Source organism: Nomascus leucogenys, unplaced genomic scaffold, assembly GCF_006542625.1.
Source record: "Nomascus leucogenys isolate Asia unplaced genomic scaffold, Asia_NLE_v1 000874F_76848_qpd_obj, whole genome shotgun sequence".
Lineage (NCBI taxonomy): Eukaryota > Metazoa > Chordata > Mammalia > Primates > Hylobatidae > Nomascus > Nomascus leucogenys.
Window position 1 is genome coordinate 1 of NW_022095881.1, and position 72,089 is coordinate 72,089.

Here is a 72,089-nt window from a genome sequence, read left to right on the forward strand (position 1 = left end):
GTTTCTTTCTTCCCTTTTCCCTCCCTTACAGCTTCTGCTGCTCCTGGGAGCTTTGCTCTATCTCTCATCCAGCTCAGACTGTTGCTGGGCCTGAGAGTCTTTGCATAGCCAAGGTGGTCTCGAAGAACTCTTGTCTGCGTGAGGTCTGAGCTGCTTCTCCAGAATCTGCAGCATGGGTTTCCATAACTGCATGAAGATCTGGAGCCACCGGTAACTAGGCTGAGAGTGTTCTCATGTGTCTAACATGGCATGTCACTCCTCTTCATGAGCGGTAGAATAAATGCATTCAGATGAAGCCCTGCCATCATTACTTTGTCAAGTAGAAATACATTTCAGTTTACCTCAGAGCAACATGTCCTACACTACTGTGGCCCAGGGAGATCCCTGAGATGGAGCTTTGTAGACTTTCTCTCCTTTACCCCTTGAGCTGGGATGAATGATGTCAGGTAATATAGGAGGGAATCCTACATCCTGTGGTTGCTGAGAGGCCCTTGGAAGCCTTCATCTGGAGCATGAGAGCAGGAGAAATGTCCCTTCTGGAGTAGAGGCCAACAGTGTTCTTAGATTAAATTCTTACATTACAATAAAAGTGAATCGCCTGGGCACGGTGGCTCATGCCTGTAATCCCAGCACTTTACTAAACTCTCTACCAAAAATGCACACACACACAAAAAAAAATTAGCCAGGCCTGGCTGTGGGCACCTGTAATCCCAGCTACTTGGGAGGCTGAGGCAGGAGAATTTCTTGAACCAGGGAGGAAGAGGTTGCAATGAGCTGAGATCACTTCACTGCACTCCAGCCTAGGCAAGACAATAGAGCAAGACTCCATCAAAAAAAAAAAAAAGCAATCTTTTGTTTTGAAAAGATTTAATCATCATCTATCTTAACACCCCCCTATGCCCCCTGAAATGCAGTCAATTGAAAGAAAGGGGTTGGTCTTCAGAGATTTATATAAGGACATTTCAAGAGCCAAGCTCATTCTTCTCAGGAACCCACAGAGTGGCTTTGCAACTGGACTTGGAGACTTCCAGAAGCTACCAGCACTGCACCATGAGGCTCTGATCCCTGAACTGAATTCATCTTATTTGACAGCAGGCTTTGGTGAGAACGTAGATATTTTTCTGAGGTAAGTACACAATTTCCATAGTAGGAGCTACTATTAGGTTACAAACCAAAACAAACACATTTTGGGGACTTTAATTTATCTGCAAGCTTAGGTTTTATTTAGATTAAATGATCTCATTTTCTGAGTTTTAAAAACAGCTCCATTTCTTTTTTAAAATTATTCTAAACATAATCCATAGGTTTACAAGTTCCATTTACTTAACGTATTTACAAATTAACATTTTTGTCATCTGTCTTGCTACATGTTCCTCAAATTAAGGTTATGATTAATTTTTTACTTAACGTATTTCTTAGTTATTTGTATAGATTATAAGCATTTTGCAATAGTTTCCAAATATCTAGTAATTTTTTAATCTCTGTAGATTCTATAAATGGCTTACGGGTGTTGTAATTTATGTGTATAAATGCGTTACATTCTACTGTACTAGTGGCAATGTGCCTGTGTTACAATGTATGGCTATATATAGGTAGAGAGTGCATTGAATGATTTGGACAAACATTTTTTTTTCTAAAAAATGGTAAATGTCTCTTCACAAACTTCAGTCTGTCAAAGAAAGCAAGAAATGAGTATTTCTGCAGAAAAGTCTCACTAGCAATCATGCATAAATGTCAGAAATAGAGGGATCATACAGTGTAGAAACCAGGGTTTAGGTTTTTCATTTCTTTGTTTCTTTGTTTGCTTTAGACAGGGCCACCCAGGCTGGAGTGCAGTGGTGGAAATAAGACTCCCTATTGCCTCTACTTCCCACTTCAAGCAATCCTTCAGCCTCATCTCCCAAAGTAGCTGGGACTACAGGCATGGGCCATCATGTTCGGCTGTTATACATACATATATATTTATAGAGATAGGCCGATCTGGACATTTTGCCATGTCGCCAGTCTAGAACTCCTGAGCTCAAAACACCCAGCCTGACTTGGCCTCCCAAAATACTGGGATTACAGGCTTGAGCCACCTTGCCTGGCCTAGGTTTTTTTTTTTTCAAAACATACATTTAAAACTCTGACTTACTGTCTAGTGCCTATTATGACTGCATAATACTTACTTGTTTTCTGACTGCCTGAAAGAGTAATGATAATGCTTCCAAAGAGCTTAGAAAATATTTCTATCCGTTGTGTACTCTCCTACGGTTTATCAATCTTTTTGTAATTTTAATTACCTGTCTTTTAAGGTTGTTGTAATATTAACCAGTATATTCCCACATTAACACACAGTCCTGGAACAGTAAACAAGCCAGAAAGTTTTTGTTGATTGAATTAACATAGCAGCCTAGAAAAACAATGATTGTTTGTTTTACCTTGGAGAGTAAAGGCTAGCTTTTTCTGATTTGGGTCTAAGTATGAGTTCTGCTCTAACATTTTCAAGCAATGTCCTTCTGGAAAAGTCATGATGGACGGTTGTTACGGTTAAATAAAAAAGTGAGAGTAGAAGAGCTTAGTTAGCTTGCCTTCTCTAAACCAGTCACTGGCAATTAAGAGTGTTACTGATTTTCAGACCATTCAAGACTCAACCCTTGAGTTTACAGGTTGATGAAACCATTGAAGCCCAAGCAATTTGGTGGACACTAACCCCTCAAATAATCCGACATTCTTCTATGCAAGAAAATAGAGTTTGGAAAGCTGGCCATGTGTTGATTGGAGAACAGTCACGTTTTCCTACAGAGGTTGATATCTCTTAGTGCCTTGGTTTTCTATTTTTCCTATCTCTGTCATTGCAAATTAAAGCCTGTTCTTCTCTAGAAAAAAAGGATATTATTCAATCACAACCTGATTCAAACTTTGCTTGGATCTTTGTCTCTCCAGGGTAGAAGATTAAATTCTTGTGGTTTTCTTTCCTTAAGAAAATGGACTCAGACTCCTCACATGCCTTCCAGAAGGAACTCACCTGTGTTATCTGCCTGAACTACCTGGTAGACCCTGTCACCGTCTGCTGTGGGCACAGCTTCTGTAGGCCCTGTCTCTGCCTTTCCTGGGAAGAAGCCTGAAGTCCTACCAACTGCCCTGCATGCAGGGAAGCATCACAGAACAAGGACTTCAAAACCAATATTCTTCTGAAGAATTTAGTGACCATTTTGAGAAAAGCCAGTCCCTGGCAATTCCTGAGCTCTGAGAAACAAATATGTGGGACCATAGGAAAACAAAGAAGATGTTCTGTGACATGCACAAGGGTCTGCTCTGTTTGCTGTGCTCCAACTCTCAGGAGCACGGGGCTCACAAACACTATCCCACTGAATAGGCAGCTGGGGAACACCAGGTAGGAGATAGCTCTGCGATCACCTGAAAGCTGGAGGGAGGCAGAGATAAAGAGACTAAAAGGACAATGAGAATCATCATGGTGATTGCTCCATTCTCTACCGAGTGCCAGGTGCTGTTCTAGGTATCAATGATGAAATTTTGAATAAAATATGCAACTCTACCTTCCTTCATGGAGCTTGGACCGAAACAGAGCGTGAATAAGTAAATGTCATTATTATTGACTCTACAGTTCAATGCTAAAGGCATTGAAAAGCTACCAAAACTACAAGTGCAAAGAAATGTATTTTGGAAATATATTTACCATTACTGGACAAACCAGTATAGAAATAACACACTACAAAATCTAGGGGCTAGCATAGTGGGTTCTGAAGCAGGATGTTTCCCTGAACATTAGCCGGGTTACAGGAAATCTTCACTCTTCAGTTCCCTAAACTATTCTACATTCTGAAACCTCAAACTGAAAAATATCAATTGAGGATGGGCAGTGAAAAATTTGTGTTTTTTCCCCCTCTCTAATGTATTTATATATTATATCCCTTGCTTGCGTATACCACTCAGAGTGTGGAATCTATGGTGTTTGATTTTCTGTTGTTCAACCTCGTAATTCTTTTGCAGGAGAAGCTCTTAAAGCAAATGAGGATTTTATGGAAAAAGATTCAAGAAAATCAGAGCAATCTACATGAGGAGAGAAGAACAGCCTTCCTCTGGAGGGTAAGTATGAGACCGTGAGTCCTCACGACCAGCTTGAGACAGGCATGCTGACAACATTTATATTAGCAACTTGAGTTGAAATTTTCATATGCCAGATTTTGTTATGTGTTTATTCATAGGCTGGAAAACAACCAGAATGTTCAATATAACAATTGTTCAGGTTTTCTGTAAATGATTTTCAGATAAATAAAAATAGATATAAATTCTGAAGGACAAGTATATGCTTAAAATTAATAAGTATTTCAGGCAGAGATTTCTGTATAAATGAATTATGTAATATTGATTAAATAGTATATAATTGAGGAATAAAGGCATTTAATGGTGAATATGATGTTGTCCAGGGGCAAAAAAGCAGGTGGGAACAGTAATTTAAGAAATGTTCCTGTGCTGGTGAAATCTGATAGCAAAGGACCCAGATGATGCCAGCTCAAGTAGGAGAAAATGTAACACGATGTAAAGCTGAGGAGAAGGGACAACAAATGACCGGGGGAGTGAGAGAATAAATATGTCAATATTGAGAGGAGAAACACAATGGAATGGAGATTCATGTTCTTAGAATGGCAGGGCAATTCAGAGCCTGTGGCTTTTGAGGGAAGAAGAGGGGAGACAGAAAAGAGGTAGTCAGTTTGAGAGATGCGGTTTAAACATTTTACTAAGATCCTTTTCGTGTGATGGCTTCTGATCTTGATTATAATATACTAACAACATTTCCAGGTAGAGTGATTGTTTAGGCTGTGAAGTACAAAGGTTTGAGACTACAAACTAATTGAGTAACAAAGATTATATATATTATTGATGATAGTTTAACAATCAATCATAAATTTTAGTTGTTTCTAATGGTATTTCAGATTTAATAGAACATATATTTAAACATTTAAATCTAAAGGGCTTTTTTGCAGGTGTTCAGGAATTGATGAATTACATAAATTTTGAAGGAAGGTCTTGCTTAACTCATCATCATGTTTGTAAAGGATGGAAAGTAAAAGAAGGAATGAGGAGGATGAATTTGTGGGTTCTCTGAGGTGGAAGTAGACCTGAGTATTTAGCCTATAAAATCCATGTCCCTACAGAGTGATGTGGTTTTACAGGCACAGATGATCAGGAATGAGTATAGGAAGCTGCGTCCAGCTCCCCATAAAGAAGAAAAACAACATTTAGAGAGACTGAACAAGGAATACCAAGAGATTTTTCAGCAACTCCAGAGAAGTTGGATCAACATGAATCAAGAGTAAACACTTGAAAGAAATATATCAGGAACTAATGGAAATGTGTCATAAATCAGATGTGGAGCTGCTCCAGGTAAGAACTGAGGGTGTCCCTTGAGACACTTTGTGTTAGCTGACCTTTACATCTTTGCCTTCCATTGGGTACCAAAGACATTCTTTCTTCATCTCCTGCATTGATGGTGAGAGTCATTCCCACCGGCTATAGAGATAAACTATAACTCCTAACCTAATCACGGAAAGAAAGTTTTATGGAATTGTGCAACTAGACATAGGACATTTTCTAACACAAGCTTCCTCCTCCAGCGCATTTCATTCAAACCCTGGAAGAAAAAATTTCATGTGCAAATTCTATTTTTGTCTCCATTGGATAATAAAAAGAAATTAGGGAAAAAGTAACATTTCCTTCTTCCTCCTCTTGGGAAGTCCTGGGTTTGAAATGCTCTTGATTTAAGCCGCATTACCCCTTGAGGACTAGCCCTGAAAAAGACCACATTGTAGACAGCTGCAACAATGCGCAGTCACTACTCACACCTTTCTCTCTCACTCAAAATTAGGGTCCTGAATTTATCAGAAATAGATTATGTCACTAGGTCTTACAGGTATAAGTGTTAGAGATGAGAATACATTTTAAAACTGTTGCAGTGGTAGTATGTGGTAATTCTAAAGTTTTCAAAACCTAAAGAGCAGATCGGCAGAATAGCAACTTGTTTGTTTTTTGTTTGTTTGTTTGTTTTGAGATGGAGTCTTCTTCTGTCATCCAGGCTGAAGTCCAGTGGCCCAATCTCAGCTCACTGCAACTTTTGCCTCCCTGGCTCAAGCAACTCTCCTACCTCAGCCTCCCTAGTATCTGGGAATAAAGGTATGCACCAGCACACACAGCTAATTTTTTTTTTGTATTTTTAGTAGAGATGGGTTTTGCCATGTTGTCTGGGCTAGTCTGGAACTCCTGACCTCAGGTGATCCACCCACCTTGGCCTCCCAAAATGCTGGGATTACAGGTGTGAGCCAACTCACCCAACAGGAATAACAACTTTCTAAAGAAGTCATTTTTTTTTTTCTCTCTCTCTCTCTCTACAGGATTTGGAAGACATGGTGGCAAGGTATGTTATTGGCCATCAGTGCAAGCTGGAGCACAAGGCATGCTATGAAAACATCAAGCTGTTTCCAACAAAGTGAAAACATACTTTACTAACACCACAATGTGTCAGTGTGATTGTGTGGGTATGTGTGTACTCATGTGTTTGTGTTGTATGTTGAATGTTACCTATGCCTTTTATCAGACATTAACCTTTTCTTACCTTTCCAAGTGACTCAGGGGGTTATGTTTTGAAGAGTTCAATGCAGAAGTTGCTAGAATACGATTGTCTCTTTTTGGGATTCAGAATCATAATTAGAGATCAACTATTTGGTGGCAGATAGGGAGAGAGACATTTATCTTTCAGTGGCAGTAGGTTAGAAACGGAGTGAAGAGTTAGAAAGATTCCCTAAGAGCCACAAACCCATCCTAGGATTGTGGAGGTACATTACAATATCAGAAGTGGGTTTGAATGAAGCATTTTCTGTTGGAATCTATTTCTTAAACACAAACATCAGAAACTTAACCAACTCAACCTACTTCCTTGCAGGAGTGCGTCTGTGCTGCTGCACACGCCCCAGCCTGTGAATCCAGAGCTCACTACAGGGCCCATCACTGGACTGGTGGATAGGTTCAACCGCTTTCTAGGTCAGTGTCACCCTCTTGGTGGGATCCACATGCAGTGCCTTCAATTCTGGTTTTCCATGGGCAGCTTTCCCAGTGTAATGATCTTTCATCTAGAAGAAAATAGTCTGTGAATAGGTATTTATATTTATAGTTTCACTATCATCAAACAGACAAAACTAAATAAAAGATGGTGGAATCAGCCATATAACAAATTTCTTAGAAAAGTAAAACATGCAGAAGGGCTCTTTAGGATGTAGAACCATTCATGTATGGTTCAACCGTGATACAATTTCCTGTATACAATTATTATATGAAGTATACAGAACTGAATTAATTCAGGACATTTCAATTTCAAATTCAGTGCAGTTAATGACTGATTTGAGTGACAGTGTTTTTTAAAATACATTTCAGGTGAAGTTTCATAGCATTTATAATTTTAATCATGTGCATTTTAATCAACTAAAGCATACATGAGTAACCTATATAACAATGCAAAAACTGAGAATCTGTGAACGGTAGGAATGTGATTTGTTGGTTGATGAGGCCTTAGATAGAACTCCAGGATAGATCATGATAAATCCAGCAGATAAATGATGTCTGTGTCTGAATCTGGCATGAAAGTCAGATAATTCTTGCAAAGAAGCTGCACTTTTCAGAAGGCAGATTGAGATTTTCTCTTTAAGTATGAATTGACTAGTTTAAGTGGCAGATTATAATATTTCTGGCAGAGTGATAACTTTTTTATTTGGGTCTAAGGATGGCTCGCCACCTCATCTCCTGTCCCAAACCTCCTGCTCTGCCTTGACAGAGAAGAGACAATGAAGGTTAATTTTATTACTATGGACTTGGCTGCAGTGCAAGAGCTTCCAGTTTTCCAGTTGTTATGAAAGGTCGCTAACTAGACATAGACATGACCTTCCTCCCTTTTATAGGTTTTGAGTTTATAGAAATTGTGATCATTGAAGTTTAGCCATTTACTTGTGCAGATATCCTAACACACTTTGATTCCAACATTTTTCCAGAGAGAAGTTTCTTTCTAATCTTGACCTGTGTTTTCTAGTGAGAATCTCTTTCTTATCTGAACATAAGAATTTATAAACTGCTTTTCACTGGAACATTCTCTTTTTTCCACAGTGGAAATTTCCTTCACTTGGGAAGTAACCAATTATAATATCAGGCTGTTTGAGGATGTGAGAAGTTTGATATTTAGACCTGAATCTTTGCATTCTGACAGATCTGACTATTTTGCTGCATGGGGAGCCTGGGTCTTCTCCTCTGGCAAACGCTACTGGAAGCTGGATGTGGACAATTCTTGGGACTGGGCTCTGGGAGTCTGTAAAGACTCCTGGATAAGGAAGAATAGCACAATGGTTAAATCTAAGGACATATTTCTTCTTTTATGTGCCTGCTGTCCTGACCCATATTTCCAGGGATAACCTGGCATACATAGACACTATGTAAAGCCCACATCCATTAGAAGTTTATAACACTATGTTTTCATGTGACTGTTTTCTTATTTCTGCAGTGCATATTTCCTGGGATATTAAAATAACCACTTGGTACATTCCCCTTGTTTGAAGTTCTGAGACGGCTACTCTTTGGTTCTGATGATCTCAACATTGCCCCAACTCCAACAAAATCTAAGTGTTTTCTTGATGGCGAGTCCTGCCATTCACTCTTGGAAGATATTACTGAGAGGTGGATGTTGGGCAGTGTTGGAACTGGGCTGTTGGATTCTGCAATGATCCTTGGACAATGAGAAATGACATGCTGGTTAACTCCAAGAAAATTTTTCTACTTTTTTGTGTCAAGAAGGCTACTGGTGTCATCTCAAGACCACTTCCCCACTATTATCTCAGCACACAGAAAGGCCTCTAGGCCAGATGGGGGTGTTTCTAGATGATGAATGTGGCATAGAAAGCTTTGTTAATGTGGCCAACAGTTTTCTCGTCTGTAGCCTCTCTGGTTCTTTCCCTTACCCTCTTACAACTTTGCTTTGCTTTGCTTTGCTTTGCTTCGCTTCGCTTCACTTTGCTTTGCTTTGCACTCAAAGAATCAGAGATAGGTCAGTAACATGACTAAAGGTATCAGAAACACCAACTGCCGAGAATGCTAACCTACTGACTACTTGACATTCTTTATCTTTTTCTATGAAACTTTGTACCATTTTTAAAAGTGTGGAGGTACACATTTGTTTTGATTTTCATTAAACTACTCTCTCTTAGAATACTGCTCATGTCTTTTCTTTTATGCTGTATCTTTTCTTTCCCTTGATTTCCAAGCCAGCCCAGGTAAGTGAATACCCGAGTGTGTTTATCCAAACTGATGGGTTAATGCAAGAGCACAGGTTTCTTCCCCCTGAACTGGAATTTTCTTTTCTCTGTTCCACATCTGCTAAGTCCCATTTCATCAAGTGTAAGTTCCAACGTTTCTTCAGGGAATTCTTTCTTTAGCTCCTGGACTAGATTAGGCTATGTGTTTTAAAGATTCAGAAAACCTTATACTTTTCTTTGTAAAACTCACGATGTAATAGTAGGCATCTTTTCTGCTTCTCAAATTACAAGAAAAGGATTGTGTTTGCACTACACACAGGTATATTCCAAGAAAGTACACAATGCTTAACATATAACTGATATTCATTATCTGTTTGAATAAAAGAATAAATGCACAAAATAATTGATAAAAACATATGATACAACTGTTTAAAAGGCTACCAAATTTCCACCTGTATTCCTTTTGATTTTGGCTACTGAATGCAACCAAAATCAACAGGGATACTGAGAAATATTATTTAATAAAGTTATAAATTGGACTGCTTATCAAATTGATAGGCTCAGTCAATTTTCTTTAGCTCAGGAACAAACTATCAATGGACACGGATCTTAAGAGAGTGACAATGATATGGATAAAAAGACTGAAAACCTGTAAGATTTTAGTAATTTCACCGATGGCATCCTACAGACAGTTACTTGGGAACATGTCATTACCAGAATAGAAAGTAGGACTCACTTTTTGCTTCAGAAAATACAGACTACTCAGAAGCCTCATTGCATTTTAATAAAACTCCAAATTTATTTAGGTCTTTGAAGTTTTTAAAATACATGTGCAGTAAAATATCCTTATTATCAGAAATACCTATATTTTGATCGTGTTAATTTTGTATGAAGACTTTCCTTAAGTGTCAACTGGAAATTGGTTCCAGGACTCCCCACAGATACCAAAATCCTTAGATGCTAATAATCCTCAGATGTCCTTACATAAGATGGGGAAGTATTTGCATGTAGCCTAAGCACATCTTCCAATGTACTTTAATTATCTCTAGATTACTTAAAATACTTAATGCAATGTAAATGCTATGTAAGTAGTTGTTACACTGTATTATTTAGGGAATAATGATAAGCAAAAAAAGTCTGCACATGTTCAGTGAAAAGGTAATCATTCCATTTTTTTCCTGAAATTTTTTAATCCATGATGAGTTGAATCCATGGGTGCAGAACCCATTCATATGGAGGTCCAACTGTATATCAAATATAATATTTAATTGTGTATTTTCTAGTATTTAATCTAATTACTGGCAATATGGCACACAACAAACATATCAAAAGTTTCTGATATGTGTTTTTTGAATTTATTTGAAGCAATCTAGGAATGCCTCCTTTAATGAGGATTGTTGAGAACAAAGTCTAAAAAAGGCCGACTCCATTTATAAAGAGTAACTCTGATCCAAAAGTTTAATGACCGATGGGTTGCATAATGGGTTATTTCAATGATAGGAGTAATGCAACCATACAATTCTGTAGTCATTTATATTTTAATAGCATTATACTGTTTTAACCATCCCCATCTTGTATATCATCTCATTGTATATTAGAATACTACTATTAGAGCAATAAAGAAGAATGGATAAATACGGTCAGCTTTTTGCTTTTATTTTGTTTTGTTTTTGAGACAGGCTCTCACTCTGTCACCCAGGTTGGAGTGTACTGGTGAGATCACCGCTCACTGCAGCCTCGACCTCCCCAGATCAAGCAATCCTCCAACCTCAGCCTCCCAAATAGCTGGAATACAGGCTGAACTGTCATGCCTGAGTAATTTTGTTCTTGCTGTTGTTGGAGAGAGAGGGTTTCACCCTGTTGCCCAGGCTTCTCTCAAGCTCCTAGCTCTAGTCATCCTCCCACCTCAGCCTCTAACAGTGCTGGGACTATAGGCATAAGCCACTATGCCAGGCCTAAATACAGCCAATTCAACTGAAGTTTAAATTATCTGTGTTTCACTCTCTTTCATTATAAGAATAATCTGTGTCTTAAAATGTGTTATTGAACATGAATTACTTTATGATTTCCCCTTCATAAGAATAGCTCTTAATGTTTAAGAATAATTCACAAAAATATGAAAATTCCTTCATAAATAAATGACTTGAATTAATAGAAGGAATACTAGATACAGGCAGTGGATAATCAAATTTTAAGTGAATAATCTTATTCTGTCCTACAATTGTAAGAGAAAGTGACCCTCTCACCTCAGCCTCTCAAAGTACTGGGAATTATAGGCGTGAGCCACCATGCCTGGCATAAATATGGCCAATAATTTAAACTCCAGTTTAATTGGCTGTTCTTATAAGTTTATGAGAGAAATATGTTTCTCTTATAGTTGTGAGGACTAGATGAGATAATGCACATACAACCTCCACTGATAGGGTAGAATCTCCACCCCGGAACAGCAGGTCTAGGGTTGCTATGCCCAAGTTTCCCACTGGCTGTATCTTCCGTCCCTCAAGGGATAAGACAAAACACTGGTAGACACCATCCCCCTACCTACTCCAGCACAGACTTGTAGAGCGTGTGTGAGTGCTAGAGAAGCCACTGTCAACTCCTTTGCAGTGATGCAGAGATTCATCTAGGAGGACTGACAGGCCGTAAAAACTGAGATATTTGCTCAATGCCTCACATTAATGATTGATTTTGAATCGGTCATGAAAAGGTACATTCCCAAGGGCATTGTCAAAAACAATGGAGACCTTGCTTAGGAACATTAAAGAGGAGCTTGGAATCTTTAGCATGCTTTGTAGCAACAAATAAACTTCTGACAGCCAGCCAGAAGTTTACCAGAGAAAACCCGGCAAAGTGAAAGCCAAGAAAAAGTGTCTTTGGATCACTAATTTCTGGAGATCTGGAAGGCTGTGTATCTGTGCTCGCCTGCACCCACTCAAGAGCAATCAAGGTGGAACGCGGCAAATTTGTAAGCACTCCCCAAGCTAACCACTGATTCATCAATAAAGAGCCTTTAGCCCTACTGGCTGAAGGGCTAAAGCACAAATTCTGAGTGAACACTGGGTGAACAATAAATTATTCTGTTCCAGGGAGTGATTCCTGGAAGCTAGACTTAAAAATAAAATCACAATCGTCTCCGGTGATCTGGAAGACTGACCACGCACTGTCGTAGCAGTAACCAGAGAGAGGATCTCTGAGCTCTTAGTCCACTGAATGTGGGACATAATTGTCAACTTCCTGATCTGTGAAAACAGTCTCCAAGCCACACACACATTGAATGGTAAAGGATAAAAATCTAACTAACTAGGAAGGCTTAGCCACAACTTTCGAAATACGGATTTAGGTAGAAATAGAGGTAAATAGATACGAATATTGCTGAGTTTCATGTTTAGCTGAATTCATGGTAAATATTTATCATTGTGAATATGTTCATCTCAGAAGCCAAAAGCATACCTACCATCAGATTAAGGTTGTATATATATATATATTTATATGTGTGTGCATGTGTATAATATATATATATTTCAAAGCAGTCATTCATAGGTATATTTTTCAATTAGTAAGCTAATTTTCCAAGCACTATTTTTCATATATATATGAAAATATATATATGAATATATATGAAAAAATATATATGAATATATATGAAAATATATATATACATGAAAATATATATATAGTCCCAGCACTTTTAGAGTCTGAGGTGGGAGGGTGACTTGAGCCAGGAGTTGGAGAGAAGCTTGGGCAACAGGGTGAGACCCTGTCTCTCCAACAACAGCAACAACAAAATTACTCAGGCATGACAGTTCAGCTTGTATCCAGCTATTTGGGAGGCTGAGGTTGGAGGACTGCTTGATCTGGGGAGGTCGACCGTGCAGTGAGGCGTGATCTTTCCACTGCACTCCAACCTGGGTGACAGAGTGAGAGCCTGTCTCAAAAACAAAACAAAACAAAAGAAAAAGCAGACTGTATTTATCCATTCTTCCTTATCGCTCTAATAGCTGTATTCTAATATACAATGAGATTGTATACAAGATGAGGATGGTTAAAAGAGTATAATGCTATTAAAATATAAATGACTATAGAATTATATGTCTCCATTACCCTTGTCATTGGAATACGGATCCTGCCACCTTGGTAGTCAGCATAGTACCCAATAGGTAGTTTTTAAAAAATATATCATAATCATTTATTAATGTGGAGAAGATCCTTCCAAAGACAGCTCCAATGTCCTTGTCACGCAGAGGCAGCAGTGGTCAGGAGCTTTGCTGACCAATGCTTTAGGTGCCTGTTTAAAAGGAAGACGTTATTTGTCTCAAGTAAAGGCCTTGGTTCCTTTTCCGCATACTGCAATCATTCAACTACATCTTACACTCCACCGTGTCCACGACACTGCTTATGACTGGTGACTAGAAGACTGAACATCACTTGTGCCCACGTGCAGATAGAGAGAATGTTGTCTGGTCACTTTACCACTTTAGTGGAAGGCACTCTTTTAAAATTCATCAGCCAGTCTGCTATTATAAACACTGAGTCAAAACCGTGGTTGACTTCAAAGTGTTCTCAGAAAGTCTGATAATACACTATTGAAAGACGGTTTTCCATCTGAAAACCTGACTGGTGGCAACCTTCAATTGGCCCCTGCATTTCCTCTGAGCTGAAGCAGCCAAGAGATGGAATCATTTGCATGAGGAGTTCTTACTGCCACTACAGTTGTTAGAAAACTTGGAATGATCCCTCTGCCCTCCAGGTGATTGAAAGGTATGCAAAACAAGGTTGTTTCTTACTGAGAGCAAGGAAGCAACGGGTAAGAAAACATTTAAGGCATAAATAATATAAAAGGGCACACATTTTAAGACACATTCACATGGCATTATACTGCAAAAAAAATAAAGAATGATTTTCTCTGATTTGAATTAAGATCCTTCACATGGTTCACTCCCAGGCCTGTTTTGTGCAGTTGGTTACAGGCTTGAAGTCAGAAGATGACTGGTTGTTTGCACATCTTCCGGTTTCCTGGGGCCGCTGGAGGACCCCCGAGGGGCTGTCCAAAGGAACACCAGGCGGAGGCTATGTTGTCTTTTCAGCACCGTCCTCTGAGATAGGGGGCAAAATAAGAGGATTCCAAAGTAAACTGTTGCTGTCTGTTTCTGAATAGACACAGCTGTCTCCTCTGCTGAACTCTTCTGGATTTTCTGTGCGAACACAGCTGACATCGCTTCTATTATCCTGACAGCACTTTTTTCCTCCTCTGTAATAACACACTTTGTGGATGAACCAAAATCACCAAAATCTGCCACGGATACTGTTACAGGGCCACTCAAAATAATACCAACGCTATTTTTGGCAAGGGATTGGTAGAAACCCAAAAGAGAGGAGTTAAGAGAAAGAATTGTCAAAGTTCCCTGATGAATCTTTATACGTTCCATGTTTCTATCCTACTGTTTTCCATTATGCAACCATGAGCTGTGAGTGGTCACAGGTTTGGCAGAACAATGTAGTTCTACAGGTCCACCATGTTTCTGGACGGTAGAGAGTGGCTCAGAAGTAAAATAAGGTGCCAAGTCTGAACACATGGAAGAGCAGAGAATCACGACAGTAACATACAGCAGTGTCCATATGGGTCCAAGATTCACATGCAGAGCGCCAGATTACAGAAGCAGGCAAGGCAGGCTTCCAGAGCAAAACCCAGGCCTTGGTTCACTTTCCAAGGTACTACAATTCAGGGTAATCAGACGCATTCCTTAATCTTGACTCCTTTCTGCTTAGTAAAGACTTTGATCAGTCTTCATGCTGTCCACAGGGAGTCTCCAAAACTCAGAGTAACAGTTGGCTTACATCTTCAGTGATTCAAGTCTGCAAGGTGTATATGCTTCGGGGGGGAAAGCAGAGAAGCCACTTTCTGTACTTACAATGGAGTTCACTTCAGTGCTATAAACATCACCGCAGTCCTGCTTGTAATAAAGTCCAGACTAGCAATCTGCCTTTGGGTTGAGCTGTCCTCCTACAAGATAAGCTGTTAAGTCATGCCTTGATTTTAGATCTCTCGGCCGGGCGGGCTAAGCATCCAGAGTCCCTGTGGGGCCGCCGGCTGGGAAAGCCACCCTCAGGTCCTTCCCTCGGACGCCCGCGGTGGCTACTATGGTGGCGGCTGCTATGGTGGCGGCTATGGCGGCAGCGGCTGTGATCCGAAGGGGTCCCTCCACGCACCACGCAGGGCAGAGGAGGGCGCGGTGTCTTGCAGGCGAGGACGCAGGCGCTGGGTAGGTCAGGCAGGCGCTGGGTCCTGGTTCTTCTGGCACCTTGACTCTGGAGCCCGGCATCAGGGCTCAGGGTAGGGGACCTTGGGCGCGCCCCCGCGGCAGCGCTCCTCCAGGCGGAGGGGAGTGGACATGTAACCCGGTGGGTTCAGGGCTGCCCGGAGCATGCCAGGAGCAAGAGGAGGGATCCTGTGAGAGACAAGCGAGGCCGGTTGTAGAGTCCGCCTCCAATAAGTAGTTTTTTAAGCCGATCCCTCTCCCTCCACTCACAAGTAGACCGCAGAGTCTATTTTGCCCATACTGATGTCTCTGCGTGTTCTATGCTTAGCTCCCAATTATAATTGAGAACATACAGCATTTAATTTTCTGATCCTGCATTAATTTGCTTAGGATTACGACCTCCAGTTCCATTCCCTTTGCTGTAAGACAGTTGGTGTGCCCAGAGTAAAGTCCTCCATTTAAGCTCCCATTCACAATTACACTGACCCCATTGAGAACCTTATGGTGAAGGTGGGAACAGCCACTGCTGAGACCGCCATGGCTCAGTTAGCCTCCATGAACACTTCCATTTATCTCATTTGCTCCTGAGACAGTGGTGTATTATTACATCATCTGCCCATTAATATCTGATCCTTGATACAGGTATCCTGGAGGGTCATATTTCTGCATGATATTCTGCTGGCGATTCTTCCACAGGCACGTTTCAGTGCAAACCATAAGAATGAGGCCCAAGATACCCAGCATACAGCCAAGGATCAGATATAACATGTCACTGCTTCTGTCAGGGCTGGTTGCTGGCCTCGCATTTCCTTCACTTCCTGAGGAATTCAGAGGGGTACTCAAGCCTTTCGGATACTCAGAAGCTCCAGGAGCACATTTCACTTTAGTCTCGCAGATCATGACATTGCTAAACTCACTTTCTTCTTCACTGAAGCACTGCATTTTAATGCCATAGGAAGTGTCTGACAGCAGATGGCCAATCATGTGCCACTCCTTTGAACCTTCTGTAACATCCCTCTTATAAACATTGTCATGGTCATTATCTGTGGGTCAGTAATAGACATAAAAGAATGGAAGTGTTATTGTTACTTCATGGAATGTATGTCCACTTTAGCACAATCTGAGTAATGCTGACAGCCTCTGTGTATAGAATGTGAGGTCTGTTATTGCACAGTTGGAAAAAAGTCTGGGGAACCCGGTCACCTGATAAGGATGAGACGCCGATCTCTGAAAACTTTCTTCATAATGGTTGATAGCAACGACCCAAAATTTGTATGTTGAACCTTGTTCGATACTACAAACTTGCACAGAAATTTTGGAAGGAAGGATATGTTCAGCTGCCACCAGCCAGTCACTGGTCCTCATCCATTTATATTTGACCTTGAAGGCAGCGATTGAAGAATTCCCAATTGCCCAAGTAAATCAAGTGACATAGACCAACCTGTCTGATGCAGTGGAGATAATCAGGTGATCTGGTACCTCTGGAGCACCACTGTGCCTAGATGAATCTGTAAGCACTACTCCAAAATTGTTGTTTGCAGCTTCTGAAACAACAGGATACTTGGGGGTGCCTACGGGTTGAGAGGATGTCTGGGTGTTTTTTGATGATGCTGTTTTTTCTTTGCTGGTTCAGAAGGTAAGCATGGCAGGTGGGTTTTCACTTGCATCGCTTCTTGCTACCATCAAGAGTTCATAAAGACCAGATGGCACCATTTCAGCTAAATAAAGCTCACTTTCACTTCCTGGGATTCAAACCCTGTGCCAACTTCCCATCACATCAACTTCATAGTCCAGATTTTGATACTTCACAAAACAGGCATTGATGGGCAGTACACTTTCCTTGCCTGCCCTCCACACCAGGTTGTATGTATCTGGTATGGGGGTCTGTAGGGTTTCAATTTGGTGGGGGCCTCAGGAACAGAGATACCACTAGCATTTTTCTCTAACGTTTCTAGAAACTGCACTAGGATGTACTTTCTCTGGAAATGAGCTGAATAATCCAGTTTCTGAACCATCTCTTATTTTTTTTCATTATTCTGAGTAGCAACAAAAAGTGCGACTATTTCTCCTTTTGTTTATTTCAAAAAGAACAACCATGAGAGGTGGTTCTGCCTGCATGGTACCATGTTCATCTGTAGCTTCACAGATGTATTTCTCCACATGCTCCTGCATCACAGCCTGAGTATGGAGAGAGCTCAAGCCAGCTTGGGACATGATGAAGTAGACAGGCTCTAGGTCCAAGATTTCATGTCTTGGTAAGTGTGACTTTTGGGATTTAGATCTAAGGACTTAAGAGAGATGGCTGGTTATCAATCCATAGCTGTCATACCAACAAATGACTGGACCTAACAGCCTGCTGGCATTGAAGGACAGAGTAACAACGTCTCCATCTACCACTTTTGTGCTTGCTGGTGCCAAAATTATAACTTGCTTGAATCCATTGCCTTTTTCTATTTCAAGTCTCCCAGTAGACTGCATAAATCCAGTCTCATTACCTGCTAAACACTGATGTAGCCTAGTATCTTGCATAATAACCCCACTGAATTTCAGTCAATTTCCTGCAGTTCAATGTCTTGAGGAAGGATGATTAGGCTGTGCATTATGAAACCAGTTATGGTTGGCAGCTGGGTCCCTACAAACATCAGAGATAAAGTGTTCTGTGGAAAATAGAGACACTATCTGATCCTGTAGTCCCTTAGAGTAGGAGCGTGTTGAAGTACATGAACCATGTATGCCACATATTTTGCATCTCCAGAGTTTCCCACCATGCAGGAATCGTTTCCAGAGTCCACTGGGTCAATGCTATCTATGGCAACATGAGAATACAACCTTCTCCAGTTGCTTCCCGGGGCAATATCCTGCCTGTTCTTTAGCCAACACACTTGAGGACCCCACTAAACACACACTCCAAAGGTACAGGGCTATGTGAATGAACCTAATACCTGTGAACAAGCAGGGGAAGAATGCCAAAATCATCCGAAGAAAGGTGACTCACAAGGAGCTTTTGGCCAATGGGTTCAACTTTTAATTCATGTGTGGCCGCATTATAAGCTGCACATTTCTATGATCCCTTGTCCTCTAAGGATACATTCAAAATCCAAAGATGTTCTTGTGGAGGGTTTAAGTAATTCTTTGTGGAATGCTTCAGCCTCTTCCCCTGGATTTTAGCGCACACCTCAGCTTTGGGGTTACTCTCTGGTACCCTGCAGCCAATGAAACCAGCATGTTTATTATTTTGCTGTAATAAAATGCTTTGTGGATGAGTCAAAATCACCAAGAACTGCTGTGGATACTGCTCCAGGGCCACTTACAACAACATTGACCTATTGTTGAAAATGCATCGGTAGTAACCCAAAAGGGAGGAGCTAAGAGAAAAAAATTGTCAAAGTCCCCTGATGAATCTTAATATGTTCCATGTTTCTATTCTATTTTTTCCATTATGTGACCTTGAGATGGGAGTGGTCACAGGTTTAGCAGAACAAGAGAGTTCTACAGGTCCACGAAGTTTCTGGATGGCAGAGGGTAGCTCAGAAGTGAAATAAGTTGCCACGTCTGAACTCCCAAAAGAGCAGAGAATGGTAAGAGTAACAGACGGTGGTGTCCATAAAGGGCCAAGATCTGGATGCAGAGCGCCAGATTACAGAAGCAGGCAGGACAGGCTTCCAGAGCAAAACCCAAGCCTTGGTTCATTTTCCAAAATACTGTAGTCCAGGGTAAGCAAACACATTCTTTAACCTTGACTCCTTCCTGCTTACTAAAGACTTTGATCAGGTACAGTCTTCATGCTGTCCACAGTGTGTCTCCCAAAATGAGAGTAACAGCTGGCTTACATCTTCAGTGATTCAAGTCTGCAAGGTGAATACACTTGTGCTTGGGAGGGAAAGCAGAGAAGCCACTTACTGTTCTTAGCCTGGAACTCACTTCAGTGCTAAAAGCACATCATAGCAGTTCTGCTTGCAATAAAGTCCAAACTATCAATCTGCCTTTGGGTTGAGCTTTTCTCTTACAAAATAAGCTGTTAAGTCATGCCTTGACTTCAGGTCTCTCCACGGGGCGGGCTAAGCATCTAGAGCTCCCGTGTGGCAGCCAGCTGGGAAAGCCACCCCTGTGTCATGCCCTCTGGTGTAAGGCAGCGGCTGTGGTGGCGGCTGTGATCTCAAGGGGCCCCTTCAGGCCCCGGCACAGGGCAGAGGAAGGTGTGGTGCCGCCCACGCCAGGGCAGAAGCGCTGATGGGGCGAGCGGGCCGCCAGGTCCCAGGTCTCCTTGCACTGAGTGATCTCAACAGGGAACCAGGGCTCAGGGGAGGGTAACTGGGTTGGGGGTGGGATGCGGAGTAACAGGACCCATCCCTGTGGCAATGCTACTCTAAATGGAGGCCTGCCTACAGGTAACCAGGTGGTCACAAGGCCCAACAGGAGCAGGAGAGGAGCAGGAGGAGGAGCGATCCCAGAGGGAGACAGGCAAGGCAGGCTGCAGAGACCGCCCCCAGTCGGTATTTTTTTAACCCATCCTTCTCCCGCCACCCTCAAGTAGTCCACAGAGTCTATTTTTCCCATATTGATGTCTATGTGTGTTCAATATTTAGCTCCTCCATGTAAGTGAGAAACTACAGCATTTGGCTTTCTATCCTGCATGAGTTTGCTTAGGATTAAGGCCTCCAGCTCCATCCATAATGTTGTAAAGGACACGATTTCATTCTTTTTACGGCTGTATAGTATTCCGTGGTGTATATGTACCATATTTTATTTATACAGTCTACCATTGATGGACTCCTGGGTTGATTACGTCTGTGCTATTTTGAATAGTGCAGCCATGAACATAGGAGAGTATGTGTCTTTTTGGTAGAATGATGTATTTTCTTTTGAGTATGTACTCAGTAATGAGCTAATTGTATCAAAAGGTAGCTCCGTGTTAAGTTCTTTGAGAAATCTCCAGACTGTTTTCCATAGTGGGTGCACTAATTTACATTTCTTGCTCTCTGTTTAGTTCACAAAATTTCTACTAGACTCAGCTTGGGGCTGCAGCCTTGACTGCAGCAGGTGCTGGGGCTTCCCTAAGTAGATACTGTGCACAGGTAAAGAGAGTGCTCAGATCCCAGGGTTGTGAGAAGAGAAGCAGAGGAAGGAGTTAAGGAGAGGGCCACATTTGGATGCCCTGAGGAGGGATGACAGGCAGATGTAAGGAAGGTGGTACTGTGCTAGTCACTGGTGACATCCTCCTAGTTCCAAAATCTCCTGGAAAGCAGGAAGCCTCACAATTCCCAAGCATGCTGCAGTTCTGGAGGGCACAGGGCTACTATTCTTCCCAGGGTGACTCTCTTTTCTCCCAATAAACATGGGACTCTGAAGCCAGGAGTCAGAATGAATTATCTTCCACCCACGCAACGCTTAAACCTTCGATTTATGATTGAATTACACACACACACACATGCGCAGGCACACACAGGCATCCGTCTCTGTAATAAAACGTCCTTAGCTAATGCTAGACAGATCTGTGATCTGTGATTATCTCTACCCTTTTGGGCAACAAGAATAGTGAATTGATTGACAAAATTGATTGACTCCTGGAAAGTAGTGTAAAAATGTAATATACATGTAATACACATGGTGTACTCCCCCTGTGACATTAGCAGCAACATTCCCCTAGAATATTACAAATAATATCAGCCGGGGTGTACACACATAATGTACATACCTTGTAAAATTAGGAGCAGCGTCTCCCTAAGATATTATGAATAATATCACAGAATGTGTACACATGGCTTATAGCCTATGTGATGTTGGGAGTTACATCCTTCTAGTAAGTTAGGAATAATACCACAAAGGTGTTCACACATGGATAACAGCGTATGTAATATTAGGATTAACATGCCTGGAAAATATTACAAATAACATCACAGGGGGTGTTCACACATAATGTACATGCCCTGTGACATTAGGAGTATATTTCCCTGACACATTACGAGTAATATCAGAGAGTGCACACCTTCTGTGACATTTGGAGTAATGTCCCCTGGATATTACGAATAATATCACAGGGTGTACATCCCCTGTGACCTGAGGAGTAAGACCTTTCTTGGATAATGCAAATAATATCACAAAATGTACAGCCCCTGTGGCATTAGGAGTAACATCCACCTAGGATATTATGAATAATATCACAGGAAGTATACCCTGTGTGACAGTAGGAGTAACCTCCCCCAAGGATATAATGAACAAATACAGAGGATGTACACGTATTGTGACATTAGCAGTAACATCCATTGGGGATATTATGAAAATTATCACATTGTGAACACTCCCTGTGATATTAGGAGTAACGTCCCCCTACAATATTGGGAACAATATCACACGGTGTACATTCCTTGTGACATTAGAGGTAACATTTCTTTAGGATATTATGAATAATATTACCAGATGTACAGCCCTGTGATATTAGGAGTAACATTTCCATAAAATATTATGAATTATATTACTGTGTGTACACACGGGTGACATTACGAGTAACAGCCCCCAAAACTATTAAGAATAACTTCACAGGGTGTACACACTCTGTGACATTGGGAGTACCATCTTTCTAAAATATTACGAATAATATCGCAAAAGGTACACCCCCTGTGACGTTAGAAGTAACATCCACCTAGGATATTATGAATAATATCACAGGGTGTACACCCCCTGTGACATAAGAAGTAACATCACCCGAGGATATAAGAAATAATATCAGATTGTGTACACGCATGGTGACATCAGTAGTAACATCCTTTTAGGATGTTGCAAATATTATCGGAGTGTGAACACCTTCTGTGACATTAGGAGTAACATTATCCCACAATATTGGGAATAATACCACACGGTATACACTGCCTGTGACATCAGTGGTAACATTTCTTTAGGATATTACAAATAATATGACAGAGTGTACAGCCCCTGTGATATTAGGAGTGACATATCCAAAATACCTTACAAATAATATCACTGTTTGTACACCACGTGTGACATTAGGAGTAACATCCCCCGAAACTATTACGAATAACTTCACAGATTGTACAACCTCTGTGATATTAGGAGTTAACCTCTTCCTAGAATGTGAAGGATAACATCACAGGACGTACACCCCCTTGACATGAGGAGTAACATCACTCTAGGATAATATGAATAATATAACAAAGTGCACACAATTTGTATGGTAGGAGTAACATCCCCCTGGGATACTAGGAATCATAGCACAGAAAGCACACCCCCTGTGACAATAGGAGTAACATCCCCATAGGATATTACAAATAATATCACAAGGTTTACATGCATTGTGACATTAGTAACAATATCCGGCTAGTATATTGTGAATAATATCGCAGGGTGTACACATTTGTGACGTTAGGAGTAACATCTCCCTAGAATATTACGAATAATATCACAGGGTGTACACACCCTGCGACTTTAGGAAAATCATCCCCCTGGATTACCATGAATAATGTCACAGGATGTTAAACCCCTGTGCCAATAGGAGTAATATACTTCTAGGATATGACGAATAATATCACAGTGTGTACACCCACTGTGACATTGAGGCATTTTTCCTAAAATATGAAAAGTATCACAGGGTGTACACACATAGAGAACACCCGCTGTGATATTAAAAGTTATACCTCCCTGGGATATTGTGAATAATATCACAGGGTGTACATCATGTGTGTACACCCACTGTGATCTTTAAAGTAATATCTCCTTAGGATATTATAAATAGTATCAATAGGTGTACACACCCTATGACATTAAGATAACATCCCTTTAGGATATTCCAAATAATATCCCACGGTGTAGACCCCATGTGACATTAGGAGTAGCATCTTCCTTGGATATTATGAATGAGATCACAGGGTTGACACCTCATGTGATTTTGAAAGTAAAATCCCCCAGGAATATTACTAATAATAACACAGGGTGTACACCCTTGTGATGTTAGGAGTAACAAATAATATTCAGAAGGTGTACACACATTGTGACATTAGTAGTAATATCCCACTAGTATAGTGTGAATAACACCACAGGGTATACACACCTGTGACATTAGGAGTAACATCCCCCTGGAATATTCTGAATAATATCGCTGTGTTTACACCTCCTGTGACTTTAGGGGTATCATCCCGCTAAAATATTATGTAAATAATTGTAAAATTATGAGCATCTCCCTAAGATATTATGAATAATATCACAGGATGTGTACACACGTGGCATATACCCCAGGTGATGTTAGGAGTTACATCCTTCTAGTATGTTAGGAATAATACCACAAAGGTGTTCACACATAGTTAACAGCATATGTAATATTAGGATTAACATCCCTCGAGAATATTTCAAAGAACATCACAGGGGCTGTGCACACATGATGTACATGCCCTTTGACATTACGAGTACATTTCCCTGACACATTTCAAGTAATATCACAGTGTTTACACCTTCTGTGACATTTGGAGTAACGTCCCCTATGATAGTACGAATAATATCACAAGGTGTACATCCCCTGTGACCTGAGGAGTAATATCTTTCTAGAATACTACGAAGAATATCACAATGTGTACACCCGCTGTGTCATTAAAAGTAAAATTCCCCTAGGATATTATGAAAAACAACACAGGGAGTACACCCCGTGTGACATTAGAAATAACATCTCCCGAGGATAAAGCGAATAAAGTCAGAGAATGTACATGCATTGGGACATCAGTAATGACATCTCTTTCAGATAATACAAATAATATCAAAGGGTGTACACGCACTGTGAAATTAGTAGTGAACTCCCGCTAGTATATTACGAATTTTATGACAGGGTGTATATGCCCTGTGACATTCATAGTAACGTTTTCCTAGAATATTACAAAGAATATTAAAGGGTGTACAGGACCTGTGATTTACGAGTAACATTTCCATAGAATATTACACTGTGTGTACACCCCCTGTGACATTAGGAGTAACATCCCACAAAACTATAACGAATAATTTCACAAGGTGTACATGCTCTGCGACATTAAAAGTAACATTTCCCTAGAATATTATGATAATGTAAGCAGAGTGTACACCCCCTGTGATATAGGGAGTAACATCTTATAAAGATAATAGGAGTAATTTGATAAGGTGGACTAACACTGTGACATAAGGAGTAAAATCCCTCTAGGACATTACGAATATCAAGGGGAACACAGGCCGTGGGACAATAAAAGTAACCTCCCCTTAGGATATTATGAATAATACCACAAGGTGTACACACACTGTGATTATTAATGTCCCGCTAGGATATTGTGAATAATATCACAGTGTGTACAGTCCTGTGACATCAGGATGAACATTCCCCTACAATATTATGAATACTATAGCAGGGTGTACACCCCCTGTGATTTTGGTAGTGCCATCCTCCTAGAATATGGAAAATAATGTCCCAGAGTGTTAACCAAGTGTGGCAGTAGAGTTAAAATCCTAGCAGTGGAGTAACGTCACTCCCCTCTCCCCGCCTGGATATTAGGATCCACATCGCAGGGGGGCGGGCGGCTCCCGCGATGTAGGGAGTAATATCACCCCGCCTCTCCCCCCAAGGATATTTTTTTTTTTTAGGGAACAAAGATACACAGCAAATTCCTTTTATTTAAAACCTTGTAAAATTGTCATCCTCTTTCATACTTTTTTTATTATTATTTTTTATTATTATACTTTAGGTTTTAGGGTACATGTGCACAATGTGCAGGTTTGTTACATATGTATCCATGTGCCATGTTGATTTCCTGCACCCATTAACTCGTCATTTAGCATTAGGTATATCTCCTAATGCTGTCCCTCCCCCCTCCCCCCACCCCACAACAGTCCCCGGAGTGTGATGTTCCCCTTCCTGTGTCCATGAGTTCTCATTGTTCAATTCCCACCTATGAGTGAGAACATGCGGTGTTTGTTTTTTTGTCTTTGCGATAGTTTACCGAGAATGATGTTTTCCAGTTTCATCCATGTCCCTACAAAGGACATGAACTCATCATTTTTTATGGCTGCATAGTATTCCATGGTGTATATGTGCCACATTTTCTTAATCCAGTCTATCGTTGTTGGACATTTGGGTTGGTTCCAAGTCTTTGCTATTGTGAATAGTGCTGCAATAAACATACGTGTGCATGTGTCTTTATAGCAGCATGATTTATAGTCCTTTGTGTATATACCCAGTAATGGGATGGCTGGGTCAAATGGTATTTCTAGTTCTGGATCCCTGAGGAATCGCCACAATGACTTCCACAATGGTTGAACTAGTTTACAGTCCCATCAACAGTGTAAAAGTGTTCCTATTTCTCCACATCCTCTCCAGCACCTGTTGTTTCCTCACTTTTTAATGCTGGCCATTCTAACTGGTGTGAGATGGTATCTCACTGTGGTTTTGATTTGCATTTCTCTGATGGCCAGTGATGATGAGCATTTTTTCATGTGTTTTTTGGCTGCATAAATGTCTTCTTTTGAGAAGTGTCTGCTCATGTCCTTTGCCCACTTTTTGATGGGGTTGTTTTTTTCTTGTAAATTTGTTTGTGTTCATTGTAGATTCTGGATATTAGCCCTTTGTCAGATGAGTAGGTTGCAAAAATTTTCTCCCATTCTGTAGGTTGCCTGTTCACTCTGATGGTAGTTTCTTTTGCTGTGCAGAAGCTCTTTAGTTTAATTAGATCCCATTTGTCAATTTTGGCTTTTGTTGCCATTGCTTTTGGTGTTTTAGACATGAAGTCCTTGCCCATGCCTATGTCCTGAATGGTATTGCCTAGGTTTTCTTGCAGGATTTTAATGGTTTTAGGTCTAACATTTAAGTCTTTAATCCATCTTGAATTAATTTTTGTATAAGGTGTAAGGAAGGGATCCAGTTTCAGCTTTCTACGTATGGCTAGCCAGTTTTCCCAGCACCATTTATTAAATAGGGAATCCTCCCCCCATTTCTTGTTTTTGTCAGGTTTGTCAAAGATCAGATAGTTGTAGATATGCGGCATCATTTCTGAGGGCTCTGTTCTGTTCCATTGATCTATGTCTCTGTTTTGGTACCAGTACCATGCTGTTTTGGTTACTGTAGCCTTGTAGTATAGTTTGAAGTCAGGTAGCATGATGCCTCCAGCTTTGTGATTTTGGCTTAGGATTGACTTGGCAATGCGGGCTCTTTTTTGGTTCCATATGAACTTTAAAGTAGTTTTTTTTCCAATTCTGTGAAGAAAGTCATTGGTAGCTTGATGAGGTTAGCATTGAATCTATAAATTACCTTGGGTAGTATGGCCATTTTCACGATATTGATTCTTCCTACCCATGAGCATGGAATGTTCTTCCATTTGTTTGTATCCTCTTTTATTTCATTGAGCAGTGGTTTGTAGTTCTCCTTGAAGAGGTCCTTCACATCCCTTGTAAGTTGGATTCCTAGGTATTTTATTCTCTTTGAAACAATTGTGAATGGGAGTTCACTCATGATTTGGCTCTCTGTCTGTGATTGGTGTACAAGAATGCTTGTGATTTTTGTACATTGATTTTGTATCCTGAGACTTTGCTGAAGTTGCTAATCAGCTTAAGGAGATTTTGGGCTGAGACAATGGGGTTTTCTAGATATACAACCATGTCATCTGCAAACAGGGACAATTTGACTTCCTCTTTTCCTAATTGAATACTCTTTATTTCCTTCTCCTGCCTGATTGCTCTGGCCAGAACTTCCAGCACTATGTTGAATAGGAGTGGTGAGAGAGGGCATCCCTGTCTTGTGCCAGTTTTCAAAGGGAATGCTTCCACTTTTTGCCCATTCAGTATGATATTGGCTGTGGGTTTGTCATAGATAGCTCTTATTATTTTGAGATACGTCCCATCAATACCTAATTTATTGAGAGTTTTTAGCATGAAGGGTTGTTGAATTTTGTCAAAGGCCTTTTCTGCATCTATTGAGATAATCATGTGGTTTTTGTCTTTGGTTCTGTTTATATGCTGGATTACATTTATTGATTTGCGTATGTTGAACCAGCCTTGCATCCCAGGGATGAAGCCCACTTGATTATGGTGGATGAGCTTTTTGATGTGCTGCTGGATTCGGTTTGCCAGTATTTTATTGAGGATTTTTGCATCAATGTTCATCAAGGATATTGGTCTGAAATTCTCTTTTTTGGTTATGTCTCTGCCAGGCTTTGGTATCAGGATGATGCTGGCTTCATAAAATGTGTTAGGGAGGATTCCCTCTTTTTCTATTGATTGGAATAGTTTCAGAAGGAATGGTACCAGTTCCTCCTTGTACCTTTGGTAGAATTCGGCTGTGAATCCATCATGTCCTGGACTCTTTTTGGTTGGTAAGCTATTGATTATTGCCACAATTTCAGAACCTGTTATTGGTCTATTCAGAGATTCAACTTCTTCCTGGTTTAGTCTTGGGAGGGTATATTTGTCGAGGAATTCATCCATTTCTTCTAGATTTTCTAGTTTATTTGCATAGAGGTGTTTGTAGTATTCTCTGATGGTAGATTGTATTTCTGTGGGATCGGTGGTGATATCCCCTTTTTCACTTTTTATTGCATCTATTTGATTCTTCTCTCTTTTCTTCTTTACTAGTCTTGCTAGCGGTCTATCAATTTTGTTGATCTTTTCAAAAAACCAGCTCCTGGTTTCATTAATTTTTTTGAAGGGTTTTTTGTGTCTCTATTTCCTTCAGTTCTGCTCTGATTTTACTTATTTCTAGCCTTCTGCTAGCTTTTGAATGTGTTTGCTCTTGCTTTTCAAGTTCTTTTAATTGTGATGTTAGGGTGTCAATTTTGGATCTTTCCTGCTTTGTCTTGTGGGCATTTAGTGCTATAAATTTCCCTCTACACACTGCTTTGAATGTGTCCCAGAGATTCTGGTATGTTGTGTCTTTGTTCTAGCTGGTTTCAAAGAACATCTTTATTTCTGCCTTCATTTCATTATGTACCCAATAGTCATTCAGGAGCAGGTTGTTCAGTTTCCATATAGTTGAGCAGTTTTGAGTGAGTTTCTTAATCCTGAGTTCTAGTTTGATTGCACTGTGGTCTGAGAGACAGTTTGCTATAATTTCTGTTCTTTTGCATTTGCTGAGGAGAGCTTTACTTCCAACTATGTGGTCAATTTTGGAATAGGTGTGGTGTGGTGCTGAAAAAAATGTATATTCTGTTGATTTGGGGTGGAGAGTTCCGTAGATGTCTATTAAGTCCACTTTGTGCAGAGCTGAGTTCAATTCCTGCATATCCTTGTTAACTTTCTGTCTCATTGATCTGTCTAATGTTGACAGTGAGGTGTTAAAATCTCCCATTATTATTGTGTGGGAGTTTAAGTCCCTCTGTAGGTCACTCAGGACTTGCTTTAAGAATCTGGGTGCTCCTGTGTTGGGTGCATATATATTTAGGATAGTTAGCTCTTCTTGTTGAATTGATCCCTTTACCATTATGTAATGGCCTTCTTTGTCTCTTTTGATCTTTGTTGGTTTAAAGTCTATTTTATCAGAGACTAGGATTGCAACCCCTGCCTTTTTTTGTTTTCCATTTGCTTGATAGATCTTCCTCCATCCCTTTATTTTGAGTCTATGTGTGTCTCTACACATGAGATGGGTTTCCTGAATACAGCACGTTGATGGGTCCTGACTCCTTATCCAGTTTACCAGTCTGTGTCTTTTAATTGTAGCATTTAGCCCATTTACATTTAAAGTTAATATTGTTATGTGTGAATCTGTCATTCTGATGTTAGTTGGTTATTTTGCTCATTAGTTGATGCAGTTTCTTCCTAGCTTCGATGGTCTTTACAATTTGGCATGTTTTTGCAGGGGCTGGTACTGGTTGTCCCTTTCCAAGTTTAGTGCTTCCTTCAGGAGCTCTTTTAGGGCCGGCCTGTTGGTGACAAAATCACTCAGCATTTGCTTGTGTGTAAGTATTTTATTTCTCCTTCACTTATGAAGCTTAGTTTGGCTGGATATGAAATTCTGGGTTGAAAATTCTTTTCTTTAAGAATGTTGAATATCAGCCCCCACTCTCTTCTGGCTTGTAGAGTTTCTGCTGAGAGATCAGCTGTTAGTCTGATGGGCTTCCCTTTGTGGGTAACCCGACCTTTCTCTCTGGCTGCCCTTAACATTTTTTCCTTCATTTCAACTTTGGTGAATCTGACAATTATGTGTCTTGGAGTTGCTCTTCTCGAGGAGTATCTTTGTGGCTTTCTCTGTATTTCCTGAATCTGAATGTTGGCCTGCCTTGCTAGATTGGGGAAGTTCTCCTGGATAATATCTTGCAGAGTGTTTTCCAACTTGGTTCCATTCTCCCCATCATTTTCAGGTACACCAATCAGACGTAGGTTTGGTCTTTTCACATAGTCCCAAATTTCTTGGTGGCTTTGTTCATTTCTTTTTATTCTTTTTTCTCTATGCCTCCCTTCTCCCTTCATTTCATTCATTTCATCTTCCATCAGTGATACTCTTTCTTCCAGTTGATTGCATCTGCTACTGAGGCTTCTGCAATCTTCGTGTAGTTCTCAATACTTGGCTTTCAGCTCCATCAGCTCCTTTAAGCCCTTCTCTCCATTGGTTATTCTAGTTATCCATTCTTCTAATTTTTTTTCAAAGTTTTTAACTTCTTTGCTATTTTGCTATTGTTTTGAATTTCCTCCCGTAGCTCAGAGTAGTTTGATCGTCTGAAGCCTTCTTCTCTCAACTCGTCAAAGTCATCCTCCATCCAGCTTTGTTCCATTGCTGGTGAGGAACTGCATTCCTTTGGAGGAGGAGAGGTGCTCTGCTTTTTAGAGTTTCCAGTTTTTGTGCTCTGTTTTTTCCCCATCTTTGTGGTTTTATCTACTTTTGGTCTTTGATGATGGTGATGTACAGATGGGTTTTTGGTGTGGATGTCCTTTCTGTTTGTTAGCTTTCCTTCTACCAGACAGGACCCTCAGCTGCAGGTCTGTTGGAGTTTACCAGAGGTCCACTCCAGACCTTGTTTGGCTGGGTGTCAGCAGCAGTGGCTGCAGAGCAGCGGATTTTCGTGAGACCACAAATTCAGCTGTCTGATAATTCCTCTGGAAGTTTTGTCTCAGAGGAGTACCCGGCCGAGTGAAGAATCAGTCTGTCCCTACTGGGGAATGCCTCCCAGTTAGGCTGCTCAGGGGTGAGGGACCCACTTTAGGAGGCAGTCTGTCCATTCTCAGATCTCCAGCTGTGTGCTGGGAGAACCACTACTCTGTTCAAAGCTGTCAGTCAGACAGGAATATTTAAGTCTGCAGAGGTTCCTGCTGACTGTTTGTTTGTCTGTGCCCTGCCCCCAGAGGTGGAACCTACAGAGGCAGGCAGGTCTCCTTGAGCTGTGGTGGGCTCCACCCAGTTCGAGCTTCCTGGCTGCTTTGTTTACCTAAGCAAGCCTGGGCAATGGCGGGCGCCCCTCCCCGAGCCTCGCTGCCACCTTGCAGTTTGATCTCAGACTGCTGTGCTAGCAATCAGCGAGACTCTGTGGGCATAGGACCCTCTGAGCCAGGTGTGGGACACAATCTCCTAGTGTGCCATTTTCCAGGCGCGTTGGAAAAGCACAGTATTAGGGTGGGACTGACCCGATTTTCCAGGTGCTGTCTGTTACCCCTTTCTTTGACTAGGAAAGGGAACTCCCTGACCCCTTGCGCTTCCCGAGTGAGGCAACGCCTCGCCCTGCTTCGGCTCTCGCACAGTGCACTTCACTGACTCTCCTGCACCCACTGTTTGGCACTCCCTGGTGAGATGAAACCGGTACCTCAAACAGAAATGCAGAAATCCCCCATCTTCTGTGTCGCTCAGGCTGGGAGCTGTAGACTGGAGCTGTTCCTATTCGGCCATCTTGGCTCCACCCTCCTCCCCCCCAGGATATTACAATCCCCAGTGTACACACAGCGTGTTTACGTTATTGTGAGTGATATCTTCTCTGCCTCTGGAGACTACTAAGTATATCATAGACAGGTGTACATCCTCTGCATGATTTGCAGTATTAGCATCCTCTTCCTCCTGGATATTAACAACAGTATCACAGGAGTGTTTCTACCCACAGCGGCATTGGGTGTAGTATCATCCTCTCCCACGTTGAAATTAGGAACAATATCACTGGGGGCGTGTACACTCCCTGTGATATTGAAAGTAATATCATCCTCTTTTCTCCTGGATCATGGGACCAATATTAATGGGAGGTGTAGGCTTTCTGCAATATTGGGAGTAATGGCATCCTCTCTGCTTTGAATATTAAGGGCAATGTCACAGGGCGGGTGTACACTCTCTGCGATATTGGCAATAATATTATCCTCTCCCCAACCTGCATATTAGGAAAAATATCACCGAGTGGGTGTACACCTTCTGCGATGTGAGTAGTAATGTCATGTTCTCCCCTTCTGGATATTAGGAACAATATCACTCAGGAGGGTACACTTTCTTCGAGACTGAGGGTAATATCATCCTCTCCGCCTTTGAATATTAACAGAAATATCACAGGGGGGATGTACAGCCCCTGAGATATTGGGAGTAATATCGGGCTCTTTCCCTCCATGGATATTAGGAACAATATCTCAAGGTGGGTTTACACCTCCTGCTATATATGGAGTCATATCCTCTCTTTTCCTGGATATTAGGGACAATATCACAGGGTGGGTGTACGCAGCCTGCGATATTGACTGTAATATCATCCTCTCACCCTCCAGATATTAGGAACAATATCACAGAAGGGGCGTACATTCCCTGTGATATTGGGAGTAATATCATTTTCTCCTTCCATGAATATCAGGAGCAATATCCCCGGGTGGATGTACAACCACTGCTGTGTTGGGAGTAATGTCATACTCTGCCCCCTGGATATTTGGAGCAATATCACAGGGTGGGTGTACATACATAGCGATATTGGCAGTTATTAATATCATGCTCTCCCTCCCTGGATATTAGGAACAATATCACGGGGGGGGGGTGTACACCCTGGCACTATTGGGAGTAATATCATTCTCTCTTATTCTGGATAGTAGGAACAATATCACAGGCGGGGTGTACACCCTCTGTGATATTGGGAGTAATATCATCCTCTCCCAACGTGGATATTAGGAACAATCTCACAAGGGGGGCTGTACAGGTCTTTGATATTGGTAGTAACATCATCCCCTCCCCCTTGCCTATAAGAAACACTATGACAGGCAGGGTGGACACCCCCCGCAATATGGGGAGTAACATCACCCTCCTCCCCCTCCCTGGATATCATGACCCACAGTGAACACACAGCGTGTTTACGATATTGTGAGTAATATCATCTCCCCTCTAGAAATTATGAACAATATCACAGATGGGTATACACTGTCAGCAATGTAGGGAGTGATAACATCCTCTCCACCCCTGAATATTAGGAAGACTATCAAAGAAGTGTTTATACCACCTGCGATATTGGGAGTAATACCATCCTCTCCCACGTTGAAATTCAAAACAGTATCACTGGGGGCGTGTCCACCCCATGTGATACTGAAAGTAATATCATCCTCTTCTCTCCTGGATCATGGGAACAATATCACTGGGGTGGCGTACACTTTCTGCGATACTGGGAGTAATATCCTCTCTGCCTTGGAATATTAAGGACAATATCACAGGGGGGCTGTACACATCCTGCGCTATTAACAATAATGTTATCCTCTCCCACCCTGCATATTAGGAAACATATCACAGAGTGGGCGTACACCTCCTGCGACATGGGGAGTAATATCATCTTCTCTTCTTCTGGATGTAGGAACAATATCACACGGGTTTGTACACTTTCTGTGATATTGGGAGTAATATCAGCTTCTCTGCCTTTGAATATTAAAAACAGTATCACACAATGGATGTACACCCCCTGCGATATTGGGAGTAATATCAGCCTCTACCCTCCATGGATATTAGGAATGATATCCCAGGGTGGGTGTTCAGCTGCTGCTGTGTGGGGAGTCATATCATCCTCTCCCTTCCTGGATATTATTAGCAACAATATCACAGGGTGGGTGTGCACAGCCTGCGATATTGGGAGTAATATCACCCTCTTCCCCTCCGGATATTAGGAACAATATCACAGAAGGGGTGTACACTCCCTGTGATACTGGGAGTAATATCATTCTCTTCTTCCGTGAATATTAGGAGCAATATCACCGGGTGGATGTACACCCACTGCTGTATTGGGAGTAACGTCATACTCCACCCCCTGGATATTCGGATCAATATCACCGGGTGGGTGTACACCTACTGCGATATTGAAAGTAATACCATGCTCTCTCCCTCCCTGGACATTAGGAACAATATCATAGGTGGGTGTACACCCACTGTGGTATTAGGAGTAATATTATTATTAATTATTACTTATTTATTATTGACATTAATATTAATTACCAATATCAATATTGAGAAATAATTGCTAATAAGAAGTTTTCATATGATTATTAATTATTGGTACCCAATAGTATTGTTTTCGAATTAATAAGATCAGTATCAATTGTTAATATCAGTCATTTTTAATAATTAATCTTAATAATTTATTGTTATCATTAATATAACTATTTAATAATTATTATCATAATTATTGGTATTGATTTTAAATCACTCACTTAACGAAAACTTAGGCTACATACAACTATGCAAAGGGCCTAACATTGTAAGCCCTTAGGGACTGCTTCAACCGTTCGCTGACACAATAACACTTTTCAGCAAAGAACCCCTATGGCCCTCAACATCTACTAATACCCTTTATATTATTGCTCCAACCCTGGCCCTTTCTATCACTCTCCTATTGTGAAGCCCCCTCCCTATTCCAGATCGTCCAATTAATTTTAATATAGGCCTCCTATTTTTACTAACCATATCAAGCCTAGCCGTCTACTCTATTCTATGATCAGGATGGGCAATTAAATTCAAATTATGCACTAATTGGCACGTTACAAGTTGTAGCCCAAACAATTTCATGAGAAGTAACCCTAGTCGTTATCTTGCTATCAATTCTACTGGTAAGTGGCTCGTTTAAATTATATGCACTCATCACAATGCAAGAAATCCTCTGACTGCTCCTATCATCATGGACCCTAGATATGATATGACTTGTCTTCACACTAGCAGAAACTAATCGAGTCCCTATATTATATATATGTAATTTTTACATTATATGTAAAATATATTATATAAAATATAAATATTATTTATATGATAAATATAATATAAATATTTGTATTTAATAATTATATATATAATTATAATATAAATAATATAATATATACAGAAAAATATAATATTTAATATATAATATATTTATATAAAATATAAATATATAAGTATTTACCTATAATATATAATACGTAATATATATAATATATAATTATATATAATTTTTATACCCTCTGTAGAGGGAATTATTTTTGTTTCTATATCCATCCATAATAAAATTCTATGTCTGTCCATAATAAAAATACTAGTGAAAAATAGGAACTATAGTCATGTAAGAGATAAAAGAAAGTCTGTTAGTATCAATATATTGATACATATAGATGGTGTTTGTTTTTACAGGGTTTAGTAAAATGCATTCTAGTTTTCTAAACAATTTCCACATTACAGTATGTTTGTTTTTCTCTCTTTCATTATTGGAAAGAGTGCCACAATATACATCCCTATACAATCATCCTTGATTACATCTAAGGGAATTTCTCCAGTAATAAAATTATGGGATTAATATATTCATATAGGTATTACAGGGTAACCAAACAACATTCCGAATTCTTTCATCAGCAAAGCCCAATGTAATCCTAATCCAGGTGGCCACTCTAATTGATGCAATTAACTCAGATACATAAATATATACATATATATGTATATCTCTGCACGTGTGGATGCACTTAAATGGTTTTAAATACCATTGAATTTTCCTCTCAAATAGTATTTTTGTTGAGAATGCGGTATATTCACTAGTTCATCAAAAATATTTTTAAAATTCTTAGATGATTATGTTTGTTACAGTGACCAGCTGGATTAGAATTAGATTGGGTTTAAAACAACGAAAGAATCTGGGAGAGGGGGCAGAGTGTGGGTTGTTAATTAGCACAGGGATCAAAGGAGATTACTGATGTGTTTAGAAGCCACAACATTGACAGAATAAATCCAGAACTAACAATCCAATTGTAGATCTCTTTACTGTGGTATTTTCTGCCATTTCTGCTCCATAAGACACACTTTAACCACTTTGTTGTGGTATCTGCAGTATTCTATTTTAGTCTAAATAGCATTTTCTCTCCAATACATTCTGTTTCTCTCTCCTTCATCTTCCCTCCCTTCTTCCTTCCAGCTGTATTTTCTCACTAGAGAACACTAGTAGAATGTTCTCCCAAATTTCAGATTTCAGATACGCATCTGTAAAATAATGTTATGGAGACACATTTTAGTTGCTACTGAATACTTGGTTGTTTTCATAAGTTCACAGCATTACTACTGTCCTCCAAAAAGTGGTTTCCCATTTCCACAGCAAATCTCATCATTGACTCTGCCATCCAAGTTTCTTCTATGCCAATCTGGAAGAATCTGGAAAAATACTTAAAATACATTTTAAGTATTCGTCATGCACATGTATTGTATTTTATTTTATATATGTTCTGGTGAATATCTTTCTCCACTAATGGTTTGCATTTCAATCCTTGAATCATGTTTTTTGAAACACAGAATTCGTCATTAATATAAACCAACTAATTTTTTTTAATTGTTAATTTTTGTCCTGGTTAAGAAAGGCTTATGAGAATATTGTATCATGTTCCCCTTAACTTCAGGACTTGAATCTATTTGGAAATGACTGTGTGTGTTTTGAGGTAGGAGTCAATATTTAGTTACTTTTTTAAAAAAAATTCAATTAATCCAGCATTGTTCTGATCACCTTGTGTATTTCAATGTAGAAGAGCACACTAATAATGCGGGATTATTTATATATGTGGTGAGAATTCCAAAATGAAGCCCAGCATGGAAGGTCAGATGATATTAACTCAAGGGATAGATTAGTACAATGAAACATGATGGCTAAGTGCAATTTAGTTAGATAAAGAGAAAGAAAAACATTTCGCAGTTATCATTGAGACTTCACTCAAGTTTTTGCATGAAGCAAAAGATCCTGACTGTCTTCCACTGATTTTAACTTTATTCAGACATGTCTGTCATCTATTATTTCACTCAGTGGCAGTCAGAAGTGAAGAAAAGAGAAAACAGAGAATATATTTTATGCCATGATCATGAATAATGATTTTTCAGAAATTAATTAATGAAGAACCAATACATATACTTTTAGTGTTTTTACCGCATTTAATAGTAACACAATAAATGAGTTTTAATAACATTAGAATGCAGTTCAAGACATAGAACAGAAACTATTTGTCCTGTTTGATAAGGCTTTCTGGGATAAAGGGGTTCTCACAGCAGATGAACACATTTCTGATTTGTCTCTGGTCAGAGGTGAATACAGCAAAAGACAGGCCTGAGAGGAGGTGAGAAGGAGCAATTAGGGATGGTGTATATAGGGGAGCTTTGATTAACATCAACAAAGCTCACAGTTCTAGCTTCACAATCCAGGAATAATCCTACGTGGCTGGTAGGTCTTGGGACATATTGCAGTGTAATTGGGGAGGAGGTAAAGAGACTGCACTGAATGTCGTTCTTAACACACCCAAGACTAAAGAGTCCCTCCTCTCCATATATATTGCCATTCCAATTCTTCCCTTGCCAATACTTATTACAGACACCAAAAGCCCAATTCCAAGAGTCCCCCACATGGACCTCCCAGTAATATTTGCCGGAGGTGAAAGTCTGAGCACCCCATGCAAGAAAACTTGTAGGCGTTGCAGTGATACGGGGTGCATTTTGACGGTCACATCCAATACAAATGCTTCTCAAATCTCCACATCGAAAGATATGACTGTTGGCTTCATTATGATGCAGAGTAATATCCACTGCAAAATAAATAAATAAATAAGTAAGAAGAAAGAAAGAAAACATGTATAGACATGTGTAAATAAGCAAAAATTGTTCTATCAAGAAGTTAATTTACCAGGAAACATAAAGTCACAAGGACACTTTTGCTTGTAACTTCTAAAAAAGTATAGAGATGATTAATATTATCTACAAGACAAACAAAACACTAACCACAGATATTAAAAGTGTTTCGAAAACTTACACACTGAGAGCCAAATGTAAGACCAACTTCTTTCAATCCAATTTTCAAAGCAAAATTTGCACATTATATGCCCTAAATGCTATGCTGTTATCAAGATCATTATTTAGAAATGTTTCTTATTCTTAAAAACTAGTGCTATCATTTTGGAAAGAATGTGAAGATTTTCAGTTACTCAAGAACTGCTCTAGATAACTGGATAAAAATCTGTAAGTTCATGTCATAAGTGATAATTTAAAGCAGATTTCTGCAAAATCTTTTACCAGTCTCTCTGTGGCCCTCCATTGCTAACTTGGGGCTGAAGCTGGATTTTAGACTTCACATGTAGCTTTTCATATTGCAATTAAACTGAACTTCTTTTTGTTTGTAATTTTACTTGTATTCACAAAATGATTTCTACTTTTTATTTTTACCCATTAACTCATTTTCTTGGAAATACATAATATATATCCATTTAAAAAATTAAAAAACCCCAGGAATCTCCAGTAAACTATATTCCCCGAAAGAACAGTTCTTAGCTGTTCAAATGAATACACTAAAGAAATGTAAAATTTTGTATTTAACATTAAATAACTCACCTTCATTCTGAGCATTGTTCCATCTGCTCCTTTTTAAAATTTGCTACACTGCTCCTTTTTCCCATTACATTACTCAGTACATATGAGGCCATAATGCATTTGTTTTTCACTATCTTTCAAACTTAATGCTATAAATCTGACTATACAGACACAGATACAAAAGGGTTGCATGATTATATTGTTCACTTATGTCTATAAAGAAGTAAAATATTTGATAAAGGGTGAAATATTACCTATGTGATCTTAACAATAATAATATTTAGATAGTGGGAGTGCTGCCTGTGGTTGGAGACTTACCTCGGAATTGGTTGAGCCTGTCCCTCAGTCCAGTGATGGGCCCCGCCCTGAGCTCTAGATTCAGAGGCTGGGGCATATGCAGCAGCACGCACTCACTCCTGCAAGGAAAAACCTGCAGTTACAACATCTACAGCCATAAAATAAACAAAAGTCACTATTTGCATTTAAAAGACATTTCATGAGAATCCTTTGAACCCACAAATTTGATAATTCAAAAATTACTTCCTTTTTGAAATTAATGCCTATTTACAGTTTCCAAATTTTAAAGCACAGTGGGAGAGTCTGAGTCAGAATTCAGTCTGATCTTTCTTATTTTTTGCCCCAAATGTGTAAGGTTCCTTAGCCTTATGGCCTTGAGAATATTCAGAAACAAAATTCTGAGTTCCACTTCTTGGTAGACTCCCCTGACATCTTTGTCTGAAATAGCGGGGTTCTGGGGAGCCTGCTGCATCTGCTGCTTCCTTTTCAAGATAAAGGATGTGAAACTTGTTCCAGGCAGCTAGACCTGCCTTTTAGAAACAAGCTTTCCTAGAGACTTACACAGTTCTAACACTCCACAGTTTTTTCAATCTATTTTTCAGAACTGTTAACTGTATATATATATGTATGTAGGTATGAACAACAAATCATCAACTTTTTCACTGCTAAAATACTTCCCCCACTTCTCTCCTGCTTCCTCTGGTGACTTTCTCACCATCCACAAAACAAAACTTCATCTTTCACCTATGCAGGCTTTTAAGCAATAAAACAAAATCAGGAATAAACATTTTTTTTAATTTTATTTCACTATTTATTTATGTATTTATTTATTTACTTAGTGGTCTTGTCTTTTCTGGCATGGGAACGAAAGTAGATGCGAAAAAAAATAAAGTAGTATCAATCAATATCTTAATCATTTATGCCATGACTTTGGTAGAGCCTACTTTGATATTCGTTGAAACCGAAAGAACATACGCTAAAATCCAGGTACACACTCACCTGTATAATATGTCTCCAAAAGCCTGTAAAAAAAAAAAAATAGAAAGATTTAGTGCAGTTCACAAGATGCATCTTTCATTAAGTTCAGTGTGAAATCTGGAGTCAGTTCCTCAAGATATTATTTCCCTACCATCTTCTCTTCTGCAAAGCATTTTCTATTTCTTCTGTAATGAAAAACCCAGTCAGTCGTATTGTCACTAATTAATGTCCTGGGAAGGTCTGAATCTTGAAGACATTCTCTAAAGAAGTGAAGGGAGAAGAGGCCCATAGAGTCTGTGCTCCATGGTAACCTCGAATAACCTACTCAGTCATCTTTCCCAGAACCTATTACCCAAATGAGTGGATCCCAAAATAATATTAATGTGAGCCTAGATTCCCAAAACTTCTGATCTTGCAATGTCCTCAAATTAACCTAAATGTAAATGAATCACTCAATATTTTATACACGTTTGACAACCCAAAATGTATTATTGACCTAGCTGGGGAATAGTTATTGGGGCTGTTACCTTGACCATTCCACAAAGTTTTGTGGCTGGTGGATAAAGTAGGAGGGATCTTTGGCCTGGTAGAATCCCATGGCGGGGCTCTACTCTCCCAATAAAGTAGCATTAGTTATGCGAATGTGTTTTTGGAAACACATCATGGAAATAAAGGTAGGGAGATGGATTTCAGCCATGAGGAAAATACTTATACATGTGAATAGTCAGAAACCTGAAACCACATTGTGAGTTTGTACCTGAAGTAGCTCCACATCTGGTTTATGGCACATTTTCGTCAGCTCCTCATACGTTCCTCTTAAAATCTCCCCCCTATGAGCCATTTTGGCTTTACTTAAGTGCAGTTGATGAAAAATATCTCTCCCCTTCTTTTTCAGCATCTCCAAATTCTGTTTTCCTTCTTCATGATGAAATGCAGGCATCTTCTGATACTCAGCTCTAATAGCTTCTAGCCTTACATTCACATAATCCTGCAGTGATAATGGGTTAGTCAAAAGAGAAATATATTTATCCATCTCCTATTAAACCTCACTGATTCCCTTTGTCTCTCAAACACCCAATAGTTTAAACCTCAGTCTTGCCAGTTCTTAGAATCCACAATTTTTTTTCCTTTCCTTTCTTTCTGCATAAAGATCAACATAGATGTATCTGACCAATTACATTAAATTTATTCAAGATAATGTGTGTTCTAGGATAGTTGGAAATAAAAACAAAACACAATTTGAATTTCTCTATTCCAACCCATATTTATGGAAAAGTAAGAACAGTTCATGCTTAAGAGTTGGAGTATAGAGCTATAGTTACTAGAAAGGAAATAATTATTTCTATTTCTGAGATACACAACAAGTTGCTTAAACTCATTATATGTGAAATGACCTTAGACTAACATGTCCAGCTAAATGCATTTTGACCAGCAAAACCTATCCTAATAAGGCTGCATTTATGATTTGGCCATCTTTGTCTCCCTGAGTTCATTTCCTTCCATTCTTTTTCTAAGTCATCCCAATCTGAAACACAGACTTCTTTGTGGTTCCCCAGGCCTCCAAATATACACAAACTCAAAATTACTGCATATGCTGTTCTCTCCAACTAGACTTTTACACACACACACACACACACACATATACATATACATATACATACACTCATGGTCCACATATATATCCATAGACACTTTCATGCTCTCCTTCCTCTTCAAAACTTTGTTCAATTTGAATTTTTCAGTGAGTGTTTTTTCTGACCACCCTATTTAAAACTCAGACACTAATCTCCAGTTTCTGGCCTCTATTGTCCTTTTCTACTTCCCTGCTTGATTATTCTCCAACAAAGAGTCTACCACACTCGAACACATCATGTATTGCACATACTTGCATGTTGATCATTTTTGCCTCTCTCATTTGGATTGTATGATTTGTGAGGAGAAAGATGCTTTCTTTCTTCTATACTAGCAGATTTTCTAATTTAATATTCAACATAGACTAGGTTCTTATGAAATACTTTTCAACACACTAATATTAGCTATCATACCCTCCGAGTATACATCCACAAAGAGAAAATCATTTTTAATATTTCTCTGAAGTCCTCAGAGTTCTCCTTATATTTAGATACTAGTTCCCATATTTCGGGCATGTTTGCATGTCTCCCTCAAGACACAAATCCGTATTTCTCACCACTTTTCTCATCATGTTATGTATTATTCAATATTAACTAGTTTAGATTCTTAATTTCATGGTTGCCCTAGATTTCCCCTGTCACTCTTTGTGCCTCAAATTTTCCATGCAATTCCAAATACTACTTGTCCACCAGCATTCAGATTAATGCTGACCCAGGCTCAGAAGGTTCACTTGAGCTTTCCATGACTGTCAAATAACTCTTATGCCCAGCATATCCAACCAGCACATATAGAACGCTGTGAGATGGCCCAATTTCTTGTATCTGTTGGTGTATAGCTACAGGTTTGTATGAAAACAAACCAGCATGCTTTGGGTAACATCAATGGTTTTGTTAGAAATCCCATCTAACAGTCATACTATTCTACATAAGAAATGAGGCCAGTTTTTCTCAATGTTTTCTTTTTTTTTTTAAATGGACTCCCAGAAACATTATGGTTTGATATCAAGTTCCTATTTTAAGAGTCACCCATTTGCCCTCCATAAGTTCCTGGAGAAGGTAGCGTAGTACGGGACTAACCTTCCAGTGGCTGATTCTGGTGGTTTCCACGTTCAGGTTTCTCTGATTTTCACGAGCTTTTCCCCATAAAGACTGCATTTTCTTTAAAAGCTTCTCCTGCAAAAGAGCCACAAATTGATGCACCAGTGAAGACAATAAAGTAACATGCAGACCGTTTCATAGGGAGGGGGCCCAGAATGAAAGACAAATAAGTCCCCAGGAAATGGCATTTCTTCTATTTCCCTTCTTCTTCGTCAAATCTCAGAGGTTTGAAGCTAAGAAAGCCCAAAAGAGAGTTGCTTAAAGGGACTCAGAGTTGGCTTTACCCAATCTCCAAGAAAATAGGCCCACAGGAATTTCATGTGTCCTTAATAGAAATAGATCTTCAGAGGCATCACTTACCCGGTGTTCCTTAGCAGCCCACTCAACGGGACAGTGTCTGTGATCCCGGTGCTCCTGAGAGCTGGAGCATAGCGAACAGAGCAGGCTCTTGTCCACTTCACAGAACATCTTCTTTGTCTCCCTGTGAGTGCCACACATTTGCTCCTCAGAGCTCAGAAATAGCCAGAGACTGGCTGTCTTGGCAAGGGAAGCCATCTTCTTCAAATGAAGGTTAGTTTTGAGGTTTCTCTGCTGTGTTGACTTTATGCATTCAAAGCACTGAGTAAGAATTGGGATGTCTTGCCAGTTGAGGTAGAAACAGGGCCTGCAAAAGCTGTGCCCACAGTCTATGGTGACTGGGTCTATGAAGTAGTTCATGCAGATGGGGCAGGTGACTTCCCTCTGGAAGACTTGCGAGATTCCAGAATTCATGTTTCTGAGGAAGAAAGAGCAACATGTCATTTTGGGGTCTGGGTTGATGAAAAGCTTCCGAACATGTGGAGATAAGTGATAGCTCTAGTTTCTTCTCTTGACAGTGTTCATTAAAGCACAGCAAACTATTTCTTCTGTAACAAAAATAAAAATCTCACACAGAGAAGAGTCTCCCGGCTTTATAGTAGATATTACTGACTAGATGACTCACAACCCCTTCTACTCCTAGTTCCTGTCTGTAACATAATACTAATCTCTTCAATTTCCCATTTTCTGAATGTGGATCTGGAAATTGGGTTTGATTCTAAGTGGCCTAGAATAAATTGTAGTTGTTCCTATTCTTCTTTCATATAACTGCTGAATGAGTGTGAAAGAGTGAGAAAAACTGCCTTGGCCAAAGAAATACGAGAAGATGGCCAGAGGGTCTTATGATATATTTTTAGAGAGAGACACAACAGTGGGGCAGCAAACCACCATGGCACATGTTTACCTGTATAACAAGCCTGCACGTCCTGCACATTTATCTCAGGACTTAAAATAATATAAAATTAAAGTAAAATAAAAAACCAAAACCAAAAGAAAATAGAAAAACCAGTCAACCAACCAAATAAACAAATAAAAAACAGCAATTAAACCAATTTAGGTTGAATAGAAGAGAAAAAATAATTAAAGATATTGGGCCTTTTTATTTTCTCGTGGATTAAATTAACTTCTCCTAGGGATACCCAAACTCTGAGCTAACATATAGCAGGATTTTTGTGAAACTTAAAGAGGTGTAATTATATTTCTATGGTGTGATGGTGAATTTTAGGTATCAGTCTGGCTAGATTAACCAACACCTAGGGAACTGGTGCAGAATTGTTTCTGGGTGAGTCTGTGAAGGTGTTTCCAGAGGAGAGAGACATGTGAGTTGGTGAGCTGAGTGGGACCATCATCCCTCAATGTGAGTGGGCACCATTCAATCAGCTGGTAGCTCAGATAAAAGGAAAAGGCCAGAGAAAAGGCAATTTCCTCTTTCTTTCTCCTGAAGCTGGTTCTGAGGCTTTCAGCCTTGAGCTCAGTCAAGATACCGGCATCCTCAGGACATCAGCTTAAAGACGGCCTATATTTGGAACTGCTCAGACTCCATAATCAAGCAAACGAATTATCCTGATGAATTCCCTCTCCTGTAGAATCATGTGTAGCTTGAGGACAGATACATGTTCTGAGAAATGTGTAAGGAGGTTTTATTTATTTACTTTTTGAGATGGAGACTCACTCTGTCACCCAGGCTGGAGTGCAGTGGTGCAATCTCGGCTCACTGCAACCTCCGCCTCCTGGGTCAAGCGAGTCTCCTGCCTTAGCCTCCTGAGTACCTGGGATTACAGGAACATGCCACGACACCCGGCAAATTTTTTCATTTTTTTTTTTTCCAGTAGAGATGAGGTTTCGCCCTGTTGGCCAGGCTGGACTTGAACTCCTGGCCTCAAGTGATCTGCCCGCCACAGCCTCCCAAAGTGCTGAGACTACAGGCATGAGCCACTGCACCTAGCCAGGTGATTTTATTGTTTTGACATGATAGCATATACTTATACAAACCTAGGTGGTATAGCCTGCTACACACCTATGATATACAGTACAGCCTACTGCTTCTAGACTACAAAACTGTACAGCATGTTCTGTACTGTATACTATAGGCAATTGTAACACAGTGGTAATTATTTAGTATGTAAACATATTTAAATACATAAAAGGTACAGTAAACATACTGGTATTATAATCTTATGTGACCACCATGTGTGGTTTGTGGTTGGCTGAAATGGCTCATGAATGTATCTCTACATGTATACATATACATCCTATGATTCTGTCTGTCTAGAGAGCCCTGACTAATACATAAACTATGGTCTTTGGCAATTTTAAGTCCTTTTGTTTACTCTCCTTTGATAACACTGCTGAATTTTAGTGAAAGAAATGAAAAATCTTAGAATTGTAAATATTCTCCAAAGGTCATTTTAAGTCATTTTAAGGAATTTTTCATCGTTTAATAAGATTAAGACTCAAGCGAGATGGCAACCACCATCACATATCAAATTATATCTTATATATTTATTTGGTCAAAAAATTGTGTTTTGATTTCCAAACTAGGATGTTTTGGGGAGCTTTCTCATTTTTTTCAGTTTCACTATTTTGCGACTCTCATCATTACCTTACTAATTTAAAGTTATGTTTAAATGCTGAATGAATTAATTAACATTCATTAATGTCTTCTCAATTCAATTGTATAATATTAATACACTTATTACACATATACTTACACACACCTATGTGTACATACATGCATAAATATCAACTCCATATATTCATTATGCATACATATCGGTTGCAGCAAACACTAGATATTTCAATTTTTTCAAAACTATATTGAAGAATGATAGAAAATGCAAAGTAACAACAATTAGTATCCTCATAATTCATAAAATCTATAGTAAGAATATGAATTACAAATGGTATCATTGTGTAGATTTAAGATAATGAGATATTTTTAACACTCTAATTTATTATTTTGTAAAGGAAAGAAGATATCATTTTATCAACATAAGTTTCACTCACCGCTGGGTTCTTTGAATGCTTCCCACGATGATTCTTCCAGAATAATTCTGTTAAGTATCCTCAAGGTCAGGAGCTCATTCACTGCAGTACCGAATTTCAGAGGTCACCAAAATACAGCTCCCTCTAAGCGCGCTCCTTCTCCTTTGGAGAAAACTGAGCTTGTCTCTTCTGTGTCCTTTTATAAGAATCTGTGAAGACCACACCCACCTCTTTAAGTGGGTGGAGTATTGAGAAAGGTTGAGAATAAGATGATTAGGTTTATGCAGTATGTAGATCACACCTTTGCACCACTGATTAAATTATCATCACTCCTTAAAAAACCATGACTGAAATGAATCATATGTAACGTAAATCCTATCAGATTAGACACACACTGGAAATCAACTAAGATGCATTTTATACTGTTTATTGAATTTCATCCAAGATACAGGCATTCCTCTAAGGGCGCATTTATTTATTCTAGAGAAACTGTCTCCTTGTGGAGTGCAGTGGTACAATCATAGCTCACTGCAGCCTTGAATTCCAAGGCTCAAGGGATCCTCCTGCTTCAGCCTCCCAAGTAGCTAGGAGTACAGGTGCACACCATCCCACCTGGCTAATGTTTTTTAAAACTTTTCATAGAGTCAGTGAATGGCTCTGTAGCCCAGGCTGTTCTCCAACTCCTGTCTTCAAGTGATCCTCTGGTCTTGGACTTCCAAAGTGCTTGGGAGTACAGGCATAAACCACCTTGTCCAGCCTTAAATGCTACTTTAGTACATTTATAGGATATTCGAAGAGAAGTCCAACAGGAAGATAAAACTTTTTTTGTTTTCTACCACTCCAAGAGAAATCACTGACTAACCAAATAACTACTAATTTGAGGTCTCTTGTTGAATTTACAAAACTTTGCCAATCTCATGGGTGAAATATGAGTTATTATTTTAATGCTTTTCTCCACATGGTGCATGATGTTCTTCCATGACTAGAAGTGCAATATAATAATTAATTTGGGGATTATACACAAGTTTTAGGATGTAGGCTGATTCACAAATACAGAATCCAAATGATAGGGATGGACTACATTTTTCTTTCTATAGCAAATATTTTTCTTGTCATGTGACAATTTAAAAAAGAAAAGAGATTTCAGAAGCGGCTACTCAAATATTTTCTGACAGAGGAATTCTTTGCCAATAGCCCCCACAAGACTTATATTCAAGAGTGTCAGAACAGTGAAGACAAATCTATCAGCCCTATGTCTGTCAAGGTTCAAAAAGTCTGTCAGGGTTCAAAAATCAAAGCAGAACCCATAATATATATGTATAATTAGGGAGATCCACATATGAATTAAGTGCAAGGAACTGGTTTCCACAGTTGATGGGCTGCCTGAGCAAGTATGAGATCCCTGTTAAAGTCAGTTAGGAAGAAAAATCCTCAGCTGTCTGGATCACAATGGTCATGATTCAAAGCTTTGGTCTAAAGTCAGTAGGGGGCAATTGGAAGATTAGAGTCCCATTTGCTATTTTAAATGTTGTTCATGGAATGCCTATGTCTTTCTTTAAGGGACTTTCACTGATGAAGTCAGGCTTACCTGGGTACACTTGCTAGTTACAAGAGTATGACCTTTGGTTACATCTGCAAAATACCTTCCCAGTAGGTCCTATGGGAGTGTTTCATTGAATAATAATAAGAAAGTTTGTCTATGCCACAAAGTCCAGTTTCATTCTCCTAAATGTGGCTTGCCAATTATCTCAGCACCATTTGTTGAATAGGGTGTCCTCTCTGCACTTTATGTTTTTGTTTGCTTTGTTGAAGATCAGTTGGTTATAAGTATTTGGGTTCATTTCCGGGTTCTCTATTCTGTTCCACTGGCCTATGTGCCTATTTTTATACCAGTACCATGCTGTTTTGATGATGAATAAAGGCCTGGAGTATGGGGATGTAATGCTCAGGGGCCAGACAGTCGGGTGCAGCAGCACAGCCTCATCCAGCAATTAGAGAGGGGATAGGAACAGAGAAAGGTGGGGAAGACTAGAGGCAGGTTTAGGAAAGGAACCAGAGCCCTTGGTTGGGTCGAAATGGGGGTGGAGAGCGATTCCAGCTTGTCTTCTGCAGCATGAATACCCTGACCCCCTGCCACAAACAGACATCTATTCACAGGAGAGCTGCTGTGTATAGATGTGGGAGATGAGGCTGTAGGATTGCTTGAAGTGGGAAGTAGAGGCAACACTGAGTCTTATTTCCACCCCCGCACTCCAGCCTGGGTGGCCCTGTCCAAAGCAAACAAAGAAACAAAGAAATGAAAAACCTAAATCCTGGTTTCTACACTGTATAAATATATGATCCCTCTATTTCTGACATTTCTGCATGATTGCCAGTGAGACTTTTCTGCAGAAATACTCATTTCTTGTTTTCTTTGGCAGACTAAAGTTTGCGAAGAGGCTTTTACCATTTTTTAGAAAAAAATGTTTGCCCAAATCATTCAATGCACTCTCTACCTATATATGGTCATACATTGTAACACAGGCACATTACCACTGGTACAGTAGAATGTAACACATTTATACTCATAAATTATAACACCCATAAGCCATTTATAGAATCTACAGAGATTAAAAAATTACTAGATATTTGGAAACTATTGCAAAATGCTTACAATCTATACAAATAACTTAGAAATACATTAAGTAAAAAATTAATCCTAACCTTAATTTGAGGAACATGTAGCAAGACAGAAGACAAAAATGTTAATTTGTAAATAGGTTAAGTAAATGGAGCTTGTAAACCTACGGATTATTTTTAGAATAATTTTAAAAAAGAAATGGAGCCGTTTTTAAAACTCAGAAAATGAGATCATTTCATCTAAAAAAAATCTAAGTTTGCAGATAAAGTCCCCAAATTTTGTTTGTTTTGGTTTGTAACCTAATAGTAGCTCCTACTCTAGAAATTTTGAACTTACCTCAGAAAAATATCTATGTTCTCACCAAAGCCTGCTGACAAATAAGATGAATTCAGTTCAGGGATCAGAGCCTCACGGTGCAGTGCTGGTAGCTTCTGGAAGTCTCCAAGGCCAGTCGCAAAGCCACTCTGTGGGTTCTGGAGAAGAATGAGCTTGGCATTTGAAGTGTCCTTATATAAATCTCTGAAGACCAACCCCTTTCTTTCAATTGACTGCATTTCAGGGGGCATAGAGGGGTGTTAAGATAGATGATGATTAAGTCTTTTCAAAACAGAAGTTTTTTTTTTTTGGATGGAGTCTTGCTCTATTGCCTTGCCTAGGCTGGAGTGCAGTGAAGTGATCTCAGCTCACTGCAACCTCTGCCTCTCAGGTTCAAGCAATACTCCTGCCTCAGCCTCCCAAGTAGCTGGGATTACAGGTGCCCACGGCCATGGCTGGCTAATTTTTTTTTTTTTTTTGCATTTTTAGTAGAGTGTTTAGTAAAGTGCTGGGATTAAAGGCATGAGCCACCGTGGCCAGGCGATTCACTTTCATTGTAATGTAAGAATTTAATCTGAGAACACTGTCGGCCTCCACTCCAGAAGGGACATTTCTCCTGCTCCTCATGCTCCAGATGAAGGCTTCCAAGGGCCTCTCAGCAACCACAGGATGTAAGATTCCCTCCTATATTACCTGGCATCGTTCATCCCAGCTCAAGGGGTAAAGGAGAGAAAGTCTACAAAGCTCCATCTCAAGGATCTCCCTGGGCCACGGTAGTGTAGGACATGTTGCTCTGAGGTACACTGAAATGTATTTCTACTTGACAAAGTAATGATGGCAGGGCTTCATCTGAATGCATTTATTCTACCGCTCATGGAGAGGAGTGACATGCCATGTTAGACACATGAGAACATTCTCTGCCTAGTTACCGGTGGCTCCAGATCTTCATGCAGTTATGGAAACCCGTGCTGCAGATTCTGGAGAAGCAGCTCAGACCTCACGCAGACAAGAGTTCTTCGAGACCACCTTGGCTATGCAAAGACTCTCAGGCCCAGCAACAGTCTGAGCTGGATGAGAGATAGAGCAAAGCTCCCAGGAGCAGCAGAAGCTGTAAGGGAGGGAAAAGGGAAGAAAGAAACCCTAGATTTCAGGATATCCCCTTTATCTCTATGAGAATCTCAGCACCCACAAGGCCACCACTCCTTTATCTGACTCCTCTTGGATCCAGCAATTTTCCTGGGTTAAGCCATCCAGGGATAGGACAGGAGATGCCATTTGGCTCTAGGAGCAGAGGAGAGAAGCTCAGCAGGAAGAGTATCTTTATGAGAGGAAAATTCAGTCGAGCACATTTTTAGGGTCACAGGGCTGGATATGGGTAGAGTCTAGTGTACATGTTCAGAAGCCACAGTTCCCCCAGATCTTCTGATTCTAACAAGTACACAAAGCCAATCAAATGAAGGAGGGGTGGGTCAAGGGAATTCAGGGAGAAGGGGAATGAAGTATGATTAGTTGCAGGAGGATGCTGTTGAGGTCAATAGGCAGACATTCTCCTCTCCTCTTATATTGAGAAACAAGTAATGAAGCTTTAAAGTGTTGCTTGCGCTCTGTGCCAAAGGCAGCAGAGCACTTGTCTCTGGTCTCCATATACATTTGACATATTTGCTTTCAGTATTCCCAGTAAGATTTTGATTCATTTCACATGGAATAACACTCATCTACCATGCTTAAATTGCCATACATATTATGAGACTTTACTGATCATAAATAAGTTACTCTCAACCTTGAGATCGGGCTTCAATTTTCTCTATTCTCATTCCTTCTCCTTTATATCGGAAGCTTCATAATAGACAATGGGGGCAAATATGGTGTGGAGAAATAATCAGTTTACATTTAGATATTTTTAATGAAGTTATTGCTTCCTAAAAAGCTAGGAAAAAGCTGAAATACATGAAATAGCCACCTGCCTTCATTTCTAGCCTCCTTTAGGTATCTGCCCAAATATATTCTATACTATGTCTTTTCTGACCATGATATTATAAAATCAATTTTGAGCCGGGTGCGGTGGCTAATGCCTGTAATCCCAGCACTTAGGGAGGGCGAGGCGGGCGGATCACGAGGTCAGGAGATCGAGATCATCCTGGCTTACACAGTGAAACCCCATCTCTACTAAGAATACAAAAAAAATTAGCCTGGTGTGGTGGTGGTCGCCTGTACTCCTAGCTGCTCGGGAGGCTGAGGCAGGAGAATGGCGTGAACCCAGGAGGCGGAGCTTGCAGTGAGCTGAGATCGGGCCACTGCACTCCAGCCTGAGTGACAGAGCAAGACTCTGTCTCAAAAACAAAACAAAACAAAACAAAACAGAAATCAATTTTGTCTATGATATTTTCTTTATTTTCCTTTCCTGCTGTATTTTTCTCTAAAGTACTTATCACAATGCGTCACTCTAACAATATTTTTTTTTTCAAAACAGGGTCTTGCCGTGTCATCCAGGCTTAAGCATGGTGCCATACCAGCTCACTGCAGCCTTGACTTCCCAGTTTCAAGCAATCCTCTCATCTAAGCCAGTGTCTGAGAATACAGGAACATGCCACAACCCCAGCTAATTTTGTTTATCTTTTCTTAGAGATAGGCTCTCACTTTATTGCTGAGGCTGGTCTTGAACTTCTAAGCACAAGTGATCCTGCTGCTTCAGAATCCTGAATTGCTGGTATTACAGGCCAGAGCCACTGTGCCAGCTTCACTTTTTCAATGTTGTATTTTGACTTGTTGACTTGCGTTTCTCACCCTGCGACCTCATTAACTCTTTAGGTGCAAGAAAATCTGTCTCATTTGTTCATTTCTGCATTGGCTTAGAATATTTATTAAGACACAGTAGGCACTTGATATTTTGAAGAAAAAAGTATTGTAATTTATACCCTTAAGGATATCACCTTTAAAGAATCAAGATAGTTGTAGATATTTGGCATTATTTCTGAGGGCCCTGTGCTGTTCCATTTATCCAATTATCTGATCTTTGACAAACCTGAGAAAAACAAGCAATGGGAAAAGGGTTCCCTATTTAATAAATGGTGCTGGGAAAACTGGCTAGCCATATGTAGAAAGCTGAAACTGGATCCCTTCCTTACACCTTATACAAAAATTAATTCAAGATGGATTAAAGACTTACATGTTAGACCTGAAACCATAAAAACCCTAGAAGAAAACCCAGGCAACACCATTCAGGACATAGGCATGGGCAAGGACTTCGTGTCTAAAACACCAAAAGCAATGGCAACAAAAGCCAAAATTGACAAATGTGATCTAATTAAACTAAAGAGCTTCTGCACAGCAAAAGAAACTACCATCAGAGTGAACAGGCAACCTACAGAATGGGAGAAAATTTTCGCATCCTGCTCATCTGACAAAGGGCTAATATCCAGAATCTACAATGAACTCAAACAAATTTACAAGAAAAAAACAAACAACCCCATCAAAAAGTGGACAAAGGACATGAACAGACACTTCTCAAAAGAAGACATTTATGCAGCCAGAAAACACATGAAAAAATGCTCATCATCACTGGCAATCAGAGAAATGCAAATCAAAACTGCAATGAGATACCATCTCACACCAGTTAGAATGGCCATCATTAAAAAATCAGGAAACAACAGGTGCTGGAGAGGATGTGGAGAAACAGGAACACTTTCACACTGTTGGTGGGACTGTAAAGAAGTTCAACCATTGTGGAAGTCAGTGTGGTGATTCCTCAGGGATCTAGAACTAGAAATACCATTTTTCCCAGCCATCCCATTACTGGGTATATACCCAAAGGACTATAAATCATGCTGCTATAAAGACACATGCACACGTATGTTTATTGCGGCACTATTCACAATAGTAAACACTAGGAACCAACACAAATATCCAACAATGATAGACTGGATTAAGAAAATGTGGCACATATACACCATGGAATACTATGCAGCTATAAAAAATGATGAATTCATGTCTTTGTAGGGACATGGATGAAACTGGAAACCATCATTCTCAGTAAACTATCGCCAGGACAAAAAACCAAGCACCACATGTTCTCACTCATAGGTGGGATTTGAACAATGAGAACACATGGACACAGGAAGGGGAACACCACACTCCGGGGACTGTTGTGGGGTGGGGGGAGGGGGGAGGGACAGCATTAGGAGATATACCTAATGCTAAATGATGAGTTAATGGGTGCAGCACACCAACATGGCACATGGATACATATGTAACAAACCTGCACAGTGTGCACATGTACCCTAAAACTTAAAGTATAATAATAAAAAAAAATCAAGATGACTTATAATATAAATAATTAAGCTGACTATATCTCTCTCTTTCACTCAGAGCCAATTTCTTTCTTAGTGCCTCGGAGTGTCTTTAATATTATTTGTTTTTACTTTTCCATCAGGAAATCTTTACTTCTTTCAGAATGTACATGTAATTTCATTTCCTCTCTTCTCTTCATAGTATTCGTTTTATGTTTGAATCAGTAAACGATCGATACAGATTATTCAGCCATGCATCCAGGCCCCATCTTGAACTACCCTATGCTACCTTTTCTGCTACATCTCTAAGCACTGCCTCTCTCATCATATATGTGTTAATCACATGTCTGAACTATGTGGAAATCCAATAGTACAATGGTTTATCTACGATATATTTTCCAGCACCCCCGCCCCAATTTACCTGCCTGAAATTCCAAGAAATTTTCTATTAATTTTTTTATGTAATGTAGTTTAATTTTATTTAGAAAATTAGAGAATATAGTTTTAAAGCTTTTGACCTATATATACTGTTGACCCTTGAATAACACTGGTTGGAGCTCTGTGAGTCACTTATAATTGGACTTTCTTCTGCTTCTGCTACCCCTGAGACATCAAGAACAACCTCTCCTCTTTCTCCTCCCTCTCTGATTACTCAACATGAAAATGATGAGGATGAAAACCCTCATAATGATCCACTTCCACTAATGAGATATAGTATTCCATTAATGAATATTAAATATATTTTTCTTTTCATTTTCTTAATAACATTTTCTTTCCTTTAGATAACTTTAGTGTAAAAATACAGTATACATATAACATATAAAATATGCATTAATCAACTGTGAATATTATCATTATGGCTTCTAGTCAACAGTAGGCTATTGACAGCTAAGTTTTGAGGAAGTCAAACGTTATACGCTGATTTCTGACTACATGGGATCTCGGCACCCCAACCACCGTGGTGTTCAAGGGTCAACTCTAAGTTTATTAAATATCATTCAAATAATCTGGGAAACTCTTTGTGAACAAAGACTTTATCTTTCTGTGAAACCCTGTTTATCTCATGCAGTAATTATTGCATTTCATAGTGATAGTGTATTTTATCATACTTATTGATATTTTATATCTTTCCCAGGAAACAAAATTTTTGCTGAATATTTTGATACTAGCAAGAAATCCTAATAAAAAGTTTGCTCTCATGTTGAAATGATTAGATAGAACCCATTTGCTATTGTTCTGCTGCTCATGGTAGCACAACAATTGACACCTTGGTCGTGCCTATTGCTCTGTCTGGTACACTGAAGCATATGCTCTCCATGGATTTCTGATAATATTGTGAATTATAATAATCAGTTTTAAAGTAATAGCTATATATTGCTAAAGTGTCCAAGAACTGTCACAAAGTTCTATATTTTGTCACAGTATTTTCATTTCTTGAATTATTTCTTAAGAAAAAGTCTCAAATTTGGAAAAGAAAGACTGCTTTGAAAAAGATTTGAGTTCTAAAATGATAATAGCAAGTATTTCAAAACAACCTCTTGCCTAAGAGAAGAGAAATTACTAAAGAAGTCGATATTCCCTAAAGAGAACATTTTATAATCATTAGAATCGATGATTAGAGTCAGGTGTGGTCACTCATGCCTGTAATTCCAGCAATTTGGGTGGGTGAGACAAAACTCCGGAGGTCAGGAGTTTGAAACCAGTCTGGCTAACATGGTGACATCCCATCTCTACCAAAAAACAGACAGACAAACAAACAAACAAAAACTAGCCAGGCGTTGTGGCAGGCACCAGACTGAGGCAGGAGAATCGCTTGAGCCCAGGAGGTGGCCAGCCTGGACGACAGAGCAAGATTCCGTCTCAAAAAAAAAAAAAAAAAAAAAGATTATTAGAGATACAATATAAGGAGACATTTACAACAAAATATGAAGTCAGCAGAAAGAATATAAAGTTGTAAATATAATTTGATTAATTTTATTCAACAAATATAGGAAAAACTTAAAGGGAGTTAATCAGTTAGTATAAGCGTTGCATTATCTTCAGAGGAATATTGGGAGAATTGTTTCCTCATTGTTAACATTTCTTTCCAATTTTTTTTTTTTTATGTGGGTAAAAAGTCAACAATGAGAATGAAAATGTGAGCAGATTCCATGAAGCTGATTTTCTATCTTTAAAAGAAAAATGATATTTTCTCTCTCTGACAAAATGCCTCATCATTTGAATTATGGTTTGTTAAGGACACACGGCTTTTTCTTTTTTTTTTTTTTTTTTTTTTTTGAGACGGAGTCTCGCCCTGTCGCCCAGGCTGGAGTGCAGTGGCGCAATCTCGGCTCACTGCAAGCTCTGCCTCCCGGGTTCACGCCATTCTCCTGTCTCAGCCTCTCCGAGTAGCTGGGACTACAGGCGCCCACCACCACGCCCGGCTAATTTTTTGTATTTTTAGTAGAGACGGGGTTTCACCGTGGTTTCAATCTCCTGACCTCGTGATCCGCCCGCCTCGGCCTCCCAAAGTGCTGGGATTACAAGCGTGAGCCACCGCGCCCGGCCGACACACAGCTTTTTCTTCCTTGAGTATTTCTATATTTGTTTCATTTTCTCCAAATGATAGTAAAGATCCAGTCTGTGACTCTATAATGATGTCTACAATTCCTGAAACACCTGAGCAGTGCATTGCACGTAATAATTGTAATTTCTCACTAAGTAAATTAAGTTGAATGTTGAATTTCTCAACCAAAACTTTGAAATCTAAGGAAGAGACATGTCTTCATCCTGCTTTTCTTGTACGACTTCTTTCCCTGTATCAAAGGATACAGGGTGTTAACACAGGATACAGAGAGAGAGAAGTGTGTGTGTGTGTGTGTGTGTGTGTGTCTTTGTGCATTTACATGTGTGTAGCCACATCAATTTTTGTATTTGTAGCAATGGATTGTGAATTTGATTCAGAAACCCACAGCATTTTATTGAAATTATGTTTTATTTGATTGTCTCATCTGTTTATGAGAGCTGCTAACAGATAGTCTGTGTTTCATTTACTATATACTGTTTCAAAATCTGAGTTCATGATGCTAAATTCATAAATGTTGAATAGAGCTGATATCCAAGTTATGGGGATTGTGGTTATTCCTATTTTTCCTTTGTCAACAGGGTGCAGTCAATATAGACCTCCCATTTCATTCTAAAACTATCTAGTGTGAGTTTAGGTAAGTTATTTAACTCCTGATCCTTTATCATCTCATCTATGAAATGGGGCCACTAGCCTGCCCAACTTGCAGAACTGCTCTGAAGATTAAAAATCATGTATTGTATAAACATTCAAAACAGTAATTGGCTCATAGGAGGTGATCAGCCAGTTCTAAATGCCAACTGTTAGTAAAACTACATTATAAATAGTAAGAGATAAATGAATGAATATAATAATTAATGGTTTTTTAATGTAATGACGGTTTCTCATTAGTTAATTACATTGTGACAGAATCGGTATATTGAATTCAGTGGCTCATTGTTCATCTACTCAGAGCTTGTTGATACACTTTCAATTAGATCGAATCATTCTTATTGCAATAGCAACCCCATCACTCCTTTTGGACTGTAAGTTCTGTGAAAGCAGGGAGTGTTTGATTCATAGCAGGCATCCAGATATTGTAGAAAGACTGAAATAAGCACCATGTCTTGTGTTCCTAATAGGTTTAGCTTTAAAAATTAGAATATTGTTAGTTATCACTTGGTAAATATTTATAATTTCTCAGGCATCTTACTAAACATTACTAGATTATTTTAATTTAATATTAATATTATTTCTGTGAGTAGATTACTAGGAGACCTAAGGTGAAGAAAGTCTTGCCTATATTTGTATACCTGGCTTTATCAGTTAATTATTATCAATGTAAATAAAAATCACTATCCTCTATCCCATTGGTACATGCAGCTGTTTATGTGCTTTCATAAGCTTTAGCAGAATAGTATTTTATAAGATTTAAAAATATGGTAGCGGCCGGGCGCGGTGGCTCACGCTTGTAATCCCAGCACTTTGGGAGGCCGAGGCGGGCGGATCACGAGGTCAGGAGATCGAGACCACGGTGAAACCCCGTCTCCACTAAAAATACAAAAATTTAGCCGGGCGTGGTGGCGGGCGCCTGTAGTCCCAGCTCCTCGGAGAGGCTGAGGCAGGAGAATGGCGTGAACCCGGGAGGCGGAGCTTGCAGTGAGCCGAGATTGCGCCACTGCACTCCAGCCTGGGTGACAGAGCGAGACTCCGTCTCAAAAAAAAAAAAAAAAAAAAAAAAAAAATGGTAGATATGTATTTTATTGTTCTTAATCTGCATAGTATAGGAATTTAAACTATACATTTCATACTTGAAGAACACTGATTTGAATTGCACAGGCCTACTTAAGCACAATGTTTTTAAAAAATACGGTCAGCCCTTTCTATCTGTAGGTTTCACATCAGCAAGCGAAGATAGGTAGAAAATACAGTGTTATTCACTGTAATCCCAAGTACTTAGGAAGCTGAGAAAGGAGAATTGCTTAAGCCCAGGAGTTTGAGGCTGTGGTGAGGTGTGATCAAGCCACTGCAATCCACCCTGGCAAAAGAGCAAAATTCCATGTTTTAAGAAAACATAATAAAATACAGTATTGAAGGAAAGAATCCCACGTTTATAGAGGGCCGACTTTTTATTTTTAAAGATGGTAAACTTTATTTTGCCAAACTGTTTTTTTTCAGACTTATCTTTTTAAATATTAGTATTGCATACAGAAAATGATTTTGTTAAAAATATCACAAAGTAGGAAGGACATAAATCCAGAAAAAAAGGTTTTTAAGTGAGTCAATTTATTTCTATGGCGCAAACCTCAACAATTATTTTTCCTTTAGCTTTGCTATGTTAGGACTTTTTTCACAGAATGATACTCATTACATGAGCTTGAATCTGAGAACCTCAGATGTGGCCAATAAAGAACTAATGAAAAATGTGTAAAGTAAGAAAATTATGAATGTTTTTCTAAAAAACAAAACAAAATAAAGCAAAACTGTTATGTTCCATTGGGACTCTTAGCCATGTTTTTCAGAAATATTTTGTTTTATATTATTGCCTACTTCATTCTCTTAACGATATGAAGACCAGGATGTCAAAGGGCATTAGGCATGTGGTGAGAGTTATATTATGGCCAGTTAACCCAAGGTAGGTCAGATGTGGCTTCACATTCCACATACGCAGCTACCTTTTCTCACTGAGGCAGAGCAAGGTAATCCAGAAAGTCTTTTCAGACTCCGAGAATGCTGGACTTACATTATTTGGAAAATCACTTGAAAAGATGAAATATTGGGCCGGGCGCGGTGGCTCACGCTTGTAATCCCAGCACTTTGGGAGGCCGAGGTGGGCGGATCACGAGGTCAGGAGATCGAGACCACGGTGAAACCCCGTCTCTACTAAAAATACAAAAAATTATCCGGGCGTGGTGGCGGGCACCTGTAGTCCCAGCTACTCGGAGAGGCTGAGGCAGGAGAATGGCGTGAACCCGGGAGGCGGAGCTTGCAGTGAGCCGAGATTGCGCCACTGCCCTCCAGCCTGGGCGACAGAGTGAGACTCCGTCTCAAAAAAAAAAAAAAAAAAAAAAAAAAAGAAAAGAAAAGATGAAATATTAAATAATTTACACTAAAATCTGGATTATTATTCTGATAAATCAATTTGATTTGCTTAGTGGTTTTTTCACATTCAGCTTGTTAATTCCACAGAAGAGGGGGGCCTACTTTTCATGTATACGTGTCTTTTCTGCTGGACTTGAGTATGCACAAGTTTTGATATCTATCAGTGTCCTGGAACCAATCCCCAGAGCTGACTGATTAAGTTCAGTTTTGTTCTGAAATTTTTATTTTGTCTATAGAAATACATTTTCATGAAGTTATAACTATATTCATTTTATTTCTCATTCCAACACTGTTGAGAATTATGAATAATCAACCAATGTTTCTGTAATGAGCATTTTAGGATTGATCCTTAGGGTTACCAGATAGATGTTTTTATAGGTAGGAAAAGAAAAAATGATTTCCTGTTATAATATCATGTTTTCTTTTTTTTGTACTGTGGAAAAATATCACAGTTGATTCCTTGCAAGCCAATAGAAAATTTCAATATATAGGTAGTAAATGATAAATATAATATTCTCTCCTACAATGTAATATAATTTTTGCATATCTTTATTTTCAGTATCTTTTTGTTTCTTATTTCAAAATAGTGTTTATTTTAGAAACCGTAAAGATCAAGAAAGCCACAGCAGAAAATAAATATCTGCCTAATTCCATCAGAAAAATATGAAAACATAGTTATATTCTTGTGTGTATAATTCTAGCCCCTTTCCTATTTTAAATATATTTTTGTTTACGTATACACAAAACCCAGTAAATCTCTCTATATGTAAGGTATGTAATCAACACATATTTATTTGTTCTTTTTCATATTTTTCATATTTAGAGGTTTTTTTTTCCTAAATCTTGACTATTGTAATTTTTTTCTGCCAAACATTGACTATCCCCAGGTTGGTCTTATATGTATTGAAAGGGGTTAGGTCATTGGACGGCCAGAAATGGCTCCATCTTTCTGTCCAGGGATTATCAAAGTGTCTGACTTGGGAGTAAGAGCATGTTTTAAACAGTTCGATTGGTTGGCCAATGGCAGCATATTTTTAACTTACCCATCGCCCCAGCTTGTTTTGTGGTTGTTCTTAAGAGACAGGTTCTCACACTGTCTCCCAAGCTGGAGTTCAGTGTGCAATCTTAGCTCACTGCAGCCTCAAACTCCTGGGCTTGATCAATCTTTCCACCTCAGCCTCCAAAATCGCTAGGACTGCCGTCACGTGCCGCAGTGCTCAGCTAATATTTGTACTTTCATTTGTCGAGACAGGGTGTCCCTATGTTGCCCAGGATGGTCTCAAACTCCCGGCCTCAAGCAATTCTCCCACTTAAGCCTCCCAAATTTATGGAATTACAGTAATGAGCCACCGCTCCTGGCCTGATTTATCTCTTCAGAGTTTGTCCTTCCTTTCTAGGTCTATGACATGGAATGTCTCTGCCCATTCCATAAAACATTTGTCTGTCGTGGTCATATGAAACATTACAAAATTGTTTTTGATGTTTCTTCGTGTTTTATGTTAAGTATTCTAACATGGTAGTGTGGCTTTTTTAAAAAGGACAAAGTAAACACAATAGAGGGTTGACTAATCACAAACAGGACTTTAAGGATCACAGTTGTGCTATCATTTATCATGATATATTAAAAAATCAGCACTTACTTGTAATGTGCCTTGAGACAAACCATTTAGCAACTTGATTTCTCAGACCTCAGTTTCCTCCTCTGGGAAATACTAATATCAACTGTGTGTAGTTTATCTTGAAGAATTAGAAAAATCGTAAGTAAATACTTTATTACCAAGCACGATTGCTGTGGTTACTTTATCGTTGTTACTGTTGTAGCATTGAAGCACTTACCACTTTAGGTTATTTGTTCGAAGTCAAATATTATTAATTAACACATATTTCATAAACTAGTCTTTTCCATTTTATTTATTTATTTATTTTTTAAAGGATGGAGCCTTGCTTTGTAGCCCAGCCTGGATTGCAGTGATGTGGCATGACATCAGCTCACTGTGACCACTGCCTGCCGGGCTCAAGCAATTCTCCTGCCTCAGACTCCTGAGTACCTGGGACAACAGACACGTGCCACCATGCCTGGCTAATTTTTTGTATTTTTAGTAGAGACGAGGTTTCACCATGTTTTCCAGGCTATTCTCGAACTCCTAACCTCGTGATCAACCAACCTTGGCCTCCCAAAATGCTGGGGTTACAGGCTTGAGCCACCGCGCCTGACCATACTACTCTTTAGAGTTGATTGAATGTGGAAGTTTAGTTGACAAGTGGCTGGTTCAAATTGTTAAATTCAAAATATTCAATGTTAGAATTGTAGAGTGCCCTTGTGTTTCTCTTCCATATCATTTGGGCAACTAGTAAACAGTATACTGTTTTATCAACAGGTATGTCATCTATGCTCCAAGCAGCCACAGCAAGTATTCAGGGGAGTCATTTCCAGGAATTTCTAACGCTCTGTTTGATATTGAAAGGAAAGTGGACCCATGCAAGGCTAAGGGAGAAGTGAAGAGAAAGCTTTGTTGCAGGCTTCACTGTGCAGGCAGCTTCAGAGGCTTTGAAACAAGTAGCCTAAGAGGATTCCTTAGAGAACCCATATTGAATTTGTGCGGTATGTCACTCAGAAAGAATCATGATGGGTATATTGATGGATTTTAAAATTAGTATTTTAGAAATAAAGATGGATAGTATATACAGTTATGTGAGTGTTCATATATTTGTGTATATATTTTTTCTTTTATTTTCTCGTTGTGGATTAAAAATAAAAAAATCAAAATTTATAATTATACAAGATTATTCTGAAGTGGAAGAATCAAAGTCAGTATTAAATCCAAGGGGTATGGACAAATATCGTAAAACTCTCATCCGGCATTTTCGGGAAATCAAGTCTAATGTGTCCATGTTGCTTCACACATGGGAAATCATCAGTTTGTCATAGAGCACACTGATGAATATGCGCAACTGCTCCAAGCCAGAGGCCTCACGCCCTGCCTGGCCTCCCACGGCTGAGAGGATCACTATCTCAGCGCACTAGTTGGGACACTGGTTAAATTACACTTTTAGTATATGTAATCACTCTATAGCATAAGAAATCATTATTTTTTATTAAAATATTTTATTTATGTAAAAGACTGTAATATAACACCCAAGTATAGAGAAAAATAGTAATGAACATTTGTGAACCTACTAGTCATACTAAGAAAATAACATTTCCAATATCTTTGGGTTCCCCATGCACTAAAGACAGTTGTGCTTTTTCACTTTCTTGAATTTTGTGTTTATCTTTATTTCCTCTGTTATTCTTTATAATTTTTATCACACATGGCTGTATTATTTACATGTTTTATGGTTTGGCTTTAGGGAGTTTTGAACTTTTTTAAATAAAATCATACCATGTATAGTTTTATGGTACTCAATTTTTTTCCACTGCTCTTTAAGTGTTCAGATAGATAGATAAGTAAGTAGATAGATAGATAGAGAGATGGATAGCATTTATTCAAATGAAGGGAAGATTCAGGGTCTGTCAAGACAGAGAAAACATATAATAATGTGAATAGGGAAAGTTAATATAAAGAATGATTAATGATAACAACATTTGAGCAAGGAAATATTGTCTAGTAGAGTGTAAGGAGAAGTCGAAATAATACGTGATGAGCACATATAAGGAATTACCATTGTTTCCAGGGTGAAGTTGGAGTAGCCAATGAAGAGTCCCCTCACCACTTGGCCTCACTGAATGTTAAGAAGTCGCTGTGCTGTTGCGCTTGAAAAACTTGCTTTAAATCCACACTTCAGAGCTCCCCAGAAACTTGCCTTCCGGGCCACTTGTAAAGCTGTTTATGAAGAAACGTCATGCCAGACAGCCTCCGCTGCAAATCTGGCAAAGGGCAGTATCAGGAGAAGCTCGTAGCTGCTGAGTTCCCCTGGCCACCATGAACTTCAGGAAGTGGGTGCTATAGCAGCTGCCTGAAGTACACAATCTGGGCATTGGTGTATCCCTGTATGTCCTCCGGGCCAGACACCGGAGGTGTCATTTCCAAAGCAGATTGGAAGCGCTTTTTTGGAATTTCTCTCCAATGCTTTCTACTCACAAAGATTGACATCTTAACACGTGGCAAAGATAAAAATATTTAAATGGTCCAGATCTATTTATGTAAACAACCGAGAGTGAGTTTGTAGTGGAAAACCCAAAGTTGGATAAATGGTGCATACTAATATATATTTGTTCATTTTCTGCTGTTGTACATTTGGAATGATTTTTCGATTTTGATTTTGTGAACATGTCTCCTAATGTAAATAGCCAATAGATTCTCTTTCCGGACAGTATCTTCTGATAACTGGAATGTCTGGGTTATAAAATTGGTGGATCGTCAATTCTATTGGGCAATGCCACAGAGCTTTAAAGTAATTTTATTTATTTATATTTCCACTGACAAGGTAATCATGGTATACAAAATAATAGAAGTGTGGATGATTGTGGCAAGTTAAAGAAATACAAGGAACTCACCCTTACTAGAATCCAAGGCATTTGTGGGAAGAACAATTCATACACTGAGCACCAAATACATCAAGTACGTTTTGGAAGACATCGAGAGGAGTGTAACTACTTTCTTGTAGTTTATCAAAATCCCATAATAAGGTTAAGCAGGTAGGAATATAGGCACATTTCCATTTCAGAAAGCATGCTGGCCTAGATAGAATAGAAGGATATCAACCCAGGAAGAGAACAGAACTAATATTTTGTGTGTGTGTGTGTGTGTGTGTGAGACAGGGTCTCACTCTGTCACCCAGGCTAGAGTCAGTGGCATAATCCCTGCTCAGTGCAACCTCTGCCTCCTGGGCTCAGGCAATCGTCCAGCTTAAGACTTAGCTGAGGTTACAGGCGTGCACCCTCATGCCTGTCTAATTTTTGTATTTTCTGTGGAGATGGAGTTTCACCACGTTGCCTAGCCTGGTCTCGAACTTCTCAGCTTGACCGGTCAAGCCACCTCGGCCTCCCAAAGTGCTGGGATTACAGGCATGAGCCACCATGCCAGGCCCCAAAATCTTTTCTCATGACAACTGCTGTCACTTAGACTTTACTATCAGAAAAGATAAGACTACCCTCATCCTTTGGGTTTCAGCTTAGGTGTCATTTCTTTTAGGAAGAATTTTACGATGACTGTCCCTTCCTTTGTATCAATTACTAGACCATGAGCACCTTAAGGACTTAGTCTTTTTTTTTTTTTACACTTTTTTAAAAATTATACTTTAATTTTTGGGATACATGTGCAGAACGTGCAGGTTTATTACAACTTTGACTCCAATCTCTACCGGTAAGGAGAGTCCACAGTAGACACTTATTTTGTGAGTAATCAGAGTAGCGCACGTAAGAGACCCTCTGAGACATTCTGTGCTTTGAAAAGAAGAGCTGCACTGCACACTAGGTTTTCCACAATGCCTTTGTTATGGGGTTTGGCCGAGCATGCCCACAGGCTTTTTGTGATGTCATTGATAGAGGGTTGGACAGTATGGTAGATGTAGGACAGTGTGCATATTATTATTCAAAAAAGTGGACCAAAGCCTGCACAATACTTGAAAGCTTTGTCAACTTTCAATCAATTCTGCCAGCATGCAAGAAGCATCCCCCCAAAATATTGTATGTAATTTGGTGGCTTAGGAAGATACTTTGGCAACATATTTAATGTCACTGAAAGGAAAACAGTTTTCAGAGACAGACTGCCTGGTTTCAAACCCTAGTTCTCCTCCTTAATTAGAGTACGCCTATGGACAAATTATTAAAGTTTCCTGTTCTTATGTTTCTTAATCTTTAAATGAGTATAAAATATTATTTATCTTATGGGGTTGCTGTAACAAGTAAGCTAGAACATGTGAAGCACTTAGAACAGTTTTTAGCATAAAATTGGTAATCAATAAATGTCTGATATTTTCACTTGAATGACAGACTATTTAGTTAGCTAAGGAAATACTGCTTTTTCTCTCTTACCTACCCTGCGTGATAACACACTAGTAGTAAAATAGATAACTTTTTTAGCTTCTAGCACTAAAATTTGAAACTCTTTTTTATTCTTTTATATGCCTCTCATAAGTTGCTTTTTGTTTATTTCTGTCTAATACAGGGCAGTCTACAAAATGCAGAATCGAATTTTTACCGAGAAGTGACAATACCAGAAAGTCTTTCTTCTCTACACTTAGGTAGATAATATGCAACATTTTAAGAAGTGTTTGAGTTTGTTTTCAAAGAACAACATTTGTGGAAAAGTCTGCATATCTATATCTATGATTACCTTTTCTTAACTTTATTGGATATATTTTTTGAAGCATAATGCTGATCAAATGACACTTCAGAAAACATACTAATTTGCAATGCCATGGACTGATTAAAAAGACAGCCACTTCATCTTTTTCTAGGATATGCTGGCTTTTATGAATTTTATAATTTTTTAAATGTCTATTAATATGTAAATGGTGACTTTTATATAGATTTCTACTTTTTCAAATTCTAGCAAGGTTTGTTAATTTTAAGTTTATAGAAATGACCTAAATCCCCAAACATTATATAATTTATGAATACAACTCTGTATAAACGTTGGTGATTTATTAAATCATGGTAAAAGACAACAAAATATGTTGGTATGGCAACTGTGTTACAAATAACTTTCATGCGCTATTAAAGATAATTATGGACATAATTATTGTGTAAATAACAGCCAGGTGCCATGGCTCATGCCTGTAATCCCAGCACTTTGGGAGGCCGAGGCCGAGATTGGGCGGATCACCTGAGGTCAGGAGTTCGAGACCAGCCTGGCCAACTTGGTGAAACCTTATCTCTACTAAAAATACCAAAATTAGCCGGTCACGGTGGCAGACACCTGTAATCCCAGCTACTCGGGAGGCTGAGGCAGGAGAATCACTTGAACCTGGGAGGCAGAGGTTGCAGTAAGCCGAGATCATGCCATTGCATCCAGCCTGGGTGACAGAGGGAGACTGCATGTCAAAAAAAAAAAAGTAATAATAATTATTTTTATTGTGTAAATTAATTATTATATAATTTTAAAAATATGGATACATAACATTGTTATAGATAGTTTTGTACATGTATATGTAAACTTTCAGTTTTAAAATTATTCAAAAAGGTGGATAAATAAAAAACAGATTTTATTTTCATATAAATCCATCATTAGGAAATAGTCATAAAATAGTAAAAATAAGAAAAACAGACCGATACAGCTAATTCTATCAACCATTATATATACAATTTTGTAAAACACAATTAAGTTCCTTGTTATACTTTTTTAAACAAGAGAGTTACACAGCACAGATGTGTTGGTAATCCCAGTTAATGTTTTATCTATGAACATATTCAGATAAATAACGGCTAGGCACTTAAGCAATTATAATTTTGAAACAGAGTGAGAAACAAAATTTTAAAGTTAGCATGTGGCCCGGTGCAGTGGCTCACGCTTGTAATCCCAGCACTTTGGGAGGCCAAGGTGGGCAGATTACCTGAGATCAGGAGTTTGAGACCAGCCTGAGCAACATGGTGAAACCTGGTCTCCACTAAAACTACAAAAATTAGTTGGGCCTAGTGGTGGGCGACGGTAATCCCAGCTACTTGGGAGGCTGAGGCAGGAGAATCACTTGAACTCAAGAGACAGAGGTTGCAGTGAGCTGAGACCGAGCCATTGCACTCCAGCCTTGGCCACAGAGCGAGATACCGTCTCAAACAAACAAAAACAAAAACAAAAACAAACAAAAATTAGCATGTGATAATATTTAGTGAAATAATTGTTATACTTAAAATATTTCTTTGAATACCCTGTGTTAAGTCAACTTTCTTGCATCTCATTCCAAACTTGTCTGTTGAGCTTTGAGCCCCCAAGTGTGGTTTTCAATACTCTATAAACCTAATCAGCCAATTTACCGGTTTCTATGTAACCTAATCAACCTCAGGAAGTGGGTGTGGTCTTTCGTGGGCCCATACACTTTAAAAGGATGCTTGTCCAGAGATTTCTCTCTCCTTCAGTGAGGACCCACTGGATTTGTGGCTGCTGGGCTTTGGAGCACCAGGAGTTACTTCTAATCTGGATATCTACAGACTTCTAGACTGAGACCATTCATAGCAGCCTTGTGAGTATAAAATGTGCAGCAAAACCATCATGCTCACTTTTACTCTTAAAAATACTTTAAATTTACCTGGCAGCATGCTTGGGTCTTTTCTAAGCAAACAAATAACTGTCTTGATGATTTTACAGAAAATCAATATAAAGTATCTTCAGTTTGTAAGATACGGTCTGTGTTCCCTTGCTATTTGATTCTTTTTATGTGACTGTTTTCTGTATTGTTAGATTTTTTCTAAAGTGTGTAAAGGTATATTTCCATAGTTTCATGCAATGATAGAACCCATAAAATACCTAAAATGTTCACTGGAATGTGGGCATGTAGTAGTGGTTATAATGTATGCCAAAGTGAGTGTTAAAAATGTTGAATTACTTTGAAAATTCTTGTTGCAAAGGTCTTATTTGTTGTCTCTTCAAAATTTGCAGTTTGCAGACTAGATTTGAAAGCTGTTGAAAATAGATTTAATCTGCCAGGCATGATGGCTCATGTTTGCAGCCTAGCACTTTGAGAGGCCAAGGCAGGCAGATCGCTTGAGGTCTAGAGTTAGACACCAGCCTGGCCAACATGGTGAAACCCGGTCTCTACTAAAATCACAAAAAAATTATCCTGGCATGGTGGCGGACGCCTGTAATACCAGCTACTCAGGAGGCTGCAGTAGGAGAATTGCTTGAACCTGGGAGGTGGAGGTTGCAGTAACCTGAGATCACACCACTGCACTCCAGCCTGGGTGACAGACTGAGACTGCATCTCAACAACAACAACAAAAAAAAAAAAAAAAAAAGAAAGAGAGAAAGAAAGAAAATAGATCAATAGATCTAATCAATTGGCAAGGGCTCCCAAGAAGCTGCAACTTCCAAGTCACTAAGGGGAAAGGTGAATTGGCGGCCATGCTTCCATTAACTGCATTTCTGGATTTTCTAGTGTAGAGTGGAAAACCTAATACGTATATTCATTTTTTTGTTATTTTAGAAGATAATTAATTGTTGATTAATTCTTGTTAATTATTATAGTTGAAATATTGGCTCTTTGAGAATGTGATAGTGTTCTCTCTAATCATCTGAATTGACTATGAGAAAAAACTTTCCTAATCAAAAATAATAGATATTATTTACATTTAATGTATTGAAAGGAAGAGTTTTGATGTTAAAGTTAAAAGGACAAATTTAATGATTGATAATTTTAGGAGTTGACAGTCCACTCTGATTAATCAATCTTAGATAAAAGCTACTTTATTTATAATTGTCTGAGCAAACTTCATAGGTGAGTTTGGAGGCAGGGAGTATAGAATAATACCATAGATACTTAGTGCCTTTCATATATTATCATCATGGAATCATTGAGAGAGATAGAATGGCAGAGACAGGATGACATTCAGAATGTGCTTCTTCATTAATTAGCTTATATAAGGGACTCAGAAATCATCCCAGCTTTTACCTTCCACCCAGGCTTTAAGCTTGTCTAAGTAACTGGGAACGATTGAGAGCACAGCTTGTTTAACAAAAATGCCGTGAGGACATTCGTTTCATTTTCTCATTTGCATCACGGTTGTTCATATCCATAAGTTTCATACCCGTGAATTCAACTAATCTCAGATAAAAAATATTTACAGGGAGAAAAAAGCAGCTGTACTGAACATGTACTTTTTTTTTTTTTTTTTGAGACAGAGTCTCACTCTATTACCCACGCTGGATGGAGTGCAGTGGTGAGATCTGGGCTCACTGCAACCTCCGCCTCCTGGGTTCAAGCTATTCTCCTGCGTCAGCCCCCCAAATAGCTGGGACTACAGGCAGGTGCCACCACGCCCTGTTAATTTTTTGTATTTTCAGTAGAAACGGGGTTTCACCGTGTTAGCCAGGATGGTCTCGATCTCCTGACCTCGTGATCCGCCCTCCTCGGCATACCAAAGTGCTGGGATTACAGGCATGAGTGACCACGCCCTGCCAAACATGTACATATTTTTAATCTTCTTGCTGTTCCTAAACAGTATGGCATTACAAGTATTTATACAGCATTTACATTGTGTTAGGCATTCAAAGTAATCTAGACATAAAGTATTCAGGAGGATAGGTTTAGGTTACATACAAATCCCACACCATTTACTAATAAGAGACTTGAACATCTTAGGATCTTGGAATCTCAGGGAGTCCTGGACCGAATCTTCAATGGCTAATGAGGGAAAACTTTATAAATCCAGCATGTTTGCGTTTACTATGTCTCAGTTTGTACTGGAGCTAACTTATTAGACATATTGGACAGAGCTCAAGTAGACAAGGAAAATGGTCCACTGGCCTTTTTTTCCTTTTCATCGGGGCAAATAAAAATAAGAGAGAGAAATCCTCACTTTTTTTTTTTTTAATTTTCAGAAACATGGATTCAGACGCCCTGCAAGTCTTCCAGAATGAGCTCATTTGCTGCGTTTGCATGAGCTACTTCATAGACCCGGTCACCATTGACTGTGGGCACAGCTTTTGCAGGCCCTGCCTCTGCCTCTGCTCAGAAGAAGGCAGAGCACCAATTCACTGCCCTTTGTGCAGACAAATCTCAGAGAAGCCCAACTTCAACACCAATGTGGCACTCAAAAAGCTGGCTTCCCTAGCCAGACAGACCAGACCTCAGAACATCAACAGCTCAGACAATATCTGTGTGCTCCATGAGGAGACTAAGGAGCTCTTCTGTGAGGCTGACAAGAGATTGCTCTGTGGGGCCTGCTCTGAGTCACCAGAGCACATGGCTCACAGCCACAGCCCAATAGGATGGGCTGCTGAGGAATGCAGGGTACGTGATGCCTCTAAGGCAGTTTGAATTATACAGAATCCCAAATAAGAATGATGAGGGCCTATGATAATGATGGTGATGAGAATGCAGATGGTGGAGGTGGTGATTATTCCATGTCAATCATAACGCATAAATGTGTCCTTTCAATGTTGCTGACTAATTTGGCACTCTAATCATAGCTGTGTTGAGACTTCAGTAAAGGAGGTTTCCTTAGAAACGGTGTTCAGACGTGTAGAATGGGGCTGTGGAGCAGGTGGCCAGCACCAAGAACACTGTTCAAAGTCAGGTTATATAAAAGCCAGTTTCTCAGAAAATTGATGATATTATCTGAAGGGTCCCTTAAAACTCTCTATTATGGTTCTATCACTTTTCACAACCAACTTATTAGAACCAAATGTGTTGAACTTGGAAAACTCTGACCACTCCACTCTAACTTACGTTTCTTTCAATTACAGCCTTCTTTTTATTGATAAGGGGATGAAATCTACTATACTGCCTTCATTATTGCTAAGCTTCTTGCTTCTTTTGCAGGAGAAACTTATAAAGGAAATGGACTATTTATGGAAAATCAATCAAGAGACACGAAACAATCTAAATCAGGAAACTAGCAAATTTCATTCATTAGAGGTAAGAATGAAAATGTTTTCTTTGTTTTTATGCAAATAAACACAATGTTAGCTTATAATTTTTAGCTAAATTCAAACTACCAGTTGAAAGATAGTGATTTCATCCCAAGAAAATGTAGTGATTTCAATTGATATAATAGGAGTTGCAAACAGAGAAGCCCACACAAGCTAGCCAAATTAATTCTGGTATATTGGATAAACGGCATGATGTGTATTCTAGTTCAAATTTGAAGGTTGGTATAAACCTTTTCAGACACTGCAGATGAGACAACATTTCACTAAGACAGGGTATGAGGAAGATGAAAGAAATAGAATAGTATATAGAATAAAAATATGGTAAAAGTAAAAAAACTGCGTAATATGCTGTATGGCTAAATGTTTTTTAACATGTAGGCGAATCAGACACGGAAAAATCCTAAAAGAGAGATTAATAGAGGAAATAATTGACTCAGTAACAACTGTGAAGAAGCATCACAGTGACTGAAACCGGGAGTCTTTATACAGGTTTGATTTAAAAAGGGAGAGAGAATAGGAACATTGAAAAAGATGGACAGAAGAAGATAGCAAATATTCAAGACTCCTTGCAAGAGTGAGGCAGAAAGTTTATAAGTTGCTTGATTAAACTCAGCATATAATTATTTGAAGTTTTCTATTGAGAGTGAGAACATGTAATCCTTTTAACCAAACATCTCTGCAGAACTATGTGTCATTAAGGAAGATGATAATCCGTATTCAATATCAAAAGATGCATATATTTCTCGAAGAGGAGGAGCAATTGCATCTGCAGGCACTGGAAAGAGAAGCAAAAGAGCTTTTCCAACAACTACAAGACAGTCAAGTGAGAATGACCCAACATTTGGAAGGGATGAAAGACATGTACGGAGAGCTGTGGGAGACATGCCGCATGCCTGATGTGGAGCTGCTCCAGGTGAGGAGGGAGGGTCCATCCTCAGAGACAGGAAGCCTTTGCTGGACAATGCTGCCAGGACATGCAAATATCACCTGCATATGTCACTGCTCTAAGCTAAGTGACACATGCTCTCTGACTTCCACCATTACATTTTTCCAGTCATTTATGACTGCATACTTTGGTAATCTTTGGGAAATTTTTGCCATTTTAGCTGATAACATATAACAAAGTTCTCTTCAATATAATTTGGAGTACTATCCACACAGAGAGATCATCCAAAATCATTAGAACTCTAGGCCAGGGGAAGGTTAGTAATACTCCATTTACATGCCCTAGTTCCTCCTCACTCTGATCTCCCAGAGAGCAGTGATTTGCTGAAGACATTGAGGGGTTTCCCCTTGCCTGGGCAAGATTTCTCAAAGCTGCTCATCAGTGTCCATGCACTCTGTTTCTCATATGGTTCTCTGTTTTGTTTTAATAGTTGTCATGTGTGGTCAGACCTTTCCTTGGAAATAAGATTAGGAAATTAATGACACTGGAAACCTAGATATCTTTGCTTTACTCCACCGTCTCTTGCTGAGCTCCTTTCTTCTTAATGCACACTAGTGAAGCTTTTTCTTGTTTAGTTGAGGTTCTGTTATTCACGTAGCCTTGAATGATTCCTTAGCAGGAAATAAAAAGATATACATTATTAAAACACTAAAACAGAAAGAAACAAGTGTATGAGAAAAGATGCAGAAGGAAAAATCTCTCATAATTACCATTATCTTTTATTTTTTTGCAGGATGTGGGAAATGTATCAGCAAGGTGAGTTCACACTAAAAAAAAAAAATGCTATTTCTGAAAAGTTTGTTCTCTTGTGAATGAAGGGGATGTATACATTTTGAGTACTAACATCGTGGTCAGTGGCTATTTCCAATTTTGTTTCAAAAGAGGGCCTGAGGTCTTCTTCTCTTTGGTCTAGAAAGTTTTCATCTTAAAATTTGTATGAATTAAAATTTACATAAAAACAATTTGCCATTCGGAAGTTTGTTCTCCCAATCCATCCATCCTGACCAGCCATACCCCACAGATCTTAATACAAAATTACTCGGAGGAATCATAGGGGCGTCTTCTACTCTGGAGGGGTGGGAGGTAAAAAAAAAAAAAAAAAAAAAAGGCAGAGGGAGGAGAGAGATTCCCTAAGGA

The 72,089-nt window shown here is 39.2% G+C and overlaps 1 protein-coding gene and 3 pseudogenes across 1 annotated transcript; 2 read left to right on the top strand and 2 right to left on the bottom strand.

Moving 5' to 3' along the window:
- Nucleotides 1-2,966: 2,966 nt before the first annotated feature.
- LOC100581295 lies at nt 2,967-11,680 on the top strand (annotated as a pseudogene).
- Nucleotides 11,681-14,222: 2,542 nt separating this feature from the next.
- On the bottom strand, nt 14,223-19,184 carry LOC100605544 (annotated as a pseudogene).
- A 17,805-nt stretch (nt 19,185-36,989) lies between these two features.
- LOC115833743 (tripartite motif-containing protein 49D-like) lies at nt 36,990-43,042 on the bottom strand. Its single transcript, XM_030808581.1, has 6 exons — nt 42,632-43,042; nt 42,251-42,346; nt 40,300-40,530; nt 39,564-39,586; nt 38,586-38,683; nt 36,990-37,489 (listed from the first exon to the last, which is right to left on the bottom strand). The coding sequence occupies exons 1-6, from the start codon at nt 43,040-43,042 to the stop codon at nt 36,990-36,992; spliced, it is 1,359 nt and encodes a 452-aa protein (XP_030664441.1).
- A 25,915-nt stretch (nt 43,043-68,957) lies between these two features.
- The window catches only part of LOC115833744, a 5,401-nt pseudogene continuing 2,269 nt past the window's right edge, over nt 68,958-72,089 (top strand).

What these genes read in the sequence shown, in the direction of transcription:
- LOC115833743 (XM_030808581.1), bottom strand. Translation starts at nt 43,042, where the DNA reads ATGAATTCTGGAATCTCGCAAGTCTTCCAGAGGGAAGTCACCTGCCCC. An exon ending in GGGCTGCTAAGGAACACCGG is followed by an intron (nt 42,347 to 42,631) that starts GTAAGTGATGCC and finishes GCTCTTTTGCAG; the next exon opens with GAGAAGCTTTTAAAGAAAAT. An exon ending in CAGGCTCAACCAATTCCGAG is followed by an intron (nt 37,490 to 38,585) that starts GTAAGTCTCCAA and finishes TTTATTTTGCAG; the next exon opens with TGGATATTACTCTGCATCAT.